The sequence below is a fragment of the Alosa pseudoharengus genome, unplaced genomic scaffold (genome assembly GCF_046254945.1).
Source record: "Alosa pseudoharengus isolate Yale_2024_CS ecotype anadromous, Long Island Sound unplaced genomic scaffold, YU_APseudo_1.1 YU_APseudo_1.1_scf_16, whole genome shotgun sequence".
Taxonomy (NCBI): Eukaryota; Metazoa; Chordata; class Actinopteri; order Clupeiformes; family Clupeidae; genus Alosa; species Alosa pseudoharengus.
Window position 1 is genome coordinate 9,109,726 of NW_027468630.1, and position 51,243 is coordinate 9,160,968.

At 42.2% G+C, this 51,243-nt stretch overlaps 3 protein-coding genes across 3 annotated transcripts in view; 2 read left to right on the plus strand and 1 right to left on the minus strand.

Moving 5' to 3' along the window:
- The first annotated feature begins 11,238 nt into the window (after positions 1 to 11,238).
- On the plus strand, positions 11,239 to 12,904 carry LOC143126163 (uncharacterized). Its single transcript, XM_076288071.1, has 7 exons — positions 11,239 to 11,290; positions 11,374 to 11,465; positions 11,589 to 11,693; positions 11,831 to 12,018; positions 12,115 to 12,279; positions 12,420 to 12,664; positions 12,789 to 12,904. Exons 1-7 carry the CDS (start codon positions 11,287 to 11,289, stop codon positions 12,821 to 12,823), a joined length of 834 nt encoding a protein of 277 aa, XP_076144186.1. The 5' UTR covers positions 11,239 to 11,286; the 3' UTR covers positions 12,824 to 12,904.
- Positions 12,905 to 18,734: 5,830 nt separating this feature from the next.
- Positions 18,735 to 32,788, plus strand: atp6v0d1 (ATPase H+ transporting V0 subunit d1). Its single transcript, XM_076286968.1, has 8 exons — positions 18,735 to 18,963; positions 19,922 to 20,093; positions 20,768 to 20,946; positions 29,551 to 29,630; positions 29,760 to 29,837; positions 30,096 to 30,272; positions 30,470 to 30,547; positions 31,361 to 32,788. Exons 1-8 carry the CDS (start codon positions 18,834 to 18,836, stop codon positions 31,520 to 31,522), a joined length of 1,056 nt encoding a protein of 351 aa, XP_076143083.1. The 5' UTR covers positions 18,735 to 18,833; the 3' UTR covers positions 31,523 to 32,788.
- Positions 32,789 to 45,639: 12,851 nt separating this feature from the next.
- The window catches only part of hsd11b2 (hydroxysteroid (11-beta) dehydrogenase 2), an 18,463-nt gene continuing 12,859 nt past the window's right edge, over positions 45,640 to 51,243 (minus strand). Inside the window, exons 3-5 of the mRNA XM_076286969.1 lie at positions 49,669 to 49,854; positions 47,838 to 47,975; positions 45,640 to 46,928 (exon numbers count right to left, since the gene is read on the minus strand). Of these exons, the coding sequence (XP_076143084.1) occupies positions 46,498 to 46,928; positions 47,838 to 47,975; positions 49,669 to 49,854 (755 nt within the window). The 3' untranslated portion in view covers positions 45,640 to 46,497. The remainder of the gene's footprint in view (positions 46,929 to 47,837; positions 47,976 to 49,668; positions 49,855 to 51,243) is intronic.

Genomic DNA, 51,243 nt, shown 5'->3' on the forward strand with positions numbered 1-51,243 from the left:
GGTGGAGTCCAGTGGTACTACTTTATATGATCTGAAAGGAGGGAGGTTACTGGGAGTCTACATGATGCCTCAATAGGGCTAGGAGGTGGGGTTTCAGGGCTGCCTTGCTCATATGTAAGTTAAAAGGACCACCTACAATTCGATTTTGCTAAAGCATCTGTGCTAAACTAAAAATGGCAAATAAAATCATTTATATAGCAATGACTTCCCATCATTACACATTTTCATATGAACAATATTTATTTTAAGATATCTGTTTTATTGATCCTTTTGGATTATAATTCTCATGAACATTATGGTACATGCATATTAAGGAACACATAAATTCACTTAGAAAACGGCAACACTTTTATTTTTTTATATCCACTTGCATTTTCAATTTTCCATGGTCAAGGAAAAGGAAGGGTACGCACATCCAAAAAAGATTTTACCAGGTGCCAGGTGTCTGAAGTGTCAATAGTGCAAGGAGGATATAGGGAAAAGATAGAACCATGATAAACATGCATGACCTATAATTTAAGATCATGAGTGCAATGGACTGTCACGTAAAATTAGACAGGTGAACTATTCCATGAAGCACTAATGCAAATATTCACAGCATTGTGTTTCCTCTAACCAGCTGATTAAGGTTTACGTAGAAAGTGTGCAAAATTGCTGCTGCCTTACTCCCGTCTTTAGATTTGTCTGTATGATTATGTGTTTCGAAGGAAAAGAATTTGAAGCATTCAAAATCACAGCATAGCAAAAGGTTAAAACATATATTTTCGATGTTTTTATATGCTAAAGTAATAACATTCAATATTGAGCTTTATACTAAAAATAAACTGAAAAACAACAGGTGATTTACTCAGTTTATTGTCCAAGCCTTTCACTTGGACGTCTACCTAATATTGCTTTATTGATGAGTAACAACTCTTCAAGCAATTCTCATTTCAACAAATGTGTATCCTTATCTCTAAGCATACAGGCTTTTATCCTTTCTGTATTCAATTAAGGCAATTTCCTGTTCTCAGTACCTAGTATTTCAGTCCACATCCATCACAACACGACATAACACAATAAGTGCTTCCACTGAAATGGCAGCTTGAGAATTCATCTGTAAAGCAATTTCTGGCATCATGGTCTTGCCAAAGCCAATACCATAAAAGGCAATGATTTTGAACCTATGGGCAAACCACGCATTATGAATATAGTCAGACCTAACATTTCAGATTCAGGGTCACAAGGGTATGATTGTGTGGTAGAATGTTCCACCATATTATAAAATATGACATGCAAGGTACCAATTGATTAGCATGCGATTAGGATGTGGAAACGTTCTGCTGTAAAATAAAAATATATAATTTATAATTAACACTTTTCAGTCTTTCATCATGTCAAGAGTGTGGTTTGTATTTGAATTTTAAGATTTCATCTTGGCCTTTTACATCTTACTATTTTCCTTTTCAATAGCAAATTCAATTTTGTTGAGCACAATTTTCTGCCAAGCTGTTGTCATGTAAAAAGTGAAATATGCGCAAATTTAACTCTGTGTACATTACCAGTACTGAATTGGAAAGAGAAAGTGGTTTAAAATGTATATTTATTTATGTACCACCATCCACTGTAGCATACTCTCCTTTTTTGTTATGACTGCCATGCAGCGAAGCACACTCACACACACGCATAAACACACACACACATAAAGACACACACAAACACATACACAGTAGACATGCAGGCATACGTATGCATGCACACACGCACATGCACACATACAGGTACGCACGCACAGTCTCACATGCACGTGCACACACACACACACACACACACACACAGGCATGCACACAAGCATACACATGCACACACCCATATAAACACAAACACACCCACATGCTCACACACACATGCACGCACACACACACACACACAGACATAAAAACACACACATGCAGACACACACACATACCCCATTACCCCCCCCCCCACACACACACACACACACATACTCACAAGCGAACATACATACACACACACACACAGACAAATAAAACACACATACACAAACACACACACACATAAAACACACACACACATGCAGGCAAGCAGACACACTCACCCCCACATACACACTCATAAGTGAACACACACACACACAGACACATAAAACAGCGTTACTATGCATTGATTGAATAAACTGTGTAATCCGAACGCACCCCTGGCTCACAGTTAGTGAGGAGGTGGGTTAATAACAACGTAAGCGATTATGATTGGCTAAGGCAGAGTCATGTTTCATGGTAGCCAATCAGAGCCAGTGTTTTTACACACTTGTCAGCACACTTCATTGTGGTCAGTGGCAAGAACGTGCATGTAATGTGTACATTATGTCCAGGAGCGAAGACTTTGTCGACATCCGTTGTAAGCAACTCTCATTTAATGAAGCATCTCACACACGCATCTAAAGCTAGTGGCCAAAAACACCGATACCTCCACCACAGATGATAGCTCGCCATCCACTAGCAAAGAAGGACTTGGAGCAAAGTCCTCCAAGCAGCACAAGCTAGATCTTTCTGCCTCACAACAAAAACCTATGACACAGGCTGAAGTCAACCGTAGGTCTGTCGATGTGCAATATCTTGAATTTCCCCTTGATCAATAAAGTATCTATCTATCTGTTAAGGGTAAGTGTGTCGAGGCGGGCTGAGCAAAAGGTGGAACACTCCCAGGAAGGACTCAAGGTGGTTTTTGTGGAAGATGGGAATTTTATTTTTCCCAAAATAAGGCCCGTAGGCAATTAATTCATCATTAAATAATAACAAAGCAAAAAAATAAAAAAATATGGAAAACAAAAACTTTTTCAATAAAGAAAATAAACTGACATGATAGTCAAAAAAATGTCTAGACAATAATCAACACAGACTTTGCATCAGTCAACAATACCTTAGATAGGAGAGCTACAAGACTCACGTCTGTCCATGACCTGCCCTCCCTACCAACTCACTGGGGAGGCTTAAATTAGGCCCAAGTGCCCCTCGAAATTGGATCATACCAACACTGTCAAAAATACAGGGGGTAACGCCAGTGGGCTAACAATAAATGTGCTAAAACTACTAGAAAACACTCTCCAAATATCTGGACAATTGTAATAACATATTTGTAAACATCTTACTCCAAGTCGGCATAGCCAACATTCTTTTAACAGCCTATACAAATTAATTTATTAAAACACGGGTTCACTTCCGGTGAACCCGGAAGTCACCGCGTTAATAAAACCCGGAACTAGGCACAAGGAAAATCTTACCAAAACAAACAGAAGACGAGACGCTGAACGCTGGTGAGACAAACATTTTGCAATATGACTTTTCTGCTGTATGGTTTTAACTTAAAATAAACACAACATTGGTGTGACAAGACAAGTTTGACGAGTGCTTATTTTAACGTAAATGACAATGAGTGGAAATGTATGATTTTAAACTGTACAGAGTTGTAATGGATAAAAGTAGCCCAGGCAAATTCACCGTTGTGTTGAATGTTATAAGACGTCTAATTAACAGCAACGGGAATTACTGAAATTGTATGATGAATGATGTGGTTAACAGATATGAAACACATAAGCAGATGAATGGCATGGAAGACAGACATAACAAACACGTAAGCTGACGTTCGCGCTCAGTCTCAGTTAATGTAAGCAGCGTGTCGCTGCGGTGGCGGTAGCTATGTGCCCCGTCACACACCCCCCCCCTTAAGTGGGAGCGTCCATATCATGACGCGAGAGAAAGTCCGCAATAACATTGTCCTTGCCGGCCTTGTATCTCACAGTGAACCTGTAAGGCTGCAGCGATAGGTGCCAACGGGTAATCCATGAATCTCATACGATGTAGCCACTGCAGGGCCCTGTGGTCAGTCTCAAGGACAAAGTCTTTGCCCACAAGATAGTACTTCATTGTGTCCAGAGCCCACTTAATAGCAAGACACTCTTTCTCGATGGTCGAGTAGCGCGTCTCACGAGGGAACAACTTACGGCTCACATATTGGATAGGTCTTTTATCCTCTCCCTCACCTTGCAACAACACCGCCCCCAAGCCTAGGCCTGAGGCGTCTGTCTGTACGGTAAAGGGCAGGGAGAAATCGGGGCTCTGGAGCACCGGTTCAAAACACATACACTCCTTCAAGTCCTGGAATGCGGCCCCACACTCAACAGTCCAGACCACCTTGTTGGGGCTGTTCTTACGAGTGAGGTCTGTGATGGGAGCAGCTCGGCTGGAGAAATTGGGGATAAACCGTCTGTACCAACCGACCAACCCCAGGAACGATCTCACCCCCTTCTTGGTAGAGGGAGGCTGGGCGTTGCGGATGGACTCCACCTTGCTAATCTGGGGTCGGATGGTGCCACCACCCAGGATATAGCCCAGGTAGCACACCTCTGAACTAGCGAGTTGGCATTTGCTGCTGTTCACCACCAGGCCAGCTCGGTGGATCCTTTGGAAGATGTCCCGTAGATGGTGGAGATGCTCCGCCCAAGTGGAGCTATGAATAATCACGTCGTCAATATAGGCCGCGGCGTAATCCTCAGCACCCCTCAACACCTCGTCCATGAGACGCTGAAAGGTGGCTGCAGCGCCATGGAGGCCAAATGGCACGACAGGCTCAAAGATCTCCTGGAGAAGTGGCTCGAACCTGAGACGAGGACTGGTAGAGGCCTGATGGAGCTCGGAAGGCGGTCAGTTCCTGTGCCCGGGGCGTAAGTGGCACCTGCCAATACCCCTTGCACAAGTCCAAGGTGCTGAGGAATTTTGCCTTCCCTAGGCGTTCCACCATCTCGTCCACGCGGGGCATGGGATATGGGTCGAATGCCGAGATGCTGTTCAGTCTGGAAAAGTCAACGCAAAAGCGGAGTCCTCCCTCCTTCTTCGGAACAAGAACGACGGGACTGCACCACTCACTGTGTGACGGTTCTATCACCCCCATCTCCAACATGGCCTGCACCTCTTGCTTCAGTGCGTTGATCAGGCGCGCTGGAACTCTGGTACTGGTATGCCGGATGGGACCTGGAGACGTGAGCTGGATGTCATGGGTGAGTATGTTTGTCCGCCCTGGCTGGTCTCTGAACAGGCCTCTGGGGATGATGCTTAACAGGTCCTCCTGCTGTTGCGATGTCAAGTGGGAGACGGATGGGTAGAGGGACTCGCCGCCAGCAGTTGGAAAGTACTGCTCAACCAGCTCCTCCTCCTGCTCCACAGTCCGTGCCCACAACTGGTTCTGGACGGAATGTGGACGGTCCGTCCACTGCTTCAGCAGGTTGACGTGAAAGAGTTGTTTCATGCGTCGTCTGTCTGGCATGGCAATTTCGTAGGTCACCTCGCTGGCCTTGCGAAGCACCTCGTATGGTCCTTGCCATTTTGCCAACAGACTACTTTCCGACGATGGTAGCAGCAGCAACACCTTCTGCCCTGGGGTGAAGTAGCGGCTGCGTGCAGACTTGTCGTACCACGACTTCTGTCTTGTCTGCGCGCTGGCCAGATGGTCGTGGGCCATGGAGCTCAGCTGGTCCAGCTTCTCCCGCATCCTGAGAACATAACTCCCCCCTCCCAGCTCTCCCGGAGGATGTCCAGCGGGCCTCTCACCTCCCGCCCGTACAAGAGCTCGAAGGGGGAGAACCCAGTGGATGCCTGCGGAACCTCTCTGTAGGCAAAGAGCAGAAAGGGGAGCCACTGGTCCCAGTCGGCTCCGGAGTCAGACACAAATTTCCGTAGCATGGTCTTCAAGGTTTGATTAAACCTTTCCACCATGCCGTCCGTCTGTGGGTGGTAGGGTGTGGTCTTAATGCCCCTGATCCCTAACAGGGAGTAGACTTGTTTGAGCGTCTTGCTCGTGAAATTAGTTCCCTGATCTGTCAGGACCTCCTTGGGGATGCCCACCCGTGAAAATAACTGAATCAAACAGTTAGCAATTTGTCTAGCCTTAATATCTCTGAGGGGGAAAGCCTCGGGGTATCTTGTTGCGTAGTCGCCAATGACCAGAATATAGCGGTGACCAGCCCTACTCCTTTCTAGGGGCCCAACTACATCCATGGCGATGCGACTGAATGGAATGTCAATAATGGGGAGGCTGATGAGAGGAGCCTTCAAGCCCCTACTAGAGCGAGCGGACAGTTGACATTCTGGACAGGATTTACAATATTCTGCAATATCGCTATGAAACCCTGGCCAATAAAACCTTCTCACAATTCTGCTCTCGGTCTTCTCCTTTCCTAAGTGACCTGACCAAGGAATACTATGCCCGAGATGCAAGACTTTTGCTCGGAGGGCTTCTGGAACCACCAATTGCTCTCTTTCTGCACTCACCCTATAGAGCTTCCCATTACGGAGGACAAAACATACCTCTCCCTCCTTTATGGCTTCCTCTGTCTCATCTGGAGACTTAATATTAGAAAAACAAGAGCTAATGGTGGGGTCTTCCTGCTGCAGGTTGCCAAAATTGGCTGCAATGACTTCACTGCCCTCTAGAGATGGAAAATGGAGATTCTCCTGCACTGTAGTACCCGCGACTTTAGCTCTGCGTCGTTCTGCTCTGGACTTTCTGGGTTTGCCACCCTGACAACTAAAAGCTAACTCTGACAAGTAATCAGGGTCTGCTTTCTCTCTGGCCTGTGCTCTAGTTAAAGCATAACCAGTAGCTGTGTTAGCACTCTGTAGCAACTCAGTAAGAATGGGCACATCCTGGCCTAGAATCACTGGATACGGGCATTTATCTAAAAGGCCAACAGTCAACAAGTACTTCTGACCATTTATCTCAATGGGGACCTCGCTAGTCTGGTGCTCAGACTCGTCACCATGGATGCATCGGACCCTAACTCTACCCACAGGCTGAAAACTGGGAGGTAAACATGACTGAAGAATGAAAGATTGACTGCTACCAGAGTCAACTAGCGCTTGCACAGTCTTCCCTCCTAACTTTACAGGGACAGTTACATCAGCAGGGGTGAACGATGAGTGGTTACTAGGGCCAGGGAGGTAACACAGTCTATTGTTAACGGTTTTAACAGGGCAATTAGGCTTGATGTGGCCGGACTGACCACAGCCGTGACATATAGGGACCTTGTACGTACTAGCTGGAAGTGTACTAACAGACTGGTCACTGGGGCTGTTGGAGGGCCTGAACACACGACTAGTACCACCCACAGACTTACTGGCTGAAGTCCTCTGTGGTTCCTGCTGGACTGGGTATTGAGGTCTTCTGATCGTGTCGTGTGGACCCAACTGGTACCACCGTCTGGACGGTCTGGCGGCCACAAAAGTCTCCACCAGGTCTGCAGCTTCGGCTGAGGAGCATGGGGTGTGCTCCCTCACCCATACCTGCAGGTCGTGGTTGAGCATCCCCAGGAACTGCTCCAGGATGATCTGGTCACAGACCTGGTCCTTCGTCCTCGTCTCAGGTTCGAGCCACTTCTCCAGGAGATCTTTGAGCCTGTCGTGAAGCTCCCTCGCCGTCTCACCCTCCCGGATGGTCTTGGAGCGGAACCTCATGCGATACGTCTCCGGTCTGATCTCAAATTTACGAAGAATGGCCTGCTTCACCTTGAGGTAGTCCCGTGTGTCTTCTGAATTCATGGCAACAAAAGCTGCTCTGGCCTTCCCTCTGAGCAAGGGCATGAGAGACAAAGCCCAGGCATCAAAAGGCCACTGACAGGCTGTTGCAAGTCTTTCAAATGTGGTAAGATTATGTTCAATATCTTCATCTTCTTCATACGCCGCCATTCTTGGAGGTTTCCACCCTGGCGGGTGATTGGTGGGTAGGCCCAGGCCAAAAGATGTGGAGTCCAGGGAACTGTGAAGTCTGGGCGCCGGAACTGTACCTTGTCCATAATGCGGCTGTGGCGTCGGTATATCCAATGAAGGACCATGGAGAAGCAGGCCCTGAGCTGAAGAGAGGCGGGAGTTGAGCGGGTTGTCCTGCTGTAGGTCGGCCATTGGCTGTCGTGCTGCCTGCGCGGGAGCCGGTCCATCTCTCACCACTCTCTGAAGCTGCTGGAACTGATGCTCCATTGCCTTCCACCTCTGGTCGCTGCGCCTCGGCGTTCAACTGGTCCTGCTGATGCCGCTGCGACTCGGCCACAGCCTTCATGAGGCGTTCAACACGGTCCATGCGGTCTTCCACCACTGGAGTAGGAGCTCTGGATGCCGCAGACCTTGGCCTCGTCCCTAGATCTTTCGACGGGCCTCCTCCAGGGGGCACTGAACCCCCTCTCGGATCCATACTCACTGAGAGCTGCTCGTGGCCACTGGTTTCCCTTATGCGCTGCCACCAAATGTTAAAGCTACATTGTGTATTTTTTTGAGTTAATTCTAAGCAAAAACCCTTTTGTTCTTTCAAAAATATGTGCTCATTCATGTGTAATTACTTCCACTTACTAATCAAAGTATTCTCGTAAGTGTAGAATCTGCTATTCCAAATACATACGCGCGAGTCGCGCGATGGCTGAATCCATGTTGCGCCTCCATCTTTGAAATACATTCGCCAACGAGGGACATTCCTGGAAATTCAAGCTTCGCCTTTCGCGCTTTTAGGCTACACTCAGCTGCACCGTGACGTATGGCAGGGGGAGATTAGTCTACTCCTGACTGCCGGCAGATTTGAAAGGTTGTTGAAGATGGAGGATCACACATATTCTCGAGGTCATGAAAAGGAGTCACCAAGGAAGCGAAAACGAGAATTAAAAAGACAACGCGACAGGAAAAACAACAAGACCAAAGTAAATATTGGAGTGGCTTTTCCAAGATGGAAAGAGCTCATGAGGAGCAAGGATTTCAAAAGGGACGCCGAAGTTGCCTGCTTTCTTCTCGACAGGTAATTCGGCCTATTCGTGTAAACCTATACAGTCTATGGTGTAAATTCGAAGTTTTACAGTTGCTTGGCTAACTATAGCATAACGCTAGAATGACGTCTAGGATACTTTTCGCGTTGATGAAAAAGGATTGTCTAGGCTATAACATAAATCTGTGTGCTGTGACGGATCAAAGGGAAAGGGCACTGTAAATTGTAGCCTAGTTATTTTTCATTGCTTTTGCTTTGTAGCCTACACAATGTATCCTAATCTGATAATGCTGGGGTAGCCAATTCCAAGGGTGACGTTTACCTCCTGAGGCCTGTCCTGTAGTCTTATTAATTTTAGACGTAGCCTACTAATTACTAGATTGTCTGAAGGGAAAGTTTTTCACCTGTAGCCTACACCTGGGAATGGGGGAAGGGTAGACTAGTCCATTACACTTATGAATGGAGGAAGGGTAGGTCATTACACCTAATGGGGGAAGGGTAGACCAGCCAGCCCAGAGACTGATCAGACTGAGGGTCAAAGTCATTATCATGCAGAACAATACAAAACTGAACTGACAGAACTGTTTTGATTGAACTTTAGTCAATTTACTATATGTATATGAGGTGCATCTACCAAAATACATTTTCTTCACTGTCATAAAATGAATGCACTTTGTTTGTGGTTTAGTGAGACATTCAAACATACTGCTCTTTTTTGTCCAGCTATGAGAGAGAACTTCGAGCAGTCACATCAACACCACTGAAAGGAAAGCCCTCTAAAGTATTAACTCCAGCAGTGTCCAGCATCTCTAGTGGGACAGACAGGTCAGTCACTGCATGAAAATTATATTTTTAATAATTTGGTGTTTACCATTTTATGTACTGTCATATGTTGTGAAACACTCTGCTTATTCATTTCAGAGATGAGCATCTTGGCGCAATTGCAGAAGCGCCTGAAATTGAGAGCCTTGAACAGAGGTAACCCATCAATGCTCATAATGTCTATATCCTAACCCTACATGTGTTCTCTATTGTATATTTTCATGATATAAGCATTTATATATATTTTTTACAAAGCCTACATGACATGAGCATCGCGGAGGAGGATGTGGATGAAAATGTGTTCAATGACCCCATGAACAGTGTGTAAGTAGTACACCCTATAGACATACCGGTATGTTACTATTTGTACTGTGTGGAAGTTCTTTTTTTCTAAATATGTTATTTCTTACAGAATCGACTGGACAGATGAAGGATCTGCATTCCATCAAAGAGATGATGGAGAGAGGGATGACGGCTCCGACGAAGAGTATCTTCCACCAATTTCTATACGGTGTGTGCTCATCTGTTGTTACTTGGCCATATTTTGTGTTGTGTTTTGTCATACATTTTTACATGGTGCCCGTGTGTTCTGCCTCCACAGAATGGGTGGAGCATTAAAGGCAGTGCAGACTGTTGACCATCTTCCTGTAATTGGGCTTGATGAAACTGTGCATGACCTTTCTGCTCATGAAGACCCTACTGACGAGACCTTGCCCAGTGTTGAGTTGCCCAGTTACCCAGACCCTTTGAAGGTCCAATGTGTAGATGATATCATCTGTGTCCGAGCGGCAGTGTTGTATGAGACCTGCTTGAGGCAGCTTGTCACACTAATGAAGCTGCCGGTGGACAGATGTACAGGTGTTCTCAGGACTGGTCTGGTGTGTGATAGTGTTGCCCCCTTTCACATCAACATCACTTATAAGGGCACGGCAATGATTGCGGAATGGGTAAGTCCAGGCAGTAACAACATAATACAACTGGTACTGGTAGCAATACCAAGCACATTTCTTGTGACAGCCAGTGTTGTATAATTCAAATCCATTTATCAATCTTCTCTGACTTTTAGATATGTCCCAATGGACATAGCCTGTGGAGATGGAATTCGCAGCCTGTGATGAAGTTTGGGATGCAAGCTGGGGATTTCCTTCTATCCACCAACATTTTGTTGTCGGGGAACAACTATGGGAAGGTTTCCCTATTGTTTAAATTTATAAACATGGGCATGGTGAACCCAAACACATTTTGCACAATCCAAGACACATACTGTGTTGACGCAGTCAATGAATACTGGGAAGAAAAAGGAATACCGAGGCCATCCGTCGCCTTCAAGGGAAAGACGTTGTGGTGCTAGGTATGTTGAAATGGTGCATGTATAAATTACTTGCAGCAATGACATATGTTTATTATATAACCTTACTACGAAATATGCCTGGGTTTTTACAGGGGATGGCAGAAATGATTCACCAGGGCATTGTGCCCAGTACTGCAGCTACACCACGATGGAGCTTGACACCAAGGAAATCATTCATGTAGCAACAATAGACAAGCGGCATACATCGTGGAACTCCAACATCATGGAGAAGGAGGGATTTATCCAGACTGTGGACAAGCTTTCCAGAGATAAAGCTGGTGGAGATCTGCACAGATGCTCATATCCAGATTGGAGCCCTTATGAGTAAGTGCTCCTCTGATAACATATATGAATACAAATATTGCAAAAAGAGATGTTGTGAAATGCTATGATTTCCCACTTCACAGACCCAGACAAAGGCAAATACAAGGACCTTGGAATTCATCACAGTCTGGACATGTGGCACGGTGCCAAGAATCTGGCCAAGAAACTTGCTGCTGTAAGTTTCAAGACTCATGGGAATCATTGGCTGTAGTTTACTGTTGGGATGAAATATGCATTTTCTTAGCTCTCCATGGACAATTTCTGAAATACCTCAGTATTTTGTTTTTATTTCCCAAAGGCAGGGAAGGTGAAAGGACAGTCCATTCTCCTCCACTGGTTGAAGGACATCGTCAACCATTTTTGGTGGTGTTGCAAGACTGCTGACACCAAAGAGCAGTTCCTTGTAAGCAGGATTGTTATTGTACTGATTGTAGCTGGTAGCTCCCACCATATCTATATATATATTTGTACTATGGGGACCCTTTTCTGTATAACAATTTGTTTTATATATTATGTATTATATTTGTATTTTTTGCACAGGCACTTTGGATTGGCATTTGTCACCATGTCTGCAACATCCACACGTGGCAAATGGGAAGCTGCCAACACAGCGATCTGGGAGAAGGGAAGGAGTGGATCGAGAGAGATTCTAAGTCTCACAAAGCCTTAGTGGACATTGTTTTCAACAAGCGTTGGCTGAAGGATGTCCACAAATATCTGCGTTTCAGGTAAAGCATGTAACATTGTACACAAATTGTGTGTGAGTATGTATGTATGCACACACTAATGTGGATGTGTGTGTGATTTCTTTTCTATTCGAACAGATCAACAGCAGACCTGGAGTCATTCCAGAACCATGTTCTGATGTATGCCAGTAAGCGCTTTGCTTTCACTCCCCCGGTTTATGAGGCAAGAGTTCTGCTGGCAGCTCTTGACTACAATTTCCACTGCAACAGACCAACAAGAACTACATCTGAGGGCAAACAAATGTAAGTTTAATACATGCAGTATTGTCTTGTAAAGTAAACCCACAGGCACACAGTGGTTTGGGATTGGTATGTGCTCTCCAGTTTGTCAGTTGTTGTAATGAGTAATTGACCTGTAATAGTTTACCTTTGTGCCATTACAGTTTCCGAAGACTGTACAACAAACATGCAAGACGATACAGCTTGTACGCCCTGAAATCTGAGAAAACATATGAATACATCTCAGAACTGCAGGGGAAAATTATAAACAAGAGACTCACGAGTGGAGTTGGGATGCCTCGAAGGAGGAGCCTTCGGCCCAATGACCCAAGAAGACTTGGTGTCGTCCCCCCTATACCTCCACCCCCTATATCAGAGCTGATGCGGACACAAGTCAGCAGAGGTCTTGGTATGTGATGCACTTGCCTTTGCCTGTAACTCAGTCTAGGCGAAATAGCACTGTACAGATTAATAACAATATGTTGAACTATAAAATGGTGTGTATGTCTAATGGCACCTCATGTCTTCCACAGGAGCAGCTTTCCAGGAGGCTGCGCATTTAGAATGATCCCTATTGCTGGTCCATGTTGCTTCAAAGGCACCATGAAAAAGGAAGGGTTGTGTAAATGGGTGTAAATACCATAATTTGTTACTTTCTGTAAATAAATATATATTGCAAATAACATTATTGACCATGTTTGGTGTTTCAAAAGGTAAATTACTACAGCTCCTTTTTTATTATAAGTTTGTGGATGTAATGTATAAGAAATACAGCATGAATGGTCTCATAACAAAAATATTTTATTTTCATAAAAGCAAAATACACAGCAACTTGGGATCACTCTTTTTATATTACCCTGTCCTAGAGACCCATGCAGCCAGAAAATGAAATGTCTGTAGGCAGCATATCTGAACACTCTTGTCATCTGGCTCTCTTACATAGCCTAATACTGTGATGTCCTCCCTGTGAATCCGGAGAAAACCTTCATCTAGGCAGTACTGTGTGAAGTGAGGCAGAAGGCTCACACAGGTTTTCTCTCGATCGGTTGGCATGTCTCTGCAGTGTGTACAGGTACACCAAGGCATCCCTGGCACAGGTTGGGGGATGACATGTCTGCGCTGATGCATCATCAATGCATCAAACACCAGACCAGGCTGCCTCGCTAGCAACTGTGTGGTGAGGTCCCTGTGCTCTTGCAGGCTCATTCCATCCACAAATCTCTAAAGAAATAAGACACAAAAAATAAGATCAGATAGGCTTGTTTAGGTAGCAAAGTTAGATGGTTAGCAAAGTAGTAACAGTACTCTTGTCATTTTTCAAGTGTTTACACAAAATGAAGAATACTATGTGTATGGACAATGAAAAGGTGAAAACATTTTCTATAGACCATAACGTAATCATATGTGTCATGATTTCACTGGCAGACAACACATCATGCAGTTGACTGGCAACAGCTAGAAATTGCTACATATAAACAATGGAGATACAAACAGGGAAGCTACACCAAGCGCGTAACTGAAGCGTTCCGTTCGCAACGCGTAAAATCAATTTTAGAAGAATGGTCTATTTTTTTCTGGTGTATGCTAGTTGCAGCAGACGCAACGAAAACGAACGTGCCTGGTGCAGCTTCCGAGCTAATTTCGGTGTCATTGAATTGATACTGTTCAGAGAAATATATTAAAAACACAAACCTCCGTTGCTTCTCTCCTTTGTCTTTGAAGTTCTTCCACTCTCTCCTCGTCATCTTTGGAGAGTCTTCTTCTTTGCCTAGGAGGTCTCACCGATCCTCTGCCACCGGCTCTGTCTTTTGGCTTCTCTTTACCTTTCCCTCTTCCTTTTACCTTTCCCTCGCACCTCCGTAGCATCGACTGATCTCTGACTCTGCTCACTGAGAAAAATAGTAGGCTACGCTGTAAACATTGCCTTACACTATTAATCTCGTACATACAGAATAAAGATAGCACTGATACTGTACTAACATTAGCATGCATTCGTTTGGGAATAGCTGATGCTAGCAATGAAATAGTAGCCTACCAAAATAACGATAACGTAAAACTATTATTCACTTTACATAGAGGTCATAACCAACATGTTTACTGGCTATATAATTAAATGCAATGTGTATTGTTTTCTAAAGTAACCTCATCGCTGGAAGGAACACTGGACGAAGTCGTAGTAGGCTACTGGAAGCCATGTTAACCTTGGCATGAAACGGCCACCGTAGGAGTTAAAATGCGCTCGGAATGGGAGGGGCTAGAAAGTAATATTCAGTTGGTTGTCATATAGAATTTCACCGCTAGATGGGAGAAGTTCTTACACAAGGTAGCTTTAAGGGTAAGTGTGTCGAGGCGGGCTGAGCAAAAGGTGGAACACTCCCAGGAAGGACTCAAGGTGGTTTTTGTGGAAGATGGGAATTTTATTTTTCCCAAAATAAGGCCCGTAGGCAATTAATTCATCATTAAATAATAACAAAGCAAAAAAATTAAAAAATATGGAAAACAAAAACTTTTTTAATAAAGAAAATAAACTGACATGATAGTCAAAAAAATGTCTAGACAATAATCAACACAGACTTTGCATCAGTCAACAATACCTTAGATAGGAGAGCTACAAGACTCACGTCTGTCCATGACCTGCCCTCCCTACCAACTCACTGGGGAGGCTTAAATTAGGCCCAAGTGCCCCTCGAAATTGGATCATACCAACACTGTCAAAAATACAGGGGGTAACGCCAGTGGGCTAACAATAAATGTGCTAAAACTACTAGAAAACACTCTCCAAATATCTGGACAATTGTAATAACATATTTGTAAACATCTTACTCCAAGTCGGCATAGCCAACATTCTTTTAACAGCCTATACAAATTAATTTAATAAAACCCGGAACTAGGCACAAGGAAAATCTTACCAAAACAAACAGAAGACGAGACGCTGAACGCTGGTGAGACAAACATTTTGCAATATGACTTTTCTGCTGTATGGTTTTAACTTAAACACAACATTGGTGTGACAAGACAAGTTTGACGAGTGCTTATTTTAACGTAAATGACAATGAGTGGAAATGTATGATTTTAAACTGTACAGAGTTGTAATGGATAAAAGTAGCCCAGGCAAATTCACCGTTGTGTTGAATGTTATAAGACGTCTAATTAACAGCAACGGGAATTACTGAAATTGTATGATGAATGACATGGTTAACAGATATGAAACACATAAGCAGATGAATGGCATGGAAGACAGACATAACAAACACGTAAGCTGACGTTCGCGCTCAGTCTCAGTTAATGTAAGCAGCGTGTCGCTGCGGTGGCGGTAGCTATGCGCCCCGTCACACTATCTATCTATATATCTATCTATCTATCTAATAAATATCGAAAGTTATGTAGCCTACAAACACCTGTCTGTTCTACTCATTTCAACTGGCTGCTCAAAACTGCTCAAAAAAATCCAAATTCTTTGACATATATGTGGTTGACCACTGCTCTCCCATGCCCACATCCACGGCTGAATTCCGGGAATTCGCCTGCCCCCTTGCCCTAAATGTCCCTCTCGAGCGATGGGAGCAACGCGATGCAACAGATCCACAATATAGAAGGGTTGTTGTTGCCACATAGAAGCATTGCATAGAAGACGTCTGGCTAAATTGCCATTAAATCCGCTTAGCATCGTGACCATGCTGCGCAAATTTGTTCAAAACTGCTGCATTGAAGTTAACTCTGCTAAGGTCTTATCACAACATAGTAGGCTACATTGAAGAGACTTAAAAAAGTTAAGTTATCCAATCAAGCAGTATCTCAAAGCTAACGTTAGAATACTGTTTGGATGTCGAATTTAGCATGCTTAGCCTACTTACAGCTGCTTGTCAATTTCGTTGAAGGGCTCATTTTATTGACTCTGACACTGAATGTTTGCAAAATCCCGATATAAATGGTGTTTAAGTGTTTTCCAAAATTCAAAAGTGCTTGTCCCAAGGAGAAGTAGGAACCTTTATTTTAACTATGTAGAAAACGTTATGAATTGCATCCACACATTAGCAGCCTTTTAACGTTAACTGTTTTAATCACAAACGTCTTAAAGTGACAGGCACTCAATTAGACCTATATACTACCAAGACGATCTTAATCATCCCCCCCCCCGTCCGTTGTCCAAGTCAGCTACCGCCACAAATTAAATCCAATTCTGTGGGAAACACTGAGTGCCCATTGAAAACGAGTCTATTCGTCCATTTCTTTTACTGTCTATGACTGCACTGCACGCAACTATGTGTAGGAGCCGTTACCCACTTGGCTCTGATGAAGTCAAACAGTATTTCTAACCATATGCATTGCATTCAACCCAACATGCATTAGTCTGGCTTTCACCAGACCAAGATCAATCTTTTAAGATTGAATGTTGGTCTGGGGAGTCCGCTATGTATTTTCTACTGCACAAGAGGTGTGATCAACGGGCATAGTTCAAATGACTCTGTACGCAATAGTCATAGACCTCTGAAGTTCGCCTACAAAAAGGATCCAAAGCTGCCATCTTAGCCAAGGAGATCCGGGTGTTAATTAAAGCTAACTACCTATGGCAAGTTGCATTGTAAGTTAGCTCTGGGGTATCAAAGATCAAAGTGTGCCATCTTCACCGAAGATCACAGTATCCACTCGAAGGCAGAGTACAAAACTGTGTGGAGCAAAACATCTGCATTTCCGATTTCTTCGTCCCCGCGAGAGTTTAACAGTTCCGATAATTCAATTCAATTTTCTATTTAACAGTTCCAATAATTCAATTCAATTCATCCCCATGTTATTAAGATACCGGATGTTTTTATTTGGGCAAAGATGGTACCCTTTTTGTAGGCGAATTTCAGAAGTCTATTCATAGATATTAGAAAGCTAGATACCGCAATGTCCGTCGAGTTGTAGTAGGTAGCATCGTAAACGCGGCCTCCATATTGCTGGGGGCAACACCTTTACTGTCTATGGGCAACACTTGCCGGCAATCAGAGACACCTGTCTGATTTCCAGTCAGAGTCACGTGCTCCTCCATTTGCCTCATAGACAGTAAAAGATATAGACAGAGTCATCACGTAGACGTCAGTTGAGACGGGTGAAGCAAATTTCAACCATTTCCTGTTGGTCGACGAGGCTTTCTGCGCAGGCTCAGGGGACGTAGACACGTAGTCTGACTTGTGCAACTCTTGTGATAGCTGCACCGAGAGATTGGGTATGTAGCCCCTTACTTTGTTACCACCACGTCTACATTTAGGCTACTTTTCTTAAATGTCCTAGTTGTTCGTAGATAAATGTGATATCACAACACTCACCACATTCATAGCCTAGGCTACTGTCAATCCATCAACTTCGCTGAAAGGTTGTGGTCCGATGCTTTCGTTCTTATCCAGAGAATACGATTATTTTGCTTCTGTGCGACGCTTTAACCGGCTCTGGTCGCATGCTCATTATGTAAATTACGTCACGTTAGCATTAATTTTGGAAAAAAGTGTATTACTCAGCCGGTAAGTCAGTTACGAGGTTATGACGCCAATCACACAATGTTGTATTAGTCCGAAAATAAAGTTTATATAAAGGCTTAAAACGCTTCAGCTGTAACGTTTTTTTGATGTCAAAGTGGCACCAAATTGAATGGGGTTCAATGGAATGGCTAGGTGGAACTGGTCTACTATTTAGCCTCAGATCCACCATAGTGTCTACGCTCTCCAAACGTTCGCCTGCCCCCTTGATTGGTCTCCAGTGATTGTTGCCCCCACCAAGATGGTGTCGCTATTTACATACGTTCTGGAGCCCAATGCGGTATCTAGCTATCACATTGTACACGGTATGCGCTGCGCTCGCCGCTAGGTTGCTCTTGGTTGAGGTAACGTCCCAAAGATTTTTGTTGTGCTTGCCGCTGGGCTCAGCGCAAAATACCAACGACTTACAGCATGCCGCGTTCAAAGTTCAGCCTGATTGACAAAATGCTGCTTACGCTGCGCTTTGCTCAACGCAGCGGCAGACCAGTTCTTGCGCGCGCAAGCCATTGACTATAATGCATTTCATAGTGCATGCCGCGTGTAATGTGACAGGCCCTTGATATCTATGGGTCTGTTCACCAATCTAACCAACGAACCGGGTGACGTTTGCAGAGCAACGTGAAAACTCCGCTATCGTCATCGTTTTAAACCTGCCGATAGCGCGCCAGGTGGATAAGCCAGCTTGTAATTGGTCCCGGCAAAATTATAACGGAGGCAGCAAAAAAAGATGCACAGGTTTCCAGCCTGAGCTGCAGGGCGAAAAAGAAATCGCCGTCAGATCAGGCTGGATGGGACCTGGCAGAGAATGTCTAATAAGGGGCCTGGGTTCACCCAGCCTAGCTTGCGCCACATCAAGTCACATCTGCGCAGTGCTGCATGAAGTCAAATGAGCCTATTACGTCAAACCGATCAGCTGGCTAGTCACATGAGTGCGCATGATCACGTGCTAACTGAGCCACTCACAGCCGGGTATTTTTCACAGTGGCTCAGTCGGGAAGTGTTTAGCTGTAAATATTGATTTTCATTTCCCCCCATATAAAGGATTATTTTTGAAGTCTCAAAATGCCTGCATTCCCCGAACTTTATTTTAATGTGGATAATGGCTATTTGGAAGGATTGGTTAGGGGTTTCAAGGCTGGAATCCTTACTCAAGGGGACTATCTGAATCTTGTTCAGTGCGAAACGCTGGAAGGTAAGCTAGCTAGTAGTTGCTAACGTATTGATAGCTCTCTCTGTGAGTGTGACGGTAACAGCTTACTAGCGATGTTTGCGCAGTTTATGTTCGTCCTATTATTAATTAGGGCTGTGAGGTAGTTTTACAGATTTGTTGGTAACGTCTCTACACTTAGACGACTGATATTGCTTTTGCGGGGATGTGTTGCAAAGATGCTTCAGTTTCTCATGGTCTGAGCTACGTTCCCCACCAGGCTGCTAGCTTGGATGTAGGTTGACCTTAACTAGCTAATGCATAGCGTGATGATGCATCGCTACATGATCCTCTTCAATAAACTGTAATTATTGTTACGACATGCCTGATCGCTCGCTCGAAGGTATCATGACAGACAGACGGTATTAATCCTGTAAAATATATAAGGTTTTGAGATTACCGTTAACGGTACAATGATCACTGACTATGCTAGCTGTCAAGTGCAACATAGCGTTTACGAATGCTGCCTACTAGTATCACTTCAGTGTACGTCAGTGGAACGGGAAATGTCCACTATTCGAGTCTGAAGAGTGAAATATCTACTCTGTATGTGTAACTGTTATGATCTGTGACATTACGACTCTGTACTGTTCTGTTCGAGGGGCAGACTAATGCAATGCAATGGATTAGTCACTACTGTTAGCCAAGGTGTGATACAGGGAAAAGTATTGTCAAGTATTGAAAAGTATTGACACTCGAATTGCAAAATCATTGTGGATAATCGTATTGGCAAGCAGGAATGTTCCTGTTCACACTCCTATTTGCCTGTAGTAATATGTGTATTCACGGGTTCTAAAAGAGTACTTGGCCCATTTGGGAATTCCCTTTGAGGAAGTGGAAAGAAACTGTGTTGAATGTGCCTCTGTGTCACTGACGTTGGTTGAAGCTGCTGCTCCAGCAGACAAAGCCATAATTTCCATCTCTCTTTTTTTGTCTCCCCCAGACCTAAAGCTCCATCTGCAAAGCACAGACTATGGAAGCTTCTTGGCCAATGAGGCCTCCCCTCTCACCGTCTCTGTGATAGATGACAAACTCAAGGAGAAGATGGTGGTGGAGTTCCGTCACATGAGGAATCAGTCCTATGAGCCTCTGGCCAGCTTCATGGACTTCATAACGTAAGGAACCAGTAATGTGTGTCACATGGGGATTCATGCAGATGTTTTAAGTGTGTCATCTTGTAAGATATCACATGGTATGATTTGTAATCAGTGTAGTTTTAGAATTGGCTTTGAACATTCAGAGTCTTGGAATTTGAATTAATTAAAAACCCATCAACTATGGCTGTACATTGACATTGACCATTAACCGGTCTATAGACTGTTCTATACAGTCTATGAACCAGTCGAATGCTTGCCAAAACTCAAAGTGAAAAGGCTGCGACCTAATAAAGTAAATGGAAGTAGACATATGGTCTTTTGTAACATTACATAAAATTATACAGGGGTAAATAAGTGGTCTCGAAGTGAATCTTTTTTTATTCACCTTTTGGTCTCTATCATTTTGGACTCAAATGTCTTTAGACTGGACCTTGTCGTGGACTTGAACCTCTTTTCACTCCTTGCCTTGCCTTGACTTGATCTCAATTTTTCCTGGTCTAGGACTTGTCTTGGACTCGACAAAGATGGTCTTCCTGACTACAGCTCTGATTAGAAGTGTTTAATCTGTGCTTCTTGACTACAGCTCTGATTAGAAGTGTTTAATCTGTGCATTCCTGTATAGGAAGGGAAGTTATGTCATGTCCTCCCAGCATCTCTCTCATGATCCATCACTTCTGCTCCTCCTGCTCCAGGTACAGCTACATGATTGACAACGTCATTCTCCTGATCACGGGCACCCTGCACCAGCGCGCCATCTCTGAGCTTGTGCCCAAGTGCCACCCGCTGGGCAGCTTTGAACAGATGGAGGCGGTCAACATTGCACAGACTCCAGCTGAGCTTTACAATGCTATCCTGGTGGACACTCCCCTGGGTAATGAAGTTCATGTGTTATCTTGGTAGCCTAGTTGTGACTGTCTAAAATGCAAACGCACAGCTGAGTAAGGAGATGCATAGTCATAGTCTCAATCGGTTTAGTCACTTTTGTCAAAGGGACATAACAATATTTATAATAATGATGATGCGGATAATAAAAAAATAAATAATAATAATAGTATGAAAAAATTTGTATACAGAAAATGTTTGTAAAACGCAAAACACAACGGCTGAAAGCTACAATAAAATGTCTCATTGCAGGGTTCTACAGTGCACCCATTTTACTCCCACATGCAAGTAAAAATGATGGCATGCGAGTGCAAAAAAATGTTTAGGCGCACTGGTGTGAATGACTTCTAACCATGTCAGTGTTTGTGTACATAATACACAGCAACATTGAGAAACAATACTGGTGCGAACTATAGAATCACATCGCGAATGCAGCATAAAAACTACACCTCCCCTCAATGGTAGCAATTTCGCATTGCTTTACCTTAAGTTACCTTAAGTTTGTGACTTCTATCATTAGTCACTTCTATCAAATTATATATTTAATTATTTTTATTGAGTTTCACACAATCATTTGCATATACATTGACATAGTAAAAGCGTAAACATGAATGAAAATACATTTCAGCAAAATCAATGTATCAGAAATGCCACAAACTTACACACACATGAAATAAGACAAAGTGACAATACAGACATGTAGAGAACCACCAAAAAAAAAAAAAACTTCTATCATATTAAAGGGCCCGTAGAAAAAGCGGAGTTAGACTAGCCAACCAAGACCACCGAATTCATCGGATATAGGAGGAACGGAATGAGATTCTGAGAATGCAGTGAGAGAAGGAAAGGTAACATGCCTTTTAGTCTAGTTGACAGATTGGCTGCAATATGCAAAATATAGCTGTAGTGAACAGGGATAAAATGAACCTCCCGTAATACTCTTCAAAGGTAGAACGCTACTGACAACTCCAGGCTTTAATGCATGCTTGTTTACACCGAATAGAAGCTGAAGTGCAAAACAAAAGTAACATTTGCCTACTGCTCCCATCAATGCAGATATTTCAAATAAATATAAATATCCTTGATTATTAGTCAAGTTGACTTGACTTGATTAAACTATGTTGGGTTTTGTGGAAGAGAAAATGGACTGTTTTAGTAGTAGTATTGGGCAATGGATTCACAAATAAATAAATTGCATTTGGCAGGATACTTGATATACAGACTAAATGCAAATATGGCAATGCATTATATTATTTTACATTAACAAAATGTGGAAAAATACATTAGTAGGCACTGAATTTTTTTTAAATCTTGTTTTCTGTAAATGTTGTCAGTCATTCTTAATCTTCGCAATTGGTGCACTGGCATGTTTAACTGTTAGCTGTAGTGTAATGTTACGTTATGTGTAAGTTAAGTACAGAACTGACTGTGCGCCGAGATTTTTGTCTGTGCTCCTAATTTTTCTTTAACTTGGGCGCACAAGTGCTCCTGGAATTTTTTTTTAGTGTAGAGCCCTGCTGTCTTATGCAACAAAAGTTAGGTAATGAGCATATCACAAACAGTTGATAACACATGCGGTTTAACATTTTTGCACATAACATTCCTTTGATAGTGATTTGATAGACCATACATGGGCAACATACGGCCCGCGGGCCACATCCGGCCCGTGGGCTTTCCCTGACCGGCCCGCGTAAGGTCCGTGAAAGAACAATAGTCAAGAGCCTAGCATAGAGATAATGCACGCAAATCAATATCGTTGCTTTTATTTTGAAAGCGACTGCTATTTGTATGCCCATACATTTGTGCGTGGATGCATACGATGTAAACACCCTCACTGATGTGCTGGTGAATAGAATTTATGCTTCTGCGTCGACACAATGCAGTTGCCATTAAGTCGGCGTAAACCTTTCAAAGTTATGTGTATCTTATGTCTGCGTCGCTTACCACCGCAAAGGTTGTCAGAACGAACTCCTGCTGTTTGTTGGAGATACGAAGCGTTAATTTCAAAACGTTACTGGCAGATAGACAGTTTACATTCGGATAACCCTGTCACTGTAACCAAAATATCCTCCTGAGAACCAATCCATAGACCTATGTCCTCTGTAGTGTACATAAGTTCTAGAAGCATACCCCTTTACCCCTTTGAGCTATTCTATCAATTCCTGTGGTCTTTTAAAGAGGACATCCTGGCTTTCTAATGATATATCATGTAATTGGCTGGGTTGCTGGGAACCTCCTCTTCCTGGTTCTCAAAAATGGTTGACATCAAAACAAGCACATTTTATGGAAGGAGGAGAGATAAGTCAAAAAGTGTCTTCTTATTAAGCATTCATTATGATGGCAATATATGGTCTTGTTAATGAAAATGTCAGGAATCATATAGTACAGCGGCTAAGCACTGGAATTGTTCAGTTTTTGCAGAAAGCATGAAACTTGGCACAGTTATACTACTACCCCTAGTGATCAAAAATTGAAATGGACCCCAACACGTAGCGCCCCCTAGTGGCCGCCATTTTGAATTCAAATATGGCTACCATTCTTAATAGAATTGTTGGTACAACTTCAAAATTAAACAAGATAAAAAGTATTTTAAGTTCTAACACTCAATTGTTAGGGTCAAGGAAGCTATTGACATGATTTCCAAACAAACTTGATGTTGGCCATTTTGAAATCCAATATGGAGGATACCAAATGTGAAAATATAGACCATCTCTATTGTTATTCATGATAGAAATATCATTCAAAAACAATTTAAAAGTTTGAACAGTCATTTTATCACATGACAACCTCAATAATATGCAAGGCATCAATTGTTGCTCAACAATTCTAAAACAATTCAAAAAGGTAGAATACAATAAGTGCATCAGTGAGTGCTGTTTTTATACAGTCAAGTCAGGTGGTAAGTGCTAGAATAAGCTAGTTGTAAGTAGTGCTACGAGAGAAGATATTCTCTGAAGAGCTGGGTCTTCAGGAGTTTTTTGAAGATGGAGAGGGATGTCCCTGCTCTAGTAGGAACTGGTAGTGCGTTCTACCAAAGAGGAACAACAGATGGAAAAAGTTTGGATTGACCTGAGCGTACCGGTGGCAGAGCTAGACGATGTTTGTCTGAAGAGCGCAACGGTCGGGGGGGGGGTAGCATATAATGCCTGTATGAGGGCATTCGAGTAGGTGGGAGCAGTAGGTTTAGCTGGGAGGACCATCAGTTTGTTTTTTGAGAGGTTTAGCTGGAGGTGGTGTGCCTTCATCCATGAAGATATGTCTGAGAGGCAATCCGAGGTCCGTGTCGAGACCAAGGGGTCATCAGGTGGAAAGAACAGATAAAGCTATGTGTCACCTGCATAGCAGTGGTATGAGAAGCTGTGCGAATGTATAATCTGTCCCAAAGAAGTGGTGTGGATAGCAAAGAGAAGAGGGCCCAGTACTGAGCCCTGGGGGACCCCTGTGGTGGGATGGTGAGGTGCGGACAGATGTCCAAGCCATGATACATTAAATGAGCATCCTGTGAGGTAGGATTCAAACTGATATGGACTGGATAATATGTTAGGAACAAAAGGATGCCACTTCGTTATTTGGGAATGAAAATGATCAATCCACAGAGGACTGAATTCAAAGACCCCCCGAAAATCTAAGTGGAAAAAATGACACGGCAAGCTAGTCCATTTTGCTTGAATTTCAGCGCAGCAACTCATGATGGTACTCAGTAGTTCGTATGGCCCCGACATGCTTGATGGCATCGGGGCATGCTCCTAATGAAATGGCGGATGGTGTCCTGGGGAATCTGCTCCCAGATGTTGACATGGCCATCACTGAGCTCCTTGACAGTCGGTGGTGCAACCTGGCGATGTTGGATGGACCAAAATATAATGTCCCAGAGGTGTTCAATCGGATTTAAGTCAGGGGAGTGTGGGGGGGACAGTCAATGGTATCAATGCCTTCATCCTCCAGGAACTGCCTGCACATTCTCGCTACATGTGTCCAGCCATTGTTGTGCACCAGGAGGAACCCAGGGTCCACTGCACCAATACAGGGTCAGACAATGGGTCTGAAGTTTTCATCCTGATGCCTAAGAGCAGTGAGGGTGCAGTTGTCTTGCCCGTAGAGGTGTGTGCGTCCTTCCAAGGATATCCCTCCCCAGACCATCACTGGCCCACCACCAAACCAGTCATGCTGAATGATGTTGCAGGCAGCATTACATTCTCCAAGACATCTTTAAACGTCACATGTGCTCAGGGTGAACCTGGTCTCATTTGTGAAAAGCACAGGGTGTCAATGGCGAACCTGCCAATTTTGTAATCTATGGCAGATGCCAATTGAGCTGCACAGTGCTGGGCAGTGAGCATAGGTCCTTCCAGAGGCCATCGGGTCCTCAGGCCACCTTCATGAAGTCTGACTGTGTGGTCAGAGACATTCACACCAGCGGCCTGGAGGAGGTCATTTTGTAGGGCTCTGGCAGGGCTCCTACTGTTTGTTGTTGCACAAGGGAGCAGATACTAGTCCTGCTGCTGGGTTAAGGACCCTCTACCATCCTGCCCAGCTCTCCTTGAGCAACTGTCTCCTGGAATCTCCTACATGCTCTTGAGACTGCGCTGGGAGACACAGCAATCCTTCTGGCAATGGAACGTATCGGTGTGCCATTCTGGAGGAGTTGGACTACCTGTGCAACGTTTGTAGGCTCCAGGTACTGGCTTATGCTACCAGTAGTGACACTGACCCTAGCCAAATGTGAAACTAGTGAAAAATCAGTCAAGGAGGATAAAGATGGAAAATGTATCATTTGCCACCACCTCTAAAATTCCTGTTTTTACAGACCTATCTCCCTTCTTCCTTTCTTGTCAAAGTTTTTGGAGAAAATGGTCTTCAAGCAAGTCTTGGACTTACTATATCAGAACAACCTGCTAGACCCTATGCAGTCTGTTTTCAAGAGTCATTCTACTGAAACTGCTTTTCTGTCTGTGACCGAAGCATTGACAATAGCTAAGTCCTTATCTAAGTTGCTAAGTCATTAGTATTCATTCTACTAGACTTATCTGCAGCCTTCGATACTGTTAACCATGACATTCTCCTTTCTACACTATCTGAACTGGAATGTCTAGGAAAGCCCTTGACTGGTTTAAATCCTACCTTAAAGGGCACATGACCTCACCACAGGTGTGCATCAGGGATCAGTATTAGGGCCCCTACTTTTCTCTATTTACACACTTCCTTGGGTGAGACCATTCGCTCCCATGAATTTGATTATCACTGCTATGCGGACGATACTCAACTTTACCTGTCTTGAGCTTTTAGTGTTTCCACCAGACTTGGCGCTGAACGCACTAGCAAGTGTCCTAAAAGTGCTGGTTCACTGACTAGCATGAGCCCTAATGTGTCAGGAGGGAGCTAAACTCATAAGGTATTACATATTTAAATTAGCTTAATTGACAGGCATAATCATTTTATGGGATGCAAAATATTAAACTACAATAAAACAAAATAGACCTTTTCAAACAATCACTATAAGCCTTAAAAGAAACGTTAGCATATGCTAATTGGCCCCACCCACCTCAATTGAATTAGGCTAACAGTAGGATGCATTGGACTGGGTTATGTACTAATTTATCTAACTATGACTAAGTGTATGTACTAATTTATCTAACTCTAGGATAGAAGACAAAATAGCTAATTTCCCAAAAGGCAGCATATGTTTCTTTAAGAGACTTGACAGACGCTAGCATCCAAGGGTTTTAGCCTCCTTGCTAGCATGCCAGCCTCTAGGGGGCAAATTAGAAGGATTGAGCCCAGGCAAGTGCAGGGTTTAGTCACACAGTCAAAACTTCACACATAGCCCAAACGCACCCCAGTTTTTGACTGTGTCAGAATGTATGGCTACTTCCTTAAAATCTAACATGTCTGCCATTTTCATTATGCATGATTGTCTCATTATGTATTTAATAATGCTGAAAGATGGCTGTAGACATGTCATATTATGTGTTAAAAGCAGCATAGCATTATAAATGTAGAAAAAAAGGGCATATTTTAGTGGCCATATTTGAAGTCAAGATCGGGGCCACTAGGGGGCACTATGTGTTGGGGTCCATTTAAATTTTTGATCACTAGGGGTAGTACTATACCTGTACCAAGTTTCGTGCTTTCTGCAAAAACTGAACGATTCAGGTAAAAATCTGGCCTTAGCCGCTGTACTAATATGATTCATTTTGAAAGAAGTTAAGTTATTTACATTTTGAAATATGTGAATGTCCATTACAAGGGCGTAGGTTTGGTCTCAGCTTTGGTGGGGACACATCCACAACTCCTGTTGTCACGATACCAACATTATTGTTTCAATACCAATAGCAAGTGAAGAATCTTGATTTCGATACTATTACGATTTTTTAAAATTTGATTTGGTTTGTGTGATTTGTGAGATCATTCACATCAGTGGCAATCGTAGAATTTGATTGACCCTCCACACACACACACACACACACACACACACACATAGAAAGTGATGGTTGTCATACTGTAGGTTTTTTTTTCATATTTTGGAATTCATATAAACTATAAATGTATATTGATATTTAAATTATTAGGCTACACTTGTCTATATCATCACATTTGGTGTGTAATGTGTGCCTGTCACTTTAAGAGGAACGTGAATGCTGAAAAATAGTTTCGCAAGTGCAAGGATGTGGATTCAATTCATGTTTGCTAGATAAAAAACTAACAAGTCAAAGAAAATCTTTCTGGGATGAGATCATAGAACAGATAAGTGTTTCGCAATGTTCATTTCTATGAGTATTGAAATGCACCAGTTTATCTTTTATTTCTTTGCATTGTGCAGGCTACATTCACAAATACATTAGCCTACATAAACAGAACATAGGAACAGGAAAATGTCTCGGATCCATTGTTTATTGCGACTGCAAGATTGGTAGCCCAATTACCCTAACAGTCAGTGATGGTGACTTACAGCTAGCCTATAGCCTATGTGAATGTCCGTGCGGCACACCCTTATTCAACATGACTCCTAACTTTGGTTGAAAGATTACAGAAGCTAGGTTAGCTGTGACAATATCCTGGGTATGTTTCCTTGTAGGCCTACTGTTGTGCTGGCTGTCGGAATGATCAGCAGCACAAATAAGTTCGCTAAAATATTGGTGGGACAATTTTGTCATCTTAAAATATTGATTAGGACTAGTCCTTAGCGTCCCACCCTAAATCTACGCCCATGGTCCATTATAATGGACACCAGGACCAAAATATTTAGATTTTTTGGGAAATTTAGGAGATCATTTGTATAGGATGAATGAGGTGGGGGGTCAGATTTGGAGCTCTCAGGTGATGAGTGAGTGAAACAGAGATGAGGACTATGAGTGCCTCAAGAAGATAGCGAGGAAGAGTAAGACTAAAAAATGAATTATCGCAGATGAAAGAAAAACATGAAAATGAAATGAACAATCCAGAAAAAAGAAATACAACTGTCCAAAAAGGCAAATAAAGTAGTCTAGAAGGATAAATAACATTTTCCCTTATATTTGGTTAAGTTTACCCTTAATTTAATACCACTAAAAGCATAATTTGTCCATTTTTGTCTATTTTCATGGCTACCTTTTCATAGTAAAACGGTCCTTTTGTCCACCACAGGGGACATGCTATAAAATTTAAAATAAAAATAAATAATAAAAAAAAAAAATTGTAAGATGTTATTTTAATCCTAAATAGAAAGGAATTCACAAAAAAAAGCTTATGTTAGCGAACTAGTATGATGCTACTACCCACAGGTTGCTTGTGGCAGCCGGCTCAACACACAGGGCGAGTTGACCAATCACAGTTTTGTGCATAAAGTTAAAGCAAAAACATAGCCTACATTTTTAAAATAGTTTTCTTTGTGCATGTTGATTAACTAATGACAGCCTACTAATGTCTGCTTCACATTTTCATAGTCTAATTCTGCATAGAGTTAATTTTATTATGGTAATGATTTAATAATGAAATATTGCTGAGTGTTGATGAAATGGTGGCACAGGCCTATGGTTGTACTGACTCCTTCACATTTTCATGGCCTAGCCTAATTATATAGATATTGTAGTACTTTTTTATATCATCCTTTGAAAACTGAAAAAAAAAAAATGTCAATGTCAAAAAATCTTTTTCGAGAATGAGGATTAAATACTGGACATAGATTAAATAGCCTATTTCTGTTTTTTCTTGGTCTCCCTCACATTTTCATCTGTTCTTACGAGTAGTAAACAAAACCATATGATTTACTTAATGTTATACAAGAACAGAATAGAATTGGACAGAATTGAGTTCAGACTTGAGTTCGGTATTTTGGGTCCGGCCCTCCTCAACAGTTCCAGTTTGTCATGTGGCCCCTTGGGGAAATTAGTTGCCCACCCCTGTGATAGACCTATGCTTGTTTCTGCTCTCACAGAGCACTTGAAATACAGCATGATTAAGTGTTGGATTTTGCATGTATTGCAGTATTGACACAGGGGGGCGCTAGATTTAAAGTAAAGGGCCTTTTCAGCATCCAAGGTTGGTTGTTGTTGTTATGGTCATAGCAGAATGGGACTATAAAATATTGATGTTGAGGAATGTTTTTTTTGTCCAGCTGCCTTTTTCCAGGACTGTATATCGGAGCAGGACTTGGATGAGATGAACATTGAAATAATCCGAAACACACTATACAAGGTAAAACTTGTTCAGCTGGTGTACAACTGTATTTTTTCCTTATGAATTTTTATTTTAGACTAGCCATTCCATTTCAAACAATTAAAGTCAGTTATTTTCATTTCAACCAATGTATCTCTCTTTTTCCAGGCATATTTAGAGGCGTTCTACAAGTTCTGTTCTAGCCTTGGAGGAACCACAGCTGACACCATGTGCCCCATCCTGGAGGTGAAAGTCTAATTTAAATAACTAAAACAGCCATCACTCAGACAAGAAGCCCATGCTAGCACAGCACCAGCCCTGCCATATCTCCACTACACTCAGACACACTCTTTAGAAAAGTTCTTCTGTTATCTCCAGCATAACATTACTTAGTTTTATTTGGAGCATTTTGTGCTTTTGCAATTACAATTGCAATTTAGGTGTGGTATAGCTTGTGTGTTTCCACAGAAGCTTGTTAAGATGAATCTGCCTTTCTCCCATCAGTTTGAGGCTGACCGCCGAGCCTTCATCATCACCATCAACTCCTTTGGCACGGAGCTGTCGAAAGAGGACCGGGCCAAGCTCTTCCCCCACTGCGGCAAGCTGTACCCTGAGGGCCTCGCTCAGCTGGCCCGTGCCGACGACTATGAGCAAGTCAAAGCCGTGGCGGACTACTACCCCGTAAGTAGTTCCATTTAGTCGCACTGGAATGTTAACACTGTTAACTTGACTTTAGTGCGACACAACACCTTGTGATTTGTGATTTGTTTTGTCGGAAAACAACAGACAACAAAATACAAAAAAAAAAAAAAAAAAAAACTCAATGTCTCTAGAGCGTGTGAGATTTGTTGGGTCATTCATTGGTCACTCTATTCCAGGAATACAAGCTTCTGTTCGAGGGTGCTGGCAGTAACCCAGGTGATAAAACTTTGGAGGACCGGTTCTTTGAACATGAGGTAAGTTATGGCATTCTAAAAAAACAGTCAGCACCAACAACTGATTTATTCCCCCCTACATGCACACACGAATGTAGATCACACACTTTGACTGTACAATGTAGAAGTGTGGGAGGCCCGATAGAAAGATGCTTATCTGTTCTAATGATGTCCTACCACATCATAAAGTCCACATCACAAACTGTTCTGGAGAGACGTCAAATCACACAGATGTGTGTCCGTACGTATCTGGGTGAGTGGGCTGGCTCACTTGAGTTATATCCCTCGGATTTACTGTAATATACATGTTTGAAGTGGTCTGTGGAACCGTGCGTCACTCTATTTACAACAGTCTTTTATGTTGACTGTGTGTGTTCGTTGTACATGGTTCTGCCTTAATCACAGCTCTCCCCAGGGAAAGCAAAGCCACATTAATTATTATCAAGTCGTTGCCAGGAGAGGCCTTTTCTGTGGCTGCCTTTTAAGCTTGGAACTGCTAATGATGTACCCTTGCTCCACTAACCTGGCCCTGCGCAGTCTTAGCAGGCTCTCTGTGGTCTGGGAAGGTGCTCCGTCTATGGTGTCAAAGAATAGGTGTTTCGCCAAGTGAGTTTGAAAGTGATTGATGACATGTAGATTTAGATGGGCAGAAGATGAGACTGTTGAAAAAACTCCCTAAACCCATTAGGGACATGAGGCCTGACCTAGAAGCTTTTCCCACATAACTGCTGTGAGAACAGGTGGAAATGCAATGTTATGATAAATTATTGATGTATTATGCCAGGATTATATAGTGTGTACATTTCAATGCTTTCTTGTGGTGTTCTTGATTAGGTGAAGCTAAACAAACTGGCTTTCCTGAACCAGTTCCACTTCAGTGTGTTCTACGCCTACGTCAAGCTGAAGGAACAGGAGTGCCGGAACATTGTGTGGATCGCTGAGTGCATCGCTCAGAGGCACCGCGCTAAAATTGACAACTACATCCCCATTTTCTAATAATCACCGCCTCACCCACTCCATGATTTCTCGGTTACTATCTCTGTCTCTCTCTGTCTCTCCTTAACATTGTGCAGTCCCTAATCCACTTGTAACAGACACTTTAATTTATTATAAATATATATATATATATATATATATATATATATTTATATTTTTTTTTTTTTTTTTTTTTTTTCTTGGTGAACAGCTTTTCACCTGCTCAGCTTTGTTCCTGACAGCCTCTCTCCTCTCACCGCCATATGGCCAAGGCATTTGAGAAGACATTTCTCATGCCTGGAATAGCTCCAAATCCAGTTTGTTATTGTAGAGAGATCATGTTTACATCTTAAATGAACATTTCTGTGTGATCGCCCCTGAAAAAGCCTACTCCTAGGCGGTGGCCTCGGTAGGCATTTTCTGCATTCTCACTCACTGGCTTAATTAGTCGGGCACAAACTTCTCACGTTCTCGACACTCTTAGCGGTGGTCTGTGGAGAGCTGAAAGCAACGCGGCAAACCTCACATGTCTTTGCCATCAAACATCATGCTTTGCTCTAGCCCTAGGCCACCAGAGAACGCCAGAACAGAAAATGGGTCTGTTCTTGTTTGATTTGGAGCAGAGGCTACCCAAGATGCACCTCAACTCTCCTGTTCTCTCTCCGCTTCCCACCCAGTGAGCATTGCGGGCCTCGCAGGTTAAAAGGAAATAAAATGCAGAGGCTGCCGGCACCGTACATACATTCCACCAATCAGTATCTTTCACGTGCCCTGTGTATGTCATGATGTGTATGAATTGATAAGCCTGTATTTAGTGTAGTTTTCTTCCCTTTGGCTTGAGACCCAATGAGTCTGCCCATCACAAACTGTTAGTGTACATTGTAATAATACATTGCATTCTCCACCGCTCAGATTTGGTTGGAGTTAGAGGACGTAATGTTTGAACTTTGTTGCGGATATGTGATATGTATAAAAAAAGATATAAATATACAGTATGTGAAATGACAGTGAGGAGTATCCTTTAAATGTTGTTCTCAGAGGTACAGTAATTGTCACCCAACATTTCTGTCTAGAGGAAAAACTCTGTGTCCTTTAACTAAAAGTCTTTAATTTGTGCAATGGTTTCATTGCATGGATGCAGACTCTTCGATATACAACATGATAAGGGTATATTTTAAAAAATATATATATAGCATTTTAAAAGTGACATTGGTGTGCCCTTGTTCCATTGAATGATGTGTTTTCTTTCTTTTGTTGTAAATGTGAAATTAAAAGCTGTATGGAGTACATGGATCGATGGCATTCCATTTTTTATATACCTTCAAACAGGCCATTGATGGAAAACTTGCCTCTTAAAGTGCCGTTGAGTTACTTGGTCATTCTTAATAACTACACCATAAACTACTACTACTACTGAAGGTGTAAACCAATCAGGAATCTTGCCAAGGCCCATACTTGAATGGTTTTGAGATTCAGTGTGAGTCAATTACTTGCTCTGACTAGATACATACTCTACCTACTGTACACCTAGGTATTCCTCGGGACAAGTAGACCTGAAAGTTGCCGTTTATATGCTTCCACCAGGGGGGAGTGTCTCCTCAGTCATTTACTTCATCCTACTAGTCATTTCTGTCACCACGCGGTCTCCGCACTGTTGGCTCATCCAAAGGTTTGTTGACATGTTCAGAAATTTGGCTGGGACTTTAAGAGCTTTTGTCTCCTGCGCGATCAAAGTCTGAGCCGTTGTGATTGTCTTCTGTTCTCAGACGCGAGATGACTCAGGGAGCGGAGGTTGGGAGGTAACAGGCCATGCCAGCTGGCTCGCTGAAATGTGCCAGTGCTTTGAGCTGCGCCGCAGGGTAAAGAGCAATGTTTACATAAATAGATTTTTTTATGTTCTCGGTAGTTTGCCAGCATAACACACATGGCAAAAAAGGTTTTCCACAGGCTCACAATGTTTTGCATCAGGGCTAATGAATGCCTTATACCATGAGGAGTTGGGAAAGTCATTTGAGGTTAATATATGTTAAACCACATAGATCTCAATACAAATTTCAAGTTTTTGCCTGAAATTGCACTGTGCCTATTTACAAGGGCATTGTTCCCACCTCTTTTGGGGCCTACCATCAAATGTTGGACCTCTATAGAAAGCTGAGAACCTGTAGTTTCCGTAGGAAACAGTCAAAATAACTGATGTACTGTACTCACACAGAGTTACAGAGGCTAGAATATAGTTTTTTCTTTCTGCCGGATTACAAGCATCTCTGAACTGACCACATTTTAGCCCTTTAGGTCACTTGATATCCCTTAGAAACACAACTGAGCCCTAGCACCAGGTCTTGTGAGGCTGTGTGCAAAAGTAGATCAATATAAAATGAAAATATGAGTGCTTTAGACCAGGGATTCCCAAACTGTGGTACGCGTACCCCCGGTGGTACGCGAGCTGCTTCAAGGGGGTACGCGAGATGAAAAGGACTATGGCGGACAGGTATAAAATGAACATTTTAAATCTTTTGTAATTAATTCATGAATAAATCAGGTCATAATGATATGGAAACATGAAATTAAAGGATATCATTTATAAACTCTGTATGTGTTGATCAAAAAAAGGGCAGCTTATTAAACATGACGCCTGGAATAGCTAATAAAATGCGTTACTTTTGAATGCGTTTGATGGTCCGTGGGGGGAAAGTTTTGCGGATATAACAGATTTTTGAAAACAACAAAAACAGAAAGTAGCCTAGGGAAGGAGCAAAGCTAGGAGTTATTTCAGATGGGCAAGAAAGGTAACATTAAACTAGGCTTTTCATTTAACAAACTAAAGGTAGCCTAAGTTTAGCCTTTCTAGGCTGTATAGCCTAATGTTGTCCAAACGAATACATCATTGTCAGGTGTTGTTGTAGGCCTATTATAAGATATTGTATGTGGATGTAGTTAAGCTACTATGCAGGCTACTTTTCATAACTTTTTAACTGACCAAATGCACGCACCTAAAACCGGGAAAAGGACAAATATTGTCAACGCGGGGTGGGGGGTTATAGAATGCGTTACGTTTTTATGTGTCGGATGGTGGGGGTACGCGAGCCGAGTCGGAATGTAGGCGGTGGTACGCGGGGGGGAAAGTTTGGGAACCGCTGCTTTAGACCATTATTATGACCGCCGCTAGCGAAGCGGTCATATAGGGATTGTCAACGTTTTTTTTTTTTTCCCCGTCATCTACTTCCTGAATTTTTGGTCAACGATACCCGGGACACCGAACCACCGGGGCACATGAAATTTGGTGGGTATGTAGCCCCACTAAACTTTTACGGAAAAATTTCGTTTCGTCCCCGGGGTCCACTCCCCCCCGTGCTGGGCCCCCAGAATCGCAAAAAAAGCAGTTTTTCCTAAATAACTACCTGAACCGTGGCACCGAGGATGAATAATCTTTTATGGTATGTTGGTCTCAAGGGCCCACATCAATCTGGCCCATAATCACTCATTTGTGATTTGCACCCCCCCGGTAAAAAATGAAAATGCAATATTATTCTGCTTTAATCGCCCCTATCTTCAGTTAAGATGTTCAGAACTGCACCAAATTTTATGTGTATGATTGACCTGGCATTCTCTGGGGGTATGCCAAGTTTCGTAGAATTTCATCCATGGGGGGGTCTTTAAAAAATTAGATTATGTGTACATTTAGTGACTGTACACTCATTGGCCTGTAGATGGCGGTGCACACACACACAGACACCCACATACTATCGGTATTAGAACGGCCGATACATAATTACAAATTCAGTAGGATTAAAAGAAAGCCAAAATAAATATTCATCATCATCATCATGGCTGCATTTCCAGTATTGGCGATAAGTAGTCGTTTGTCCACTAGATGGCGCATCGTTGCAGTGAGACGTAATTTTGTTGGAAGTTAAACGTGGGTTGGAATAACAATGGACGATTCCTACAAGGACTATAGTTTACCGCAGAGAACGTCTAATAAGGATAGGATGATGTTCACATGAAATGTAATTCCCATTTCTTCTTGAAGCCGAAATAAATCTGAGGATGTTTATCGGACATGCTTGGTTTTTACTGCAGGTACGTTAATCTTATAATATCAATAAGGACCTAGGTAATGTTACCGTCAGCGTTGGTTGAGTGATGGAGGCCAATTTGATTGATTGCATTTGTAGAAAACTATAAATGCGGTTATACCAAGCAAATTGATAGCAGCACTGTAATTGTATCTTTCGACTGTCATTTGTTGCACGTGCTACAAAAATCATTCTGTGCAATGGAAGATTTACCAACGTTACACCGGTCTGATACAGTTTTGCCTATACATGCGTGAGACTGAGACGCCTGTTTATTTTGTTTTAAGTGCGTGCAGGGTGTGAGAGGGGAATCGATGTGCTTTGATTCCAGCTTGGTAATTGTAGTCTGTGAAATTAAAAAGCGCGTGTGTGTGAAGTATCCAAACAATGACACCTTCATTTCATTATGGCTGCTTTAGCAACACACCTTAAGCTACTGTGTAGGCTAGTGGGTCCCATTTAGAAGTGGCTACTTCATTCGCGCTTTCCTTGACTCATGGAGCTGCGTGAATTTTATTACAACTTTTCGCCACGATATGGCAATTTAAGTCCGCTTGATACTGTAAAGGCGTAAGCCATTGGTTTCCAAAGGAGATTTTATTTGTGTCGCCAGCATAGCCTTTTGACAATTTATGTTGTAAATAGGCCTACCTTATAAGCCTACCTGTAGCTTAGGGAAGCTAACAGCTTTCTATTAGGATCTAGTTTGTTAGTTACAGTTTTGTCATAACTCCCTGATGCATTTTTGCATTTAGAATAGCCAGAGCGTGAACAATATCGGGTGCCTATGGACTAGGCTTGGTGAACCCAGCCTGATCTGCCCGCTATTTATTTTTTGATTTCTTAAAAGATTGAGCTTGGTCTGGTGAAAGCCAGACTAGCCATGGACCTCAGTTACACAATGCAAGGGAACATGAATCAGCCTATATTTGCACGAACAATAACGGACAACAGCTCTTCAACTTTGGCCCGTTAAAATGTGTATGAACAGTCTAGCGACGCATTTCATCAAGGCCCATTTGGACATGTCAGTTATTTTCACCACTAGATGTAAAACAGCATTTCGTTTCAGACTACTGTTACTTAATTTGTGCATTAACAATAACGTTTCAGACTACTGTTACTTAATTTGTGCATTGACAATAAAGTATTACATGAACTAAAGATGACTAAAATCTTAGAAGAAGATTTTATCCAAAGATTCACAAAAAAATCCATCCATCCAAAAATGACCTTTGTTTTTGATAGCTGTTGAAAACGGCATGGAACTGACAGAGATGTTTTTGTAAATAAATAAATAAATAAATAACATTATGCTGATACCTTTTGCTTTTCCCAAATACAATGTAGCCTACAGGTGTAAGTGACCTTTCATCAATCCAGTTGCAATGGATGAACTGTGATGAACTGCCCTACTTGTGATTGTTTAGAGATTTTAAAGGTTTTATAACAATGCTACATCTTCTTTGGCTATTCTACAATCTATTCACCTTTTCAGCACCAGTAGGCTACTTTCTGTGCAGCCGCACACACACACTCAGGCATGCCAAACAAGCATACACAAAAGTTTCAAGAGTGGGGGATGGAGTAAAATATGGAGACAAATTGAAGTGTGATTTACTTTCGCGGAACGGATGTACAGGACTGAGCGGCGGTCATATTTTGTACCGCTATGCGGTACATCTAGTTTGCCAAGGTATGCCCATGCGTTTTGTACAATGCCTATGGAAACTCCCCATAGGACTTTTTGTTATCCAAAATGCATACTGACACTCAAATGCTTACTGCACATGTCCCCTTTGAGTAGAAGCATAATCCTGGTCTTAAATGAAAGGTAACACTTTGAGGTTTCTTGTGGACTATTTAGATTGTATGTCAGGTGTTCTGATATAGACTGACTACACAAAATATGGAATAATTACAAAAAAGTCTCTATTTTTGCATTTGCTTTGTTGGTTCAATGAGTGTGTATAAGATAAACTATACATCTGTACAACTAATATTGGATAATACAACATGAAGATTCGATTTCTATGGATTCTTGTGAATATTTCAGTACCCAATATGTTGCATCTACTTATGGTGCTGCAGCTACACTGCAGCCAGAAGTCAGGGTAGCACCAAATTTTGGATCAAATTTAATTTTGGCATTTTGGATCAAATTTTATTGAGATATAATAAAATTAATCTGAAAATGCAAAGCACTATACAGATTGTACATGAAAATGATTTTGTCATTTTTGGATTCCGAGGAGCCAAAGCTTTGAAATGGTGTATAACATTACTATGCTACATAGCAATATGGTGCATACAATTGATTTAGAATGTTGGGGGGAGGGGGGTAACCGTCCCGCCGGCGGGATATGAAAACTAACTGGTAAGCTATGTTGAGGAGTAGTGTCTTCTTAAAGGGGATATGTGATCACATTACAAAATGTATTTATAATCTGTTACAGTTACACTGAAAATATTGTAATTAAATTCAATTAGGCTTATAATTACTGTATAGGCTTAGTTACTGATTAAATGCTGGTGACTTCAAAAGGCATTCATCTGAATATACTTTTTGGTAAAAAAAAAAAGTTTGAAATGTTTTGCATCTTTTCACCATCCAGGCAGGCTCTAATCATTTCCCATTTTGAGGACTGTTAAATGCTCTAGGCTATTTAAAATGTTGGCTCTAGCTATTGGAGTTCCACCCTCTCTCAATCTGCCAATCAAAAAGTAATCAGAAGTCAACTCTATTTTTACGGCATAGTATTTTGTACATTCAGATACACAAATTACTGGTAGTCGGTCTGTATGCTGGATCTTCTCAAGGCTTGTTCACACATGGGAGTTTTTCTTTGCCCCAGGACAGGAGGTAGTTGTGTATTATAATACTGTTGGGGTGGGGAGTATGAAACAATTTATCTCAATGTCTGACTGCAAGTCAGTCTTACAAATGACCTTGTAATAGGATTATTCCCACGGAGTTGAAACTTACACATACACAACTCTTGAAATGCCAGTGAGCAAGTGAGTCATAGATGACACCATTTGTTTTGTTTTTTTGGTTGAAAGGGGGCATGTTTTTCTTTCCCGAGCACTCGTGTCAAACTATTCCTTTTTGTCTCCTGTGTTCACATTTTAACTTTCCATTCAGACTCCACCCTGTGAATGACCCCACTCTTTCCATAAAATAAAAAAATAAGGATCTTGGCTCATTAAAAACTGTTTAATTACTGGGAACACGTCCAGCGAGGTTGACGGACAACCCTCCAAAATTATGGTTGACAGGGGGACAGAAAATCTGGTACCAACTGTATTGAAAATAATTTGTCCCAGCAACAGCCATTCTGCAGCCAAGTAGAAGGACAATAGGGTGAACTTACCTCTCCTTACTGGAGTAGAGTTCTGGAGAGAAATAGATTAGACATTTCTTGGATTACGCTTGTATTTTGCCTTACATGACTTCCTATTAGTCAAATGAAAAATGTCATCAGCATGGCTTAGGAAATGATAATGGTGACTTATGGGGTTCATTTATATTGTGAGCGAGGCAAAAACAATGTCCTGGGCAGAGGGCTTGAAGACTGATGGACATTGTTGATATGGGGGGAAAAAATGGTTACACAAGCACTGGCCTGAACTAATTGTAAAAGGGGGCAGGACCTTTGGAAAACAGACTGTCTTTCAGTCTGGATGGGCATTACTGATATGAATGTTGTCTGATTTATATTTATATATAGTTATAGGAGAGACGTGATGGACTGCTCTCTCAACTCAATGATAAGGACAAATGTCACACAGGGTGTACAACAAGAAGGTGTGGAGACGTGCTGAAGTGCACCTGTTTTGTTTTCCAGTTGTTGATTGTGTGTGTGTTTGTGTGTGTGTGTGTGTGTGTGTGTGTTGTCTTAAATAAAACATAAACAAAGCTGTCTTTATATGGGCAAAGGAATGTTTTCTTTTTCCAACTGCTATTTATGGACCCTAAAGAGAATCTCATATCAAGCTTGAGCACTTTTTCCTATTATATTTATAGCACAACACACATGAATTCCTGAAGTTAATTGAGGTCATATTTAAAAAGCTAAATGAAGAGTATTCTCTTTCTAATCATCATTGAAAATGAGAGGGAACATCTGTTTTTGTGCTCTGAATGGCTCAACGTTATGCATGACTTGATGGTGATTCTTTGAAGAGCATGAGCACGAAAGAAAAGAAGGAAGAAGTTTGACTTATGGTTTCCGTTATTGCCAAGGAGAGTGTGCCAGCTCCTGAGACTGGCCAGACCCCTTACATGCGCCGCTCTGATTGGGATTTTGTCATGAAGGGCCAACCATTAGCATTTTGAGCAAAGTAGCTTCAGGAGTACAATATATGGACACTTATTTGGATTCAGGATTCTTGCAGATCAGCATGATGATGTGTGGTGTCTATGCATCAATCCCCCCAAGACGACAAATCCCCATAATTAGTGGTTGGACAATGACACAAAGCTTACTCAGAAACATGCCTCTGGGTCATTCCTGCTGATACTGGGAAACATAGCTAGTCTGCAGTTTCCCAGTGCTGAATGAGCGTGGGTGAGTGTGTGTGTGTGTGTGTGTGGTGGTGGTGGTGGTGGGGGGTGATGCTTTCAAGATGCCTCCATTAAACACTCATTAAGCTGGAATTTGGGACACCAAAGGTGTTACTGTCCTGGGAGCACTAACATGCAGCTGAAGCAACTAAGCATTGCCCTACAACACAGAGGACCCCATGGTGTTTCGGGAGCGCTCAGAAGTTGAAGCTGAAGCTGTTTATGTACATGAAAAGTCACTATTATTTATGTTCTGTATAGATATGTGTAGGATCATGCACATGCACACGCACACATGGACTTCCATAGGCTCTAAATACTAGTCACACATGCATGCAAGTCTTTTTTTCCACTGTGTAGTGTAGTGAGAATGTGGATGTGTTTATTGACATGTATGTACGACGTGCTGGTAAATTCTGGCCCTTGTTTTTTTACAAAACCCACATTAGACCTCTGGGATTTGGGTGGTATTTGCTGAGAACTGTCAACAGTTGACCTCCCATTCCTACAGACTTTCCCTGACAACAGCTCAGTGAAGGAACTTGGAACAGATTGTCCTGCTGGGTAAAGACTCAAATCTTTGTCTGCTCAAAATGTAAGTCCTGAATTTTGAACACAAAACAGAGCAAGAATACTGGTGGCTGATGTTTTGGCTGTCTTCTCAGATGGCCAAGAAGTCATACACATTTTTGGATAATTTATTGCCCTCTGTATCCTGAGGTTGCCTTTGTTTCTGTCAAGTGGACAGTTCTGAATATAATATGAATAATTTGTCTCGTATGCCTTTACAAAATATGACGCTGCCACCATCTAGACATTTATTTTTTTACCACAGCAAAATTTACTGGGATGTTCTTCCAAGTTTTGTGAAAATCAGTGATAAATATATCAGCATGTAGCATTCATGGGGGCCCAAGTAGCATGTAGAAGGTACGCCAAACCAAACAGAACATTTCAACAAATCAGCAAATGTTCCACACAAAAAAGATGATTGGAATTTTACAAATGTCATGGAATGGACTTTGTAGGTTTAACAGCTCTTGAGATACAACAGTGTATTTGAATACACCCACAGAAATTGCACATAATTTGACATGCTTCCAAGAAATGTCTTTATGGTTACATGCACGTCTAAAGTTTAGTGAAGTTTGAACTTTTACATCATAAGAGTTAGCAAGTTTATTTGGGCCCTAACATTTAATGGGCTTGATTTTTTTTTTAACTGGCAAAAGACAAAAGGTCCCCAGCCTACCTAACTTCATGAGAATTGTCTGTTCCTAATGGTAAATATTGACTCATTAAATCTGTTTGGCTGATGGCATTCAATTTGGATTCTGGACTTTATGAAATGTGAGCAAATGTGGTACAAGACATGCATGCATAATTTCACATTCATTGCATATGTTATGCGATTCACAAGATACTGCAATGAATGCATTTTGTTTCTGTTCAAAGACTGTGATGATTGATTCAATCTTCACTGCTTGGGTGCTTATACGTCACCTAACATTACGTAATGTTGACGGCATACTACGTCATCTAAACAGGTCAGTAGAACTAAATAGTCAATCAGTATTCAGGGCCCTTTCTGTATTGTATGACCAAATGCTTTGTTTCCACACCTCCAGAATGGGGTCCATTATTGTTTTACAGTGGATGAAATTAATGTTATTTAACACTTTCCCACAGGTCACTGATCAGCAATTATGCCTCGAACCGCATGTGTCCTTTCTCGCTCCGATCTCTGCTTTATGTCTCTCCCTTGTGGCGTGTGATTTTTGGACCCGTGACAGGCACCCTACAGTCGTGGACTGGAGAGTGGCTCCATTGTGGCTCCCACAGCACTGGACCTGAACCCTTTGAGTCCTGTCATAGTGGCCCAGAAGAGCAACACACACAGTCACATACACAACGACCAAGGCCCAAAAAACTGGTGTTCGGTTGGGGGGGGGGGGGGGTGTCTTGTAACCATCAGACTTGGCCTATCTCCCGAGGGAATTAATTTAAGAGCCCTGGGGGGACTTAAGTCTCTATAATACCATGCAGGAGAAAGAAAGGGAAAAATTATGACCTTTGGGTGAATCAAATGGGAGGTTGCCATGTTAATCCACTCAGAACACACAAATCCACATAATGAGCCATCAATAAATAGTATGTAATCCAACACATACATTTTAGTGTGTGATTTGGATGTCACATTATTGGAAGCATGTGAAGATATTCTGCGGGTGTCTACTTTCCAAAATATCTTCATATCCCTCTGATAAAAGAAGGTTTACTCTTCAGCAGGATACTTAGAAGTGCTCAACGCTTCCAGGAATTCCTTACTTGAGGTCTTGGATTTGTCCCACGTAAGTGAACATGACAGATGCTTGAGTAACTTTTTTTTCTTCTTCTCTAAACTCTGAGACCTCCTGTGTCTTATATGTCATGAGCTTAGATTAGCTGAAATGCCACAGAGTTAGCCACGGGTTTTGCGATCATCTCACTTTGCAAAAATTAACAAAGCCTTGTGGGAGCAGTGTCTTGAATGGCCCAAAAAAAAAAAAAGTTCATGAGTCCCTTGTGTGCTCCAAGCTCTCTTCCTGTTCTATCTCTGCTCCGACGTACGTTGTTTCCATTTCCTCATCAGCTTTGTCATTCTCAGGGTAACATACTGCGGATGTGCCCTAAGGAGACAGAGACCAACTCAAGTGCCCCAGATGTAGAACTAGGCCAGGAAGATTCTCCACTCAGGCCATTTGACCTACGCTTTGAGGTGGTCTGGGATCCTAACATTTGCGGTTGTTTACGTTATCTCTGAGCTTTTTTTTTTTTATTGTTTCCATGAGGCAATCGCCTGCCCTATACCCCAAATACTTATTTAATTGTCAGTTTGGCAGTGGTTGGCTAAACATTTACCACAGCGGATCACTGCTATCATTAATCCACACTCCTCTGATCTGGCCATGCTCAATACTCTGTGTTGTACTCAACACTGCTGGTGGACAGATGGATCAAAATGACTATTCTTGGAAAGTGTCAGTCTCAGTAAAAACACTTTATCCAATCTGTTGGTTTGAGGGCCAGCTAAATCAACAAGTCGTCTTGCCCCTTTGACCTTGAACCCTTCTCAAAAGCCCCACAACTACAACGACTTTTGGGAAAGGAAATGAAAGGGCTAGCCAGACCTAGTCAAGTTCCCTATCCCCATCCGCCCCCTCCCAAGAGAAATTACGAAATCTCTCACCCCCTCCCTACACACACACACCATACACTCTTTGTCTCTCATACACACACACACACACACACACACACATTTCAGTGCAGAGGCGTCTCTTACCTTGTCACCTTATGTTTTCATTCCTTGAAACAGTCATGCACCCACATCAACTGCAAATCAGACCTAGCGTGTTTTCCACCCTCTTCCAGGTGTTGCACAGATAACCGACCAAGGGCCGCCGTAACATGTGACCCCGCTAGATCTGTCAGGCCACTGGATCTGTCCACGCGCCCCACACTTCGGCCCTCTCCAGGCTCAGCTCCTTTTTCATCCCCCACTCTCCTTCTCCTTCTCTCTCTCTCTCTCTCTCTCTGTCTCTCTCTCTCTCTCTCTCTGTCTCTCCATGCTGTGAATCATCAGGAGGGAAGTGGGACATTGATCCTGCCATAAGCGAGTGACAGTGGGCTCCATAATAAGGCAAGCAGAGCGCATTTGGTATCTTCATCAGATGCCAGAGCTGCAGACAGGCATGTGCGCTCATGGGTTTGGGTTGAAAAATGACGCGTAGCAGGTCTGTTCATTGCCTGATTCATGCATAGCCCAAACCAAAAGGAATCTGCAAATTAATGCACTGTGAACTATGGTAGGCATAATATTTTTGTGAACGGTTTATTATTCCTTGGAAATTCAAGTCATAATAATCTTTTAAAGTTGTACTTTGGAAAATCACACTTAAATTCCATTTTGAGACAGGAAAAATTCCCAAATCATGACATCAATCGCCAAAAGCCTATTTTGTCATACACACACAAAACTGAAGTCAGAACAAAAAACAAAGACCCCTTTGTCTTTTCATGCTCTGTTGGTTGCTAAGACACTATGCCTGACAGGTAAATTGTCTGCAAATTCCTGTGATTTTCACAGCACTGCTAGGCATGTCATTTGAATATACTGTGAATATACTGTGCTGCTGTGTTGGCAGTAACACTTTGTGTTAAGAGACAAATCAGAGGATGACAACGTGCAATTACAAATTATGAAATAAATGAAAGAGCTAGAACCTGTAATCATTACATTTATGCTTTGCACATAATGGTGAAAGAGAAATTAAAGAATGAAAGAGTTCAGAAATGTCTGTTCAATAAAGTGAGTTCAGAAAAGTGTGAAATTTGTTATAGTATTAACATCATTAAGTCCATAGATATATATACGATTGAGTCAGTCTACAGTAAGTGTCATCATCGTTATCCTCATCATCGTTGTACCAGTTGTCATAGTACCGGTAATATAATAAGCTTAGCAATTAGACTACATTCTAGAGCACCTCTACAGATTCTTATGGAGATGTTCACTAGCCATAGATTGTGAGAATGTGAATTACTCTGGAAATGAGTAACTCTGTAACAATAAGAAATTGGACATACATTTTTTTTGTTACGTGCATTGTTGTGTATTTTACACACAAAATGTATAAATATTTAACATACAATTGTCAGTAAACTAGTAGTATTTAATATGCTAAATGGTGCACCATTTTCATATATCATTGTTCTCTTTTGTCTTACTGCTTATATACACCCACAGCTTAGCACTGCTTTTCTATTCAAGGACATTTACATAACTCCAACAGCAAGATTGCATTATAACATGTATTTCTGTTCAACTAAAAACAAAGGCTGCTATCAAAGCAACTGGACACTGGCATCTCTCCAAAAACAATAAACGCAATTAACGAGTTTAGCATGGCTGGTAATCAAATAATTGGCAGAGCCGCATCTACATCCTTGGCCCGCATTTCAGTTGGGGGCAATCAGAAAACATGGTCTGTATGCTCAAAATGTTTTCACCTCACTCAATTCCACAAAATCCACCGTCAGTTCTAGGAAAAGGGTTTTCAGAACTCCAGTCAAGGGGTGCTGGAATGTTGGGAGTGTGGCTCATAGGAATCTACAGGAATCTACAGTCATATACAGCCAAGGAAGCTAATCACAGTGATTTTGTGCAGATTATACATTGGAAGCGATATTGCCTTAGTGCGGTTCTATATTGTTGATAAGATAGGTTGAAAAAGCTTTGGACTTAATTGAACAAACAAACCAAAAAAATCAAAGTTGAAATTAGCATCACTTCTGCCAAATACTAATTAAGACATTATGAGTGGTTGACTGAGTATGAGAATGTGAATCATGAAAGGTCAGTTGGCCCTGATGCAAGTCTAACTTGGGCTTACTGCTCTATTGTTTAGATGAAATACGGACTATGAAATATTAACACAAATCTCTCATGCACATAATCATTTTGTAAAAAATTCAACTTTAATATCATCTAAGAATGAACAGGGTGAACAATTTACATATATATTTTTTTGCAGATTTTTTGGCATTTTTTTACAAAGTTCACAGTTTAAGTGATTGATAAAGAGAACTGGCATACATATTCAAATTTAAAGAATAATGTAGTAGTATGGAAAACAAACATGTACATAAAAAACAGCAACATAAAATATCAATTAAACATCAAATCCAACATTTAGTATTAGGTCCTTGAATCTAAAGCACATCTCTTGGTCTCATAAAATAGAGCTCTTATATCTGATTGATCAGCAGATCCAACACAGTGTATGCAGTTCTTACACAATGGATGCTGAAACACATACTTTATGGCAACTATGACAAGGCAGACAGGAATATTAGCACCCAATCAGTTGCCTGTTGGGGTCTCTATGAACATACTTTACAAAAGCAAAGCCAATGCTGCCAAGGCACATCGAGTCCATATCCGATCTCTCTTTATGTCTACACATTGTGTTGGTTGGTTGAAACATTTGTATTCACTTACACTAACAGTGTGAGCATGGGACAAAATAATACCAGCGATAAAAATATTTCATTTTGAGTCCTTCAGTAGATTACACCACCTTTGGTGGTACATATGATAAATGTTATATAGTGCTGATCTTTATATAAATTGCAGCTGTGACGTATACTTTTTTGGTGCAATTCAATGATCCCTTCCAAGGTGACAAAATAACATCTTTTATAAAATAACAGCAGAAAGGATACAAATGCTCAATATAAACAAAAATGCTAAAAAAAAACAACTAGGAGTGTATTACATTAGTGGTCTTATAACGTTACAACAGACTACATAATTACTTTTCCGACGTGATAATATTGTTGTTGTTTAAACTGCTGATGTTGTTGTTGTTGTTGTTATTGTGACTGTGGATTTTGCCCAGATTGTTCTGCTTCCTCAGCGATCGTGGCTGGATCTGCTTCTTGATAAAGAGTTTCTGGAGGAATTTGTCGCTGAGGGTGGTAGGGAGGTACGAATGGATGAAATACATGAGCCCTACCCCAGGACCGGCAAAGTAGCGCACCTGGGGCTGTGGGGAGACCAGGGCCTCCACGATGGTGTTGATAACGTGACTCACGTCTGTAGGAGCCGTCGCCGCATGGCTGGCGAACAGCTCTCGCGTCTCCTGTATGTACTCCTCGCCGTACTCCTCCAGAAGACTGGGCGAGATGTTTTCGAGCAGGACCTTGTGCTGCTTCTCCCAGTGCTCCATGTTACTGCTTAGTCCTGAAAAGCACACACACATACACACACACACACGCAAGTGGTTAAGTGTCAGAACTGTTGGGTGCAGAAATTCCATGATACCTCACGTCCCTTGCACATATTTATACACATTGTCCCTCCAAAAAGTGTCAGTTTCCAACTTTTAGGCGCTATTCAGGCCTCAAAGGATGACGTCAGGCAGCACGCACCAACAAAAGGAGTAAGCGGGGCTGACAGATTGGAAGGAGAGCACAGGAAAGTAAACACAGATCTGGGCACACTTGATCCAGACATTTATACCATAATCCCCCCGAGGAATTCTTGGCTCCGGCGCACTCTAAAATAATATGCTCATAAGGGTGAAAACTACTTAAGAGAAAGACGATTTCATCCGTCCAGGATGTAAACAAGTCGGCTAAATGCTGTAGACTATTATCTTTTCCTCGAAGTACGTGTGAGGACTCATTGTTCCTTTTGCATGTGTATGATGATCCGTCTGTCCTTGCAACCTCATTGCATGAAACTCAAACAGGACTGCAGTGGTGGCTGTGGAACTCATGTGCTGTGCAGCAGCAACTCTTTACTAGGGCATGTACAGCTTACGCAAGAACCACATGGCTTTCACTTTTACCTCCAGAAGATTTTTTCACTGGACGGAACTTCTGCAATGGCTCTCAAAGGAAATGGTCTTTGAAGGATGTTGGAATGTGAACTACAATGTGTGGACCTGTCATGTTTTGGAAAATACTGAACCACCATGCCATGATAGCAATGAAGACCATGCTATCCCCATACTCCTCCAAACTACTGTAATATGATTACAAAAGAGACTTCTATGCTGCTTTATGAGTCTATGAACCTGTATTCCCAACCCCCCTCCCCTCCCTTCCTCATTCATCACTGCTCTCTCAGGTATAGTCAGTTGCTCACCTGTGCGGAAGGCTCCCGGTTGGATGGTGGTCACCTTCACACCCCAAGGCTCCAGCTCGTGCCTCAGTGTATTGATAAAGAGGTTCAGTGCTGCCTTGGAGGCTCCGTAGGCTGCTAAGCACGGGAAGGGCAGATCTCCTGTAGGACAAAAAGAACGCTTAGTAAGGCATCTCAACCACGCCTGATAATGGGCTCTTTATGGGGTGTATTAAAGGTAATAAAAAGTAGATGAGTTGTACGATTAGCTCATCATTAAACATCGCAACAACATTTTGCAATTGTGCAAGTAGACCCTAAAATGCAAATGCTGGCGGTGCAGTCAAACGTCTGCTGGTTCTGCTTGAATGGCCATGCCATTGGCTGTTTAGAGTTGAGGTTTCCCAACTCAAGCATATCACAGCAACAAGCTCATGCAAACATCAATAAATTTGCTTTTAATGACCATGTTTTGCCCTGATTTGCCAGATTATGCCCTGGTGGTTGGTAATTTAGGCACTGTGGTGCAAGGAACTTGAATGAGCAGTAAGTGTGTAGGGCATAGTTTGCTGCAAACCTCTCATTCACAAGCACTACCCTTCTGTGTCTTGTGAAGAATGGAACTGCTCTATTGCACATATGCCTCAACGCGTTCCTTAACGCTTCACTGGGAAAGCTAGCGGAACATTTTGAACCGACTGCCACGGTGCCCATAAAAAACCGAGCTTCACGGAAAAAAAAAAAGAAATATGCAACAAGTGCAGGAATCTCCATGCCACTGTAAAGAACTGGCAATGGCTGGGCAGCTGTGTATAGGGAAAAGTTCCAACAGGCATAATAGGGCCCCCTTGTTATGGAGAGGGCTTTGCTCTGCCTTGGCAGTAAAGTGACAGTGCGAGTAGATGAAGGTGGTGAGGTAAGAGCAGTGCCAAGGCAAGCCTCCTGGTTTTTTGTACGCCAGAGAGGAAGCTACCGAAACTGCTTGGGTTAATTGCAGATTGTGACTGTTTATAAACCTGCGGTTTCGCTCGGGGCGACGCAGAAAAGCTCTTATGAATACTATTCACGCTGAGGCGCTGACAGAATTTAAAGCTCTGGGGGGAACAACATGATTTCAAAAAAGAGAATTAAAACAAATCAAGTACCACCTGGAAGATAAGCCACCTTCCCACTAATTGTGTCTCTTTGACTGTTCGTATTTGTCTTTATAGAAAAAAAAAAAAATCAGCCAGATGCCAGAGAAGATGATGGTTGTTGTATAAACATCCACAGACTGACAGACTGGAGTTATGTTTGCAGTAAGCATTAATTATGTAGGTGAGGTATTTTCCTCTGTATATAGTTAATCTTTAATTTTGATGGTATATTGCCTCTAACGAGAGGAAATGATTGCTACACGTGGGAGTGTTGTGTTTCATGTGTTGCTCAAGACAGAAGATACATTTACCCTTGAAGGAGGAATAAAAAGCAATGGAAGGCAACCCAAAAAATAAATGGGTGTGATAACACTAAAAAAAGTTTGTAGTTTTAGTTTTCTGTGTGTGTGTGTGTGTGTGTGTGTGTGTGTGGGTGTGTGTGTGTGTGTGTGTGTGTGTGTGTGTGTGTGTGTGTGTGTGTGTGTGTGTGGGTGTGTGGGTGTGTGTATGTGTGTGTGTGTGTGGGTGTGTGGGTGTGTGTATGTGTGTTGGTGTGGGTGTGTGTGTGTGTGTGTATGTGTGTGTGTGTGGGTGTGTGTATGTGTGTGGGTGTGTGTGTGTGTGTTGGTGTGTGTGTGGGTGTGTGTGTATGTGTGGGTGTGAGTGTGTGTGTATGTATGGGTGTGTGTGTGGGGTGTGTGTGTGTGTGTGTGTAGTACCTGAAGGGCTGGAGATGGTCACGATCCTGCCCTTGGCTTGCCGCAGCAGTGGGAGGAAGGCCTTGGTGATACTCAGCGTCCCAAAAAAGTTCACCTCCATGCAGCCCCTGTAGTTGGAGATGAGAGAGAGCTCGGCATCCCCAAAGTTGACACATAATCCGGCATTGTTCACCAAAGCCCACAGACCTGAGGTGAAACACATAAAGACAAAGACAAATAAATTAACGTTTGGAACGTCCATAACCCCGACTAATTCTATTTACCTAACATCATACCTTCACATTAATTAAGAAGCATGTTCATATTCCTGACCACAGAGGGGCACTCTTTTTCACACCAGTATTGGAGAGTCAATGTCACAGGGTCAGGCTGAATATAAGTAAAAAGTGCATGCGGCTTATATGGAATGGATGTGGCATTCAAATACGATCATGTCAGTTCACCAGGGTTCCAGGCTCACCACTTGAAAAGACAGGCAGGCTTAACTGTTGAATGACCTACAAATTTATCAAGCATTATATAGGCTAATTACAATACATAATAGCAAGTTACGTGTATGGTTAATGATTGAATAGTTTATTAATACAATAAATGGTGATCAAAGAGCAGTTAAACTGAATGTTGAGTAATAAGTGTTGCCAGGGTGTGATCTTTGAGTGGGCATTTGACTTATTTGATGAGGCAACAAAAATTGCTAAATGGTCTCAAAGCGTATACAACACACTCTATTTAAGTTCCGATCCTTATCTATCTATCTATCTATCTATCTATCTATCTATCTATCTATCTATCTCATGCATAAGAACCATATATCTACCAAATGAAAAAGAAAAAGATACTCTATAGTAACCGGGCTAACTCTATAGAGGCTTTAGATTTTATGATAAGCCATATGATGAACTAGAACGCACAGGGTCAGGCAGCAGTATGTCAAAGGATATCACACAATGCATGAGCCATCTCCCCCCTCATAGCATGTGGGGAGGCCTTTGTGGAGTTGCCACCTCAGTACACAGTGCCTACAATGCTGAGTCCATTTGTGAGATCAGAGAGAAGTCCACCAATTGTTCCTAAGGTCGGATTTTGGAAATCTGGGTGTCCGTTTTGAACATTTGAGTGCATTCCGCCTTACAACTGCAGATGTTCAGCAAGCTGCAACTTTCAGCTGTCAGAGCCATGACGGCATTGCACAACATACACGCTTCAACAGAAAGAAGCAAATCATTTTATTAATTTTAGTGTGCAAGCACACACACTCACACACACACACACACACACACACACACACACACACACACACACACACACACACACACACACACACACACACACACACACACACACACACACACACTCACTCACACTCACAGGCACACACACACTTGCACAAACGTAGTAATCCATCCAGCATGTTTCTCCATGACCAGACTGTTTATAGACATCTGGAGACCCACAGAGATATGCATGGCTGTGAGGAGATCAAGGACCAGAGAGGCGAGAGAGGAAGAAAGGACAACGAAACAGAAGAAGGAAAAAGAGATAGATAAAGTACACGTGAGCTGCCTGTGACCAAAT

What these genes read in the sequence shown, in the direction of transcription:
- LOC143126163 (XM_076288071.1), top strand. An exon ending in CACAAATATCTGCGTTTCAG is followed by an intron (nt 12,019 to 12,114) that starts GTAAAGCATGTA and finishes CTATTCGAACAG; the next exon opens with ATCAACAGCAGACCTGGAGT. An exon ending in ACATCTGAGGGCAAACAAAT is followed by an intron (nt 12,280 to 12,419) that starts GTAAGTTTAATA and finishes GTGCCATTACAG; the next exon opens with TTTCCGAAGACTGTACAACA.
- atp6v0d1 (XM_076286968.1), top strand. Translation starts at nt 18,834, where the DNA reads ATGCCTGCATTCCCCGAACTTTATTTTAATGTGGATAATGGCTATTTG. An exon ending in AGCTTCATGGACTTCATAAC is followed by an intron (nt 20,094 to 20,767) that starts GTAAGGAACCAG and finishes CTCCTGCTCCAG; the next exon opens with GTACAGCTACATGATTGACA. An exon ending in CCTGGTGGACACTCCCCTGG is followed by an intron (nt 20,947 to 29,550) that starts GTAATGAAGTTC and finishes TTTTTTGTCCAG; the next exon opens with CTGCCTTTTTCCAGGACTGT.